The 70,210-nt window shown below is 45.8% G+C and overlaps 3 protein-coding genes and 1 long non-coding RNA gene across 4 annotated transcripts; 2 read left to right on the top strand and 2 right to left on the bottom strand.

Annotated features, from left to right (window-relative positions):
• Positions 1-2,509: 2,509 nt before the first annotated feature.
• On the bottom strand, positions 2,510-11,417 carry NANOGNB (NANOG neighbor homeobox). The gene is made up of 4 exons (XM_001164884.5): positions 11,246-11,417; positions 6,305-6,640; positions 6,101-6,180; positions 2,510-2,831 (listed from the first exon to the last, which is right to left on the bottom strand). The coding sequence occupies exons 1-4, from the start codon at positions 11,345-11,347 to the stop codon at positions 2,780-2,782; spliced, it is 570 nt and encodes a 189-aa protein (XP_001164884.6). The 5' UTR covers positions 11,348-11,417; the 3' UTR covers positions 2,510-2,779.
• A 13,459-nt stretch (positions 11,418-24,876) lies between these two features.
• CLEC4C (C-type lectin domain family 4 member C) lies at positions 24,877-48,063 on the top strand. The gene is made up of 8 exons (XM_001164809.4): positions 24,877-25,129; positions 27,313-27,396; positions 29,004-29,163; positions 30,058-30,150; positions 34,924-35,034; positions 39,106-39,251; positions 45,789-45,904; positions 46,966-48,063. Exons 3-8 carry the CDS (start codon positions 29,133-29,135, stop codon positions 47,108-47,110), a joined length of 642 nt encoding a protein of 213 aa, XP_001164809.2. The 5' UTR covers positions 24,877-25,129; positions 27,313-27,396; positions 29,004-29,132; the 3' UTR covers positions 47,111-48,063.
• Positions 48,064-59,813: 11,750 nt separating this feature from the next.
• Positions 59,814-61,618, top strand: LOC107967739 (uncharacterized). Its single transcript, XR_001708458.4, has 3 exons — positions 59,814-60,018; positions 60,256-60,357; positions 61,531-61,618. It is a non-coding gene; the product is annotated as an uncharacterized LOC107967739 (long non-coding RNA).
• DPPA3 (developmental pluripotency associated 3) lies at positions 59,814-65,555 on the bottom strand. The gene is made up of 4 exons (XM_001164778.7): positions 65,242-65,555; positions 61,472-61,716; positions 60,658-60,699; positions 59,814-59,939 (listed from the first exon to the last, which is right to left on the bottom strand). The coding sequence occupies exons 1-4, from the start codon at positions 65,321-65,323 to the stop codon at positions 59,829-59,831; spliced, it is 480 nt and encodes a 159-aa protein (XP_001164778.1). The 5' UTR covers positions 65,324-65,555; the 3' UTR covers positions 59,814-59,828.
• Positions 65,556-70,210: the final 4,655 nt, after the last annotated feature.

The raw sequence follows: 70,210 nt of genomic DNA, 5'->3' as shown, positions 1-70,210 counted from the left end.
TCAGCACTTTGGGAGGCTGAGGTGGGCGGATCACCTGAGGTCAGGAGTTGGAGACCAGCTTGGCCAACATGGTGAAACACCATCTCTACTAAAAATACAATATTGGTGAGGCATGGTGGCTCACCTGAGGTTGGGAGTTCGAGACCAGCCTGACCAACACAGAGAAACTTCGTCTCTACTAAAAATATAGAATTAGCCAGGCATGGTGGCATATGCCTGTAATCCCAGCTACTCGGGAGGTTGAGGCAGGAGAATTGCATGAACCTGGGAGGCGGAGGGTGCAGAGAGCTGAGATCACGCCATTGCACTCCAGCCTGAGCAACAAGAGGGAAACTCCATCTCAAAAAAAAAGAAAAATATTAAATTCCCCATGAAATAATGTATCAAACCCTACTAACTTATACACTTTATTTTAATTTAATTAATTCATTTGTTTATTTATTTATTTTGAGATGGAGTTTTGCTGTGTCACCCAGGCTGGATTGCAGTGGTGCCATCTCAGCTTACTGCAACCTCTGCCTCCTGGGTTCAAGCGATTCTCCTGCCTCAGCCTCCCAAGTAGCTGGGACTATAGGCGCCTGCCACCATGCTTGGCTAATTTTTTTGAATTTTTAGTAGAGATTGGGTTTCACCATGTTGGCCAGGCTGGTTTTGAACTCCTGACCTCAAGTGATCCACCGGCCTCAGCCTCCCAAAGTGCTAGGATTACAGGCATGAGCCACAGCGCCAGGCCGATAAATTTTTATTCCATATTTATTCAATAATATTTATTGAGCACTTACTGTATATCAGAAACTAGTTGAAATACATGTGATTATGACAATGAATGAGATCAACAAGTTTCCAACACTAAGAGAGCTCTCATTATGGTGGGGGTAGAGAGATGAAGCAATATATAAATATAGTAATTTTAGATGATGCTGAGTGCTATAAAGTAAATAAAAATAAATAATATGACCAGGAATGACTGAGTATGTGTAGGGCTACTTCAGATAGGTAGTCAAAGAAAACATTTTTGAATAGGTGACATTAGAAGTGAGATCTGAATGTTGCAAAGGAGGCAGCCACTCTCAAATCTGGAAGCAGACCATTCTAAGCTGTGGGAACAGCAAGAGCATAAGTCTGGAGATGGTAAGAAACTTACTGTCTCTGAGAAACAAAAGAAGGTGTGTTTGGCGTGTAACGAGCAAGTCAGGGAATGTGGTCAGATGAGATTGGAGACTTTAGCAGGGACCAGATCTTTTAGGTTTTTACAGGCCATAGTCAGGAATCATAATTTTATCCTAAGTGTGATGGCAAGCTATGCAGAGTATATCAGTGTTCTTAATAATAAACAACAAAATTAGTTTAAGGTGAAAAGCATTTAAAGAATATTAGAAGCCAGGCACAGTGGCCCATGCCTATAATTCCAACAGTTTGTGAGGCAGAGGTGAGACAATTGGTAGAGTCCAGGAGTTCAAGATCAGCCTGGGCAACATGATGAAACCCAGTCTCTACAAAAAATACAAAGATTGGTCCAGGCGTGGTGGCTTATGCCTGTAATCCCAGCACTTTGGGAGGCCAAGGCAGGCAGATCACCTGAGGTCAGGAGTTCGAGACCAGCCTGACCAACATGGAGAAACCCTGTCTCTACTAAAAATACAAAAGTAGCCAGGCGTGGTGGCGCATGCCTGTAATCCCAGCTACTCCGGAGGCTGAGGCAGGAGAATCACTTGAACCCGGGAGGCGGAGGCTGTAGTGAGCCAAGATCGCACCATTGCACTCCAGTCTGGGCAACAAGAGGGAAAGTCCATCTCAAAAAGAAAAAAAATCTAAATGACCTTAGTCCTCTGACTCAAGTCACACATCAGAAAACAGTCACCCTTGCCTGGGCACTGTAGCTCACGCCTATAATCCCAGCTACTTGGGAGGCTGAGGCAGGAGAATCACTTTAACCCAGACAGAGGTTGCGTGAGCCGAGACTGCACCACTGCACTCCAGCCTGGGCAACAGAGCAAGATCCTATCACAAAAACAACAACAACAACAAATTGCCCTTCCAGGAGTGTAATCACATTTGTAGAGAAAAGTCATGTTTGGAGGGGATGTTTAGAGATATATTGACAAATTGCAGAAGGCACTGAACCCGTTAGCTTCTATAATAGATTTCCCTTTCAGTCTCAAAACATTTCCACAGGTTGGTAATTTCTTCATTGATTTTTTTATTTTCTTTTTCTTTTTTTTTTTTTTGAGACAGAGTTTCGCTCATGTTGCCCAGACTGGAATGCAATTGTGCGACCTTGACTCACTGCAACCTCCACTTCCCAAGTACAAGCGATTCTCCTGTCTCAGCCTCCCAAGTAGCTTGGATTACAGGCATACACCACCACGCCCGGCTAATTTTTTTGTATTTAGTAGAGACAGGGTTTCATCATGTTAGTCAGGCTGGTCTTGAACTCCTGACCTCAGGTAACCCACCTGTCTTGGCTTCCCAAAGTGCTGGGATTACAGGCGTGCTCCACTGTGCCCGGCCTTGACTCGATTTTTTTTCTTAAATAAAATCAATTAACATCCATTATAAAAACTTTAAATCTACAGTAGGGTAAAAATAAAACATATAAAAACTCCTTTGCATACCCCTCATTTAGTTCTACTCCACGGAATCAACGACTGTTAATGTTTTCTTGTTTATCCTTTCAGAACTCCATTTATTGATGAGAATGGTGTCATGTAAAATGTCTTAGCCAGTGCCATGGCTCATGCTTGTAATCACAGCATTTCTGGAGGCCAAAATAGGAAGATCACTTGAGGGCAGGAGTTCGAGACCAGCCTTGGCAACACAGAGATCTCCATCTGTTTAAAAAAAAATAAAAATAAAAAAGAGTTTCGCAACACAGTCTATATATTTATTTATTTAAAATTTTTTTTGAGATGGAGTTTCACTCTTGTCACCCAAGCTGGAGTGCAGTGGCACAATCTCGGCTCACTGCAACCTCCATCTCCCAGGTCAAGCAATTCTGCTGCCTCAGCCTCCCGAGTAGCTGGGATTACAGGCGCCTGCCACCAAGCCTGGCTTTTTTTTTTTTTTTTTTTTTGGTTTTTTTAGTAGAGATGGAGTTTCACCATGTTAGTCAGGCTGGTCCCAAACTCCTGACCTCAGGTGATCCACCTGCCTTGGCCTCCCAAAGTGCTGGGATTACAGGCATGAGCCACGCACCCAGCCGCCGTCTATATATTTAATATATACATCAAAATATGTTAAATCTGGAAAACAATTTTCATCGAAGGGCAAAGTAATCTTTCTAAAATACATTTTAAAATTTCAAAGTGGTAAGAAAGTTATGGAGGCAGAAATGGTGCAAGAACATTAGAAACACCATCACACCAGCTGGGCATGGTAAGGTACACCTGCAATCCCAGCTACTCGGGAGGCTGAGGTGGAGGATCACTGTAACCTGGGAGTTTGAGACCAGCATGGGCAGCATAGTGAGACCCCCATCTTTGAAAAACAAACAAAAAAAACTATCACAGTTGGATTTTAATAGAGGACACTAAGAGTAAACAACACTACATGTGAAACAAATTGATAGAGCCTAGACTATGTCTCGAGTTATAACTGAAAATATACGCTTCCTCATTTATAATTTAGAGTAATGATTGCTGGGAAATGCCGTCTCATGCATGTAACTCTTTTAATTCCCACTTGGCCGCATAAGAATAGATCCTGGGCCTGGAATACTTCCTTACCAAGAGGTAAAAGAGCCCGGACGGGTGCAGTGGCTCATGCCTGTAATCCCAGCACTCTGGGAGGCAAGCAGATCACTTGAGGCCAGGAGTTCGAGACCAGTCTGGCCAACATAGTGAAACTTAATGTATACTAAAAATACAAAAATTAGCTGGGTGTGGTGGTACACATCTGTAGTCCCACCTACTAGGGAGGCTAATGCACGAGAACTGCTTGAACCTGGGAGGTGGAGGTTGCAGTGAGCCAAGATTGGGCCACTGTACTCCAGCCTGGGCAACAGAGCAAGACTCTGTCTCGAATTAAAAAAAAAAAAAGGCCGGGTGCGGTGGCTCACACCTGTAATCTCAGCACTTTGGGAGGCTGAGGTGGGCAGACCAAGAGGTCAGGAGATCGAGACCATCCTGGCTAACATGGTGAAACCCCCATCTCTACTAAAAATACAAAACTTAGGGGGGCGTGGTGGCGGGCACCTGTAGTCCCAGCTACTCAGGAGGCTGGGGCAGAAGAATGGCATGAACCTGGGAGACAGAGCTTGCAGTGAGCCGAGATTGTGCCACTGCACTCCAGCCTGGGCGACAGAGTGAGACTGTCTCAAAAAAAAAAAAGAGCCCATGTAACCTGTGCTGGCTTATTGTCTTCTGTGAGACTATCTTTCCCTGTGGCAAGCCCAATGCGCCAGAGGGGTGCGCATAGCCAATTTCCCTGCACTGGCTGCCAGGAAGCTGATCTTGCTCTGTAAGTAAAGCATTGCTCCACCCATGGCTTGACTGCATTGTTTTGCACAACTCTGATACCGAGGTGCATTGAGTGGAGACATTTGGAGTGCTATTCTTGTCGGTTGGCACAGTGATGATCTTTGCAATCCTCCATGTGCTGGGAGTCATTCCCTCAGTGTTGGTAACCAGTGTTCAGAGTTCTGCTCTCCTGGGATTGATAACTGGGTGCACCATATTTTGCTTAATGATCAAGTGAGTCCAGGCGTGGTGGCTCACACCTGGATTCCCAGCACTTTGGGAGGCCGAGGCGGGCGGACCATCTGAGATTAGGAGTTTGAGACCAGCCTGGCCAACATGGTGAAATCCAGTCTTTACTAAAAATACAAAAATTAGCTGGGCATAGTGGCGCGTGCCTGTAACCCCAGCTACTTGGGAGGCTGAGGCAAGAGAATTGCTTGAACCCAGGAGGTAGAGGTTGCAGTGAGCAGAGATCGCGCCATTGCACTCCAGCCTGGGTGACAGAGTGAGACTCTGTCTCACAAAACAAACAAAAAACAATGATCAAGTGAGATAATATTTAAACATTTCTACATAAATATACATAAATAATACATTAAAATTCTATATACGGTCTAGTGCTGTTAAAACTGTTGATATTGGCTGGGCGTGGTGGCTCACGCCTATAATCCCAGCACTTTGGGAGGCCGAGGCGGGCGGATCACAAGGTCAGGAGATCGAGACCATCCTGGCTAACACAGTGAAGCCCCGTCTCTACTAAAAATACAAAAATTAGCCGGGCATGGTGGTGGGTGCCTGTAGTCCCAGCTACTAGGGAGGCTGAGGCAGGAGAATGGCGTGAACCCGGGAGGCGGAGCTTTCAGTGAGCCAAGATCGCACCACCGCACTCCAGCCTGGGCGACAGCGCAAGACTCCGTCTCAAAAACAAGCAAACAAACAAACAAAAAAGCTGTTGATACTGTCCTTAATTCCTTCCAAAAATCACATGAGCTTCTGCCAATAGCTAGAGAGGAAAGACAATCATCAGATATATTTAGCATCAAAGGAACAAACAGGACAAAATTATCAATTCTGTACTGCAATCAATAAAAAGCTAATGTCTGTATTTGTACATTTGGTAATATGATTACATGTTAGATGGTGGCATGCATATGTGAGTGTGTGCCTGTGTGTGTTTTGAGTAGAGTGAAAAATAGACAGTAAGTGGTTTTTCTGCCACTGGCTGGAACATTAAAAAGTTTATGGGCACCGGGTGTGGTGGCTCACGCCTGTAATCCCAGCACTTTGGGAGGTCCAGACTGGTGGATCACCTGAGGTTGGGAGTTCGAGATCAGCCTAACCAACATGGAGAAACCACGTCTCCACTAAAAATACAAAATTAGCTGGGCGTGGTGGCGCATGCCTGTAATCCCAGCTACTCGGGAAGCTGAGGCAGGAGAATGGCTTGAACCTGGGAGGCGGAGGGTGCAGTGAGCCGAGATGGCGCCATTGCACTCCAGCCTGGGTAACAAGAGCGAAACTCCGTCTCAAAAAAAAAAAAAAAAGTTTATGGGCATACCCAATAATGATGGAAACACAAACCAACTCCGGAAGTCAATATATTCCTTCTACTTCCTTTTATTTTACAAGAAACACTTTCTTACCTCGTATGTTTTTTCTTATGCTTTCTCTTGGACATTTCTTTATTATATTTCTTCCTCGTTTTACAAAACCATTGACTTATCTGCAAAAAAATGAGGTGTGGGAGGTGATTAATACAGGAATAAGGATATTGGTCTATATTAGCAATAGTACTATACAAGTGACTTTGTCTATCAATGAAGAAATGTCTATTAATGCTGTCATACCTGTTTATGTGTCATGTCAAATTCAAATGAGAGTGATAGACTCTCTTGTATAGTGGGGCACCTGTTTAACTTAAACTTTGCCCAGAGAGTATCCATGAGGGATTTGCTGACTAATCTTTTCTCGGGATACTGTTTCTGTTTCTCATTTTCCCTTTTCCTTTTGTTTTCCTGTTCATCTTGCAGCTCCTTTTCATTTTTTTCTTCTTTTTCTCGTTCTCTCTTTCTGCCTGCTTCTCCTCCTTCTTCTCTCCATTTCTGCTTTCCGTTTTGTTCATCTTCACTGTAATTTCCAGTTGATTGTTCTGGATTTTGATCCCAAGGCATAGCTGGTTGTTTCTGTATAAAAAGATCCGTGGAATAAAATCAAGCTGCAGCTAAATTTGACTTTCAGAGCATAGTCAACAATCTTCCCTGGGAGAATATATTTGATTTTCCTAAGTTAGCAATGTTGTACATTGGTGGAAAACGTAGAGCAAAGAAAAAGTGAACTTGAGGCTGGGCACGGTGGCTCATGCCTGTAATCCCAGCACTTTCGGAGGCTGAGGCGGGCAGATCACGAGGTCCACAGATTGAGACCATCTTGGCTAACATGGTGAAACCCCGTCTCTACTAAAAATACAAACATTAGCCGGGCATGGTGGCACGCGCCCGTAGCCGCATGCTACTCGGGAGGCTGAGGCAGGAGGATCGCTTTAACCCGGGAGGCAGTGGCTCACGCCTGTAATCCCAGCACTTTGGGAGGCCGAGGTGGGTGGATCACCTAAGGTCAGGAGATCGAGACAAGCCTGGCCAATATGGTAAAACCCCGTCTCTACTAAAAATACAAAAATTAGCTGGGTGTGGTGGCATGCACCTGTAGTTCCAGCTACTTGGGAGGCTGAGGCAGGAAAATTGCTTGAACCCAGGAGGCAGAGGTTGCAGTGGGCTGAGGTTGCGCCACTGCACTCCAGCCTGGTGACAGAGTGAGACTGCATCTCAAAAAAAAAAAAAAAATTTTGCCAGGCATGGTGGCAGGCACATATAATCCCAGCTACTTGGGAGGCTGAGGCAGGAGAATTGCTTGAACCTGGTGGGTGGAGGTTGCAGTGAGCTGATATCGCACAATTGCACTCTAGCCTGGGCAACAGGGCCAGACTCTGTCTCAAAAAAAATAAAAATAAAAATAAGAAGAAATTCATTGCAGGGAATTGGCTTACGCAATCTTGGAACTGTCTTGGCAAGTCCGAAAGGATGGCTGGAACCCTTCGGTGTGAGATGGAGCTGCTCTCCCAAGGCAGAATTTCCTCTTAAAGCCTTAATTGATTGGATTAGGCTTTCTCAGATTATAATCCCTTTTACTTGAAGACAATTAATATGGATTTTAATTACATCTAAAAATGCCAGTAGCAAGGCCCGGCGTGGTGGCTCATGCCTATAATTCCAGCCCAGCCACTGCACTCCAGCCTGGGCGACAGAGCAAGACTCTGTCTCAAAAGAAAAGAAATTTGCTGGCCGGGCACGGTGGCTCACGCCTGTAATCCCAGCACTTTGGGAGGCCGAGGCGGGCAGATCACGAGGTCAGGAGATTGAGACCGTCCTGGCTAACACGGTGAAACCCCATCTCTACTAAAAATACAAAAAATTAGCGGGGCCTGGCGGCGGGTGCCTGTAGTCCCAGCTACTCCGGAGGCTGAGGCAGGAGAATGGCAAGAACCAGGGAGGCGGAGCTTGCAGTGAGCTGACATCCTGCCAGCTGACATCGTGCCACTGGACTGCAGCCTGGATGACAGAGCGAGACTCCCTCTCAAAAAAAAAAAAAAAAAAAAAAAGAAAAGAAATATGCCAGTGGCACCTGGTGTTTGATTGAATAAGTGGGGTCTATAGCCTACCCAAGTTGCCACATTAAAGACCATCACACTGATACTCAAACCAGACAGATATTGCCCCTAAAAAACTATAGATTAATGTCCATTATGAATATGGAGGCAAAAACTTCAACAAAATGCTAGCAATCCAAAATCCAGCAACATAGGAAAAGGATTATGCACCATAACCAAGTAGGATTTATTCTAGAAATATGTGATTAGTTCAAAATAGGAAAATCAATGTAATATATCATATGAATAGAATAAAGGAAAAAAACATGCAATCATCTCAATAGAGGCAGAAAAAGACCGTTTCTCTAAAATTTAAAGTTACCATATGACCCAGCAATTGCCCCTTTAAACAAAATGTATTATATCTATACAATAGACTATTATTTAGCCACAAAAGGAAATAAAATACTGATTCATGCTCAACATGGATGAATATTGAAAACAAGCTAAGCGAGGGGCTGGGTGTGGTGACTCACGCCTGTAATCCCAGCACTTTGGGAGGCCGAGGCGAGAGGACTGCTTGAGCCCAGGAGTTCGAAACCAGCCTGGGCAACAGAGTGAGGTCTCCTCCCCGCAAAAAATTAAAAAATGAGGTGAGAGGATCACTTGAGTCCAGGAGGTCAAAGCTGCAGTGAGTCCTGATCATGACACTGCACTCCCACCTGGGTGACAGAGCAAGACCTTGCCACACCGGAAAAAAAAAAAAAAAGAGGAAAAAGGAAAGCAAGTTAAGTGAAAGTTGAAATACAAAAAGTCATATATTGTATGATTCTGTTTACATGAAATGTCCAGCATAGGCAAACCTATAGAGACAGAAAGTAAATTAGTGATTATCAGAGATTAGGGTGGGATAAAATTCGGAGTGTCTGCTAATTGGTATACATTTTCTTTTAAAAAAATAATTTATTTATTTTTAAGAGACGGCAGTGGGTGAGGTGGGATGGCAGCTAACTGTGCTGTTGTTGGTCTTGAAATTGTCAGCTTCAGTGATCTGTCCGCCTTGGCATTCCAAAGTGCTGGGATTACAGGCGTGAGCCACCGCACCAGGCCACAAGTTTTCTTTTGTTAGAAAAAAAAAAAAAACCCTCTTGTAACCCACATCCTTCTATTGCTACCACTCCTCTTCTCAATTTCTTTTACAGAATGTGATAAAGTGTAAGAAAATTTTAAAGAGTTCTCTGTATGTGTTCTTTGCCTGTTGGTGATTTTTCTCCCCTCATTCTCTCTTGAATATTCTCCAATCAGGCTTTCACATCCACTTCCACACATTCCTCTTCAGAGTCAGACATTAATGACCCTGACATTGCAAAAAAAGTAAAATGGCCGCCAGGCACGGTGGTTCCCGCCTGTAATCCCAGCATTTTGGGAAGCCAAGGCGGGCAGATCACCTGAGGCCAGGAGTTTGAGACCAGCTTGGCCAACATGGTGAAACCCTGTCTCTACTAAAAATACAAAAATTAGCTAGGCTTGGTGGCATACGCCTGTAGTCCCAGCTACTTGAGAAGTTGAGGCAGGAGAATCGCTTGAACCCGGGAGGCAAAGATTGCAGTGAGCTGAGATTGCCCCACTGTGCTCCAGCCTGGGCAACAGAGCAAGACTCAGTCTCAAAACAAACAAACAAACAACAACAAAACAAAGGCCAGGCGTGGAGGGTCACTCCTGTAATCGCAGCACTTTGGGAGGCCGAAGTGGGTGGACCACTTGAGGTCAGGAGTTCAGGACCAGCCTGGCCAACATGGTGAAACCCCGTCTCTATTAAAAATACAAAAAACTAATCGGACATGTCTTTTGAACCCCAGGAGGGGGAGGTCGCAGTTAGTTGAGATTGTGCCACTCCAGCCTGGGCAACAGAACAAGACTGTGACTCAAGAAACAAAAACAAAAGAAAAGAAATCAAACGGCCAATTTCCCATCCCCATTTTCTTTTAAGGGTATCGTGGTGGTGAGATAGTGGGTTTGTTTTGTTTTGTTTGTTTGCTGTTTTGTTTTGTTGAGACGGAGTCTCACTCTGAAGCCCAGACTGGAGTGCAGTGGCTGGATCTCAGCTCACCACAACCTCTGCCTTCTGGGCTCGAAGGATTCTCTTGCCTCAGCCTCCTGAGTAGCTGGGACTACAGGCGTGCCTCACCAAGCCCGGCTAATTGTTGTATTTTTAGTGGAGATGGGGGGTTTCATCATCTTGGCCAGGATGGTCTTCAACTCCTGAGCTCAAGCGATCTGCCCCGCTTGGCCTCCCAAAGTGCTGGGATTTGAGGTGTGAGCCACTGTGCCTGGCCTGTCCCCATCTTACTTACTTGAATGATCAGGGGCTTCTGAAGTATCGGGATCTCTCTCCACATTGAAAGAGTTTATTCTCCCACTTCCTGAACACCATCCTTTCCTGGGGCTTCCTCAAGTCAATGGCTGCTCTTTCAAAGCTTTCTTTGTTGCTCCTCTTTCCCCTACTGATTTCTGTCCCTGTGCTTTTTCAATCACACTCAAGGTTAAATCCCTTCACCTCTTATCTCCTTTACATGTAGCTCTAATCCAGGTCATCTAATCTCATGGTTTTTAATACTGCCCAAAAGGGAGATTAGTTTCAAATTTTTATTTCCAGTCTTGTATGTCAAACTCCCAATTCAATATCTCTGCTTGGATGTCTAATAAGTTATGTGAATTGAACTTAAAATTCCCCAACTCAGTTTATGGCTCCCTTCACTGAACGCTGACCCACTCAGGCCTCTCTATCTTAGTAAAGCCAACTCCATCTGCCCAGTGGTTTGAGTCAAAAAGCTTGGTGCTGTCTTTCACTTCTTCCCTTTCTCATAGCTCAACTCAGTCTGTCAGAAAGTCTTGCTTTTCTTTCTTTAAAATATATCCAGACAACTGCCACTTCTTTTTTTTTTTTTTTTTTTTTTTTTTTTGAGACGGAGTCTCACTCTGTCGCCCAGGCTGGAGTGCAGTGGCGCGATCTCTGCTCACTGCAAGCTCCGCCTCCCGGGTTCACGCCATTCTCCTGCCTCAGCCTCCAGAGTAGCTAGGACTACAGGCGCCCGCCACCGCGCCCAGCTAATTTTTTGTATTTTTAGTAGAAACGGGGTTTTACCTTGTTAGCCAAGATGGTCTCGATTTCCTGACCTCGTGATCTGCCCGCCTCGGCCTCCCAAAGTGCTGGGATTACAGGCGTGAGCCACCGCGCCCGGTGCATTGAGGAGTTTCAAAGACCAATTAGTCCTTGGTAGGGAGGTTACAGAGATGACCGACCAGATAAGGTAGATGTCATCCATCTTTTGGATGTCAGTGGGCCACAAATATGAGCACCCGGTGGCAATTCACAAAAGGAATTCCACAAAAAGAACACATTTCCTGACATCTATTTTTGGAGCCATGAAGAAAAAAAACTTTTCAAATAACCATATGAAAAATGTTCAATTTACATGTTGCAGAGTGTCCAAAATAGTGAGATATACTGATAAGAAAATGCTTTCCAAAATACAGTGGAGAGACAGGAAAAAAAAAATGTAGGGCTGGGTGTGGTGGCTCATGCCTGTAATCCTAGCACTTTGGGAGGTCAAGGCGGGCAGATCATTTAAGATCAGAAGTTCAAGACCAGCCTGACCAACATGGTAAAACTCCATCTCTACTAAAAATACAAAACTTAGCTTGTGTAGAAGTACGTGCTTGTGATCCCAGCTACTTGGAGGCTGAGGCAGGAGAATCGCTTGAACCTAAGAGGCAGAGGTTGCAGTGAGCCAAGATACTGCCACTGCATTCCATTCGGGGACAGAGAGTGAGATTCCATGTTAAAAATAAATAAATACATAAATATTTTATGAAAATGCTACTTGGTCGGGTGAGGTGTCTCACATCTGTAATCCTAGTATTTTGGAAGGCCAAGACAGAAGAATTGTTTGAGCTCAGGAGTTCAAGAACAGCTTGGGCATCACGGTGAGACCCCTGATTCCATTATTATTATTATTATTTTTTTTTTTTTAATTTTTGAGACGAAGTCTCCTTTCTTGTCCCCCAGGCTGGAGTGCAATGGTGCAATCTTGGCTCACTGCAACCTCCGCCTCCCAGGTTCAAGCGATTCTCCTGCCTCAGCTTCCCGAGTAGCTGGGATTACAGGCACCTGCCACCACGCCCGGGGAAATTTTTGTATTTTTAGTGGAGACAGGGTTTCACCATGTTGGCCAGGCTGGCCTCGAATTCCTGACATGAGGTGATCTTCCTGCCTTGGCCTCCCAAAGTGCTGGGATTACAGGTGTGAGCCACCGCTGCCCAGCCCATTTTATTTATTTATTTATTTATTTATTTATTTATTTATTTTTGAGACAGAGTCTTACTCTGTCACCAGGCTGGAGTGCAGTTGTGTGATCTCGGCTCACTGCAACCTCCACCTCCCAGTTTCAAGTGATTCTCCTACCTCAGCTCCAAGTAGCTGGGATTACAAGCAAGTGCCACTACGCCCAGCTAATTTTTTGTATTTTTAGGAGAGATGAGGGTTTCTCCATGTTGGCCAGGCTGGTTTGGAACTCCTGACCTCAAGAGATCTGCCTGCCTTGGCCTCCCAAAGTACTGGGATCATAGGCATGAACCATCGTGCCTGGCCTCCGACTATATTCTTACCTGGTCACACAACCAGCCTCACACTCTGGTAGAAGAAACCATTTGTTAACCACTTGTTAACCACTTTGTTAATCTCAGCTAAGAGAAGAGAATTTTATTTTATTTCATTTCATTTATTTATTTATTTATTTATTTTTGAGACGGAGTCTTGCTCTGTCACCCAGGCTGGAGTGCAGTGGCGTGATCTCGGCTCACTGCAAGCTCCGCCTCCCGGGTTCACACCATTCTCCTGCCTCATCCTCCCAAGTAGCCGGAACTACAGGCGCCCACCACCACGCCCAGCTAATAATTTTTTGTATTTTTAGTAGAGACGGGGTTTCACCATGTTAGCCAGGATGGTCTCGATCTCCTGACCTCGTGGTCCGTCCGCCTCAGCCTCCCAAAGTGCTGGGATTACAGGCGTGAGCCACCGCGCCCGGCATAGAAGAGAATTTTAAAGAATCACTGAAGACCGAGTGCGGTGGCTCACGCTTGTAATCCCAGCACTTTGGGAGGCTGAGGTGGGCGGATCATTTGAGGTCTGGAGTTCGAGACCAGCCTGGCCAACATGGTGGAATCCCATCTCTACTAAAAATACAAAAATTAGCTTGGCGTGGTGGCACACCCCTGTAACCCCAGCTACTCCAGAGGCTAAGGCAAGAGAATTGCTTGAATCTAGGAGGTGAAGGTTGCAGTGAGCTGAGATCACGCGACAGCACTCCAGCCTGGGTGACAGAGCAAGACTCTGTCTCAAAAAAAAAAAAAAAATCACTCAAAGTTTGACTTTTGTGTTTAGGGATACCCAGGATCCGACACCTGACTCAAGCATGACAATGTTGAAAAGTGAGAGGCAATCAAGAGCTGTCCACGGTGGCTAAATGTGGACAGGAGGTCTCTGTTCGTCATGGTCGCTGGTAGTCCCCTCAGATGCAGGTAAGCTAGGGGAGTAAACATTTGATAGGGGCTGCTTTTGAGCTGTCCTGGGCACATTAGAGTTGCTGCCTATGGCCTTACAGGTCTTCCATCCTAGCAGCTCCTCTTGAAAGGAACACAGACTCTCAGAAGCTGGGGGCTGAGGAGGGAGTTCCACAGGCCAGCTGTAAGAGATAAGTTCCCAAAAAGCAAATTCGGGGAATAGGCACTCATAGGGAAGAGATCTTAAAAAGCAACAGAGAAGGCCGGGTGCGGTGGCTCACGCCTGTCATCCCAGCACTTTCAGAGGCCGAGGCGGGTGGACGACGAGGTCAGGAGTTCAAGACCAGCCTGGCCAATATGGTGAAACCCCGTCTTTACTAAAAAATACGAAAATTAGGCTGGGCACAGTGGCTCACGCCTGTAATTTCAGCACTTTGGGAGGCCGAGGCAGGCGGATCATCAGGTCAGGAGTTCGAGACCAGCCTGACAAACATGGTGAAACCCCATCTCTATTAAAAATACAAAAAAATTAGCAGAGTATGGTGTCGCATGCCTGTAATCCCAGCTACTTAGGAGCTGAGGAAGGAGAATCTCTTGAACCTGGGAGGCAGAGGTTACAGTAAGCCAAGATTGTGCCACTGTACTCCAGCCTGGGTGACAGAGCAAGACTACATCTCCAAAAAAAAAAAAATTAGCTGGGTGTGGTGGCACGCAACTGTAGTCCCAGCTACTCAGGAGGCTGAGTCAGGAGAATCGCTGGTACCTGGGAGGTGGAGGTTGCAATGAGCCAAGATCCAGCCACTGCACTCCAGCCTGGGTGACAGAGCAAGACTCTGTCTTAAAAAAAAAAAAAAAGGGCTGGGCATGGTGGCTCGTGCATGTAATGCCAGCACTTTGGGAGGCCGAGGCGGGTGGATCATGAGGTCAGGAGATCAAGACCATCCTGGCTAACACGGTGAAACCCAGTCTCTACTAAAAAATACAAAAAAAGAAAAAAAAAAAAGCCGGGCGCGGTGGCTTACGCCTGTAATCCCAGCACTTTGGGAGGCCGAGGTGGGCAGATCACAAGGTCAGGAGATTGAGACCATCCTGGCCAACACGGTGAAACCCCGTCTCTACTAAAAAATACAAAAAATTAGCCGGGCATGGTGGTGGGTGCCTGTAGTCCAAGCTACGCAGGAGGCTGAGGCAGGAGAATGGCGTGAACCTGGGAGGCGGAGCTTGCAGTGAGCCGAGATCATGCCACTGCACTCCAGCCTGGGCAGCAAAGCAAGACTCCCTCTCTAAAAAAAAAAAAAAAGCAACAGAGAAATCTGGGCTCGGTGGCTCACACCTGTAATCCTAGCACTTTGGGAGGCTGAGGTGGCTGGATCACCTGAGATTAGGAGTTCGAGACCAGGCTGGGTAACATGGTGAAACCCCGTCTCTACTAAAAACACAAAAAAATTAGCCAGGCATGGTGGCAGGCACCTGTAGTCCCAGCTACTGGGGAGGCTGAGGCAGGAGAATGGCGTGAACTCAGGAGGTGGAGCTTGCAGTGAGCCTCGATCGCGCCACTGTGCCCCAGCCTGGGCGACAGAGTGAGACTCCGTCTCAAAAAAAAAGAAAAAAAAAAAAAAGAAACAGAGAAGACCTGGCTCGGTGGCTCATGCCTGTAATCCCAGCTACTTGGGAGACTGAGGCAGGAGAATGGCTTGAACCTGGGAGGCAGAGGTTGCAGTGAGCTGAGATTGCGCCACTGCACTACAGCCTGGGCAACAAGAGGGAAGCTCCATTCCCGCCCCCCGTCCCCCCAAAAAAGAGAGAGAGAGATCCTCCTGCCTCGGCCTCCCAAAGTGCTGGGATTACAGGCATGAGCCACTGTGCCCGGCCGAGAATGGATTTTTAAATACCTAAATAAAGGTAATTACTTGTTAGGAAGCAAGAGAGACTGGAAAGGCTCTGGGATCTGCTTGAGATTTCCTCTGGGGTCAGGGCAAGGCAAGTCAACAGAACAGGTTAAAGGGACAGTTATCGACAGAGAATAATCTGCTCCTGTTCTAACCCTTCCAAGTTCACCTTATCCAAAAGCAGTTAGGCCCTGATGACTATTTTATTCCCTTGCAGATGCATCTTATGAAAATAGAGATTTGGCCGGGCGTGGTGGCTCACGCCTGTAATCCCAGCACTTTGGGAGGCCGAGATGGGCGGATCACGAGGTCAGAAGTTTGAAACCATCCTGGCTAACACGGTGAAACCCCGTCTCTACTAAAAATACAAAAAATTAGCCGAGCGTGCTGGTGGTGGGTGTCTGTAGTCCCAGCTACTTGGGAGGCTGAGGCAGGAGAATGGTGTAAATCTGGGAGGCAGAGCTTGCAGTGAGCCAAGATCGCGCCACTGTACTCCAGCCTGGGCGACAGAGCAAGACTCCATCTCAAAAAGAAAAAAAAAAGAAAATAGAGATTTAACCCTTGGCAGAGAATATGGAGCAGAGGCTAGAGAAGGCTTAGACTAGTAAGAACTGAAATGGACATTTCAGGCCTATGATGATAGCTACATCACATATTCCCCCGTTTTATGTATAAACCAGCTGACACTTTGAGAGGGTAAGTGACATGTCTTAGGTACACAGCTTAGAAAGTGGCACAAACTAAAAAGGAACAAAGCTGTTTGGTTTCAAATTTCAAATAGAAGAAGGACCTGACCCACAGGTGACTAATCCGGTGAAGACAGTGGTCCTTAGGATCCAGGTAAATAAAATGCACTGAAAATAGAGCAGTTCTGCAGGGTGGAGTAGTTTCATCTGTCTGTGCAGAACCAACCTTACAAACAAATGGAGAAAATGGAGTGTGGCTTTCATTCTTGCGAGTTTGAATTTTGCAGGGATAGTGATTGAGATTGCAAGGGACCTTAGTTTGTGTGTGTGTGTGTGATGTGGGGGGTGGGTGTCAGTGTGTTTTCAGGATTTGGATTTTCTAGAAATCAGACCCTGTCGGCCGGGCACGGTGCCTCACGCCTGTAATCCCAGCACTTTGGGAGGCCGAGGTAGGCAGATCATCTGAGGTCAGGAGTTCAAGGCCAGCCTGACGAACATGGTGAAACCCCATCTCTACTAAGCCCCATCTCTACTAAAAATACTAGGCATGGTGGCGCACGCCTATAATCCCAGCTGCTCAGGAGTGGGAGGCAGGAGAATCACTTGAACCTGGGAAGTGGAGGTTGCAGTGAGCCGAGATCACACCATTGCACTCCAGCCTGGGCAATAAGAGCGAAACTCCGTCTCAAAAAATAAATAAATAAAAATAAATATTCTCTAACGCTTAAACTAATCCTATGAGATAGAAATTATTCAAGTCCTCATTTTATAAATGAGGAAGCTGAAGTTTACAAGACCAGTGCTCTAACCCCTGAGCTATGGAACCAACTGCGAAGCTGAAGTTTAGAGCAGGGCAGTAACTTGTAGATCACAGCTTAGTTAAGTGGCAGAGCCTGGAGAGGAAGAAAGGCTGTCTGATTACAAATCTCAAAAGTAAGAAAGATGTCATCCAGGGAAATGAGAAGGATTGTCCTGGAGGATTTGAGAATCATGTGTGGTATTTCTGTTCTGATCTACCTAGCTGTTTGAGAATAATAACCATCTATACTTAATAGATGGTTTTACATTTCCAAAGTGAAAAAGAACAACAGTACAGGTAAGTGATGAAAGAAGGCGCATCTGGGGGCTGGGCGCGGTGGCTCACGCCTGTAATCCCAGCACTTTGGGAGGTCGAGGTGGGCGGAACACCTGAGGTCAGGAGTTCGAGACCAGCCTGGCCAACATGGTGAAACCCTGTCTCTACGAAAAATACAAAAATTAGCCGGGCATTGTGTGTTGTGGCGTGCACTTGTAATCCCAGCTACTAGGAAGGCTGGGCCAGGAGAATTGCTCGAACACGGGAGGCGGAGGTTGCAGTGAGCCAAGATTGCGCCACTGCACTCCAGTCTGGGTGACAGAGCGAGACTCTGTCTAAAAAAAAGAAAGAAAGAAAGAAGGCGCATCGAATCTTTCCAGCCACAGGGGAAATCCTGCCAAAACGCAGATAAATAAACCCCCTGAAGTCTCTGTACAACACATTTATTCAAACCTGCTTTGAATAATTTGACAAATCTGCTTAACAATGACCTGATTAAGGGGTAGACACAAAAAGGAGGTGGCACAGTGATTTTCTAGTACATTTTTCTTCTTAGGAAGCTCTTTACAGCTATTCTATTGGAGAGGAACAACCACAGGAATTATTGAAATGGCAAAACCCTATATCCTCTGGAAAGCATTCTACCCGCCTTTCCCCTTCCCCCTCCCTGCCAGTGGCTCTCAGAGTTCAGCATGCATAATAATCCCCAGGAAGGCTTGTTGAAATGAGGTTCCTGGGTCCCACCCCAGAATTTCTGATTCAGTAATTCACACGCGGGGCTCAAAAATTTGCATGTCTGTGTAGGGGCGGAGAAGGTGTGATCCCTTTCCTCCTGATAGTAAGAGTCAGGAGGACACTCCAATAACAAAAGGCAGATTAACAAGAGAAAAGCATAACAAATTTATCTAATCAAAGTTTTACTTGACAAAGGAGCCTTCAGAGATGAAGATCGAAAGACTCAGGAAAAAAGTGTCTATTTTTATGCTTAGCTTCTCTGAAGAATGGACAGCTGTGTAGAAATGTGACTGGACAAAAAGGGAACGACCTAATGGTAATAGACTGAGTGGGGAAACCCAGCAAAGCCTGATTTTTTTTTTTTTTGAGATGGAGTCTCACTCTTGTCGCCCAGGCTGGAGTGCAGTGGCGCGATCTTGGCTCACTGCAACCTCTGCCTCCTGGTTCAAGCCATTCTCCTGCCTCAGCCTCCCGAGTAGCTGGGATTACAGGCACCCACCACCATGTCCGGCTAATTTTTGTATTTTTAGTAGAGATGGGGTTTCACCATTTGGCCGAGCTGGTCTGGAACTCCTGACCTCGTGATCTGCCCGCCTCGATTACAGGCTTGAGCCACCGAGCCCGGCTGACAATGTATTTTCACATGTACTTGAGAAAATGTCCTGGTGTTCCAGATGATGGCAGTTTCTAAATATGAAATATACATTTCCGGAGATCCATTTTGCAGAGAGGCATTCCCAGTTTGTTTGTTTGTTTGTTTTTTGTGACAGAGTTTTGCTCTTGTTGCCCAGGCTGGAGTGCAGTGGTGCGGTCTCCAGTCACTGCAACCTCCGCCTCCCGGGTTCAAGCGATTCTCCAGTCTCACCCTCCCAAGTAGCTGGGATTACAGGCGCCCGCCACCACGCCGGCTAATTTTTGTATTTTTAGTAGGGATGGGGTTTCACCATGTTGGTCAGGCTGGTCTCGAACTCCTGACCTCAGGCAATCCGCCCACCCTGGCCTTCCAAAATGCTAAGATTACAGGTGCGAGCCACCGCGCCCGGCCTCCCAGTATTTTTATATCAAAGAATTTTAAAATATTGTTTTCAATAAAGATGTAAACTTTCCCATAGAGAGTAACCTAATGTCTGAAACTAACCAAAAAAAAAAAAAAAAAAAGAAAGGAAGGAAGGAAGAGAGGGAGATAGGCTTTCAAAAAATATGCCTGTGCTGGAATTGTGAATTGTTCCTCGATAAAAGTCCTCTGTTGAAAGGCGTTCCTTTAGACCCTGAGACTCACCTGCTGAGGCAGCACTGAATCTTCCATTTCTGTCTCAACCACAAATGGAATGCTCAGGTCAAGACTCCACTCCTACACATGTGCCTGGAGCAGTCTCATTTTTAATTCCATGCCTCTCTTGATGCCTCTAAAAAGGTATATGGTAATATAAACATTATATCATGTTTACAGCTAAGAAGACTAAAAGGAAAAACAAAATGTTCAGGATGGTTCTTTCTAAGTAATTGAATTGCAGGTGGTTTTTCATTTTTTCTTTTCACTTTTTGTATTATTTACATTCTCCATGGTGAAAATGTAATGTTTCTAAAGTTAAGAGAAAATATTGTTTCATTTTGTTTATTTATTTTAGAGATGGAGTCTTGCTCTATTGCCCAGGCTGGAGTGCAGTGACACCATCATACCTCACTACAGCCTCGAACTCCTGGGCTCAAGCAATTCTCTCGTCCCAGATTCTCCAGTAGCTGGGACTGCAGGTGCATGCCATCTCACCTGTTTTTTGTTTTGTTTTGTTTTGTTTTTTGTTTTTTTAGGTGGAGGCTTGCTCTTGTTGCCCCGGCTGGAGTGCAACGGTGGTACAATTTCGGCTCACCATAACCTCTGCCTCCTGGGTTCAAGTGATTCTCCTGCCTCAGTCTCCCGAGTAGCTGGGATTACAGACATGCACCACCACACCTGGCTAATTTTTGTATTTTTAGTAGAGATGGGGTTTCGCCATGTTGGTGAGGTTGGCCTTGAACTCCTGACCTCAGGTGATCCACCCACCTCGGCCTCCCAAAGTGAGCCACCACGCCTGATCTCGCCTTGCTATTTTTAAAAGATTTTTTGTAAAGATGGGGCTCTCACTTTGGTGCCCAGGCTGATCTTGAACTCCTGGCCTCAAGCGACCCTCCCATCTCAGCCTCCCAAAGTGCTGAGTTTATAGGGATGAGCCACCACACTCAGACTTTCTTTTAATATGAAAGCTCATACTCCGGCTCGAACTCCTGACCTCAGGTGATCTGCCTGCCTTGGCCTCTCAAAGTGCTGGGATTACAGGTGTGAGCCACCGCGCCCGGCCAATCTTCTTTTTTTCCAGAGACAATTTACTTTTTTTTTTTTTGATATGGAGTCTCGCTGTTGCCTAGGCTGGAGTGCAGTGGCACGATCTCAGCTCACTGCAACCTCTGCCTCCCGGATTCAAACGATTCTCCTGCCTTAGCCTCCCTGAGCAGCTGAGTCTACAGGCACACACCACCATACCTGGCTAATTTTTGTATTTTTAGTAGAGACAAGGTTTCACCATGTTGCCTAGGCTGGTCTCAAACTCCTGACCGCAGGTGATCTGCCTGCCTCTGCCTCCCAAAGTGCTGAAATTACAGGTGTGAACCACTGCGACCAGCCGACAATTTACTTTTGCTTTTGCTTTTGCTTTGGCAGATGGAGTTAAAGTAGATTTTACCTTGATTCAAACAGGCATTGAGTTTGTTCAAAACTAATTTCAAAATTTTAGGCCAGGCTCAGTGGCTAACGCCTGTAATCCCAGCACCTCGGAAGGCCGAGGCGGGCGGATACCTAGAGTCCAGGAGTTTGAGACCAATCTGGGCAACATAGCAAAATTCTGTCTCTACTAAAAATACAAAAACTGGCTGGGCGCGGTGTCTCACACCTGTAATCCCAGCACTTTGGGAGACCGACGCGGGTGGATCACGAGGCCAGGAGTTTGAGAGGAGCCTGGCCAAGATAGTGAAATCCCATCTCTACTAAAAATACAAAAATTAGCCGGGTGTGGTGGTGCACGCCTGTAGTCCCAGCTACTTGGGAGGCTGAGGCAGGAGAATCGTTTGAACCCAGGAGGCGGAGGTTGCGGTGAGCCGAGATCGTGCCATTGCACTCCAGCCTGGGCGACGAGAGTGAAACTCTGTCTAAAAAAAAAATAAATAAATAAAAATAAAAATACAAAAATTAGCTGGGCAGTGGCTCATGCCTGTAATCCCAGCTACTTGGGAGGCTGAGGCACGAGAATTACTTGAAACTGGGAGGTGGAGGCTGCAATCAGTTAAAATGCACCACTGCACTCCAGCCTGGGTGACAGAGCCAGACAAGACTTCATCTCAAAAATAAAAAAATAAAAAAAATAGCAGGACATGGTGGCTCACGCCTGTAATCCCAGCATTTTGGGAGGCCAAGGCCAGCAGATCACCTGAGGTCAGGAGTTTGAGACCAGCCTGGCCAACGTGGTAAAACCTCGTCTCTACTAAAAATACTAAAATTGGCCAGGAGTGGTGGCGCGCACCTATAGTCCCAGCTACTCAGAAGGCTGATGGAGGAGAATCGCTTGAACCTGGGAGGCAGAGGTTTCAATGAGCTGAGATCAGGTCACTGCACTCTAACCTGGGCAACAGAGGAAGACTCTGTCCTAAATAAATAAATAAATATATAACAAACTGGATTTCATTCTTTATGAATTAATAGTCTCTTCTTGGGCCAGGCACAGTGCCGCATGTCTGTAATCTCAGCACTTTGGGAGGACAAGGTGGGTGGATCGCTTGAACCTAGGAGTTCGAAACCACCTTGGGCAACCTGGCAAAACCCCATCTCTACCAAAAATGCAAAACTTAACTGGGCATGGTGGTGTGTGCCTGTAGTGCCAGCTACTTGGGAGGTTGAGGTGGGAGGATGGCTTGAGCCCAGGAGGTGGAGGTTACGGTGAGCCAAGCTTGGGCCACTGCACTGCAGACTGGGCAATAGAATGAGACCCTTCCTCCAAAAAAAAAAAAAAAGGTCCATTCTCAGCTCTTCATTATTCATAGAGGAGTCCTTGTCTAAAGTTTTATTATTTAGTTACCAGCCTCCCAGTTGTACAGACACTGCACAGACACTCAGTCCTTCAGTCACTGCTGAAGAGCCAGCAGATGCCATGTCCAGCTTTCTCTCTCTCTAGGGTCTTGGCTCCTGAAATTCCTTGTTCAGTGGAAGCCTTTCTGATGCTTCCTAATAGTTTTTTTGTATTGATCCAGCTTTCCTGGTTGGTCTCAGCAAACAATTGGTCTGCCACAAGCTATTTAAGCCACAATCCAAACTGGAAGTTTCTGCTTCTCATTTTTGAGGTTGGCTTTCATTTCCTCATTGATTTAAAAATTCTAAAAAATATATGCTGTCCATGAGCCCTGGTGCTTCTTTTTAGGGAAAGCCAAAATTTAGTAGTAGCATTTTAAAAATCAATCAGATTTTAAAAATGAAATAGATGCTAAAAGTGATAAAGAACTACCAGGCACGGTGGCTCATGCCTGCAATCTTCCGGGTTCACTCCATTCTCCTGCCTCAGCCTCCTGAGTAGCTGGGACCACAGGCACCTGCCACCATGCCCGGCTGATTTTTTGTATTTTTAGTAGAGATGGGGTTTCACTGTGTTAGCCAGGATGGTCTCAATCTCCTGACCTCGTGATCCGCCCGCCTCGGCCTCCCAGAGTGCTGGGATTACAGGCTGAGCCACCGCGGCCGGCCCCCTTGGCTTTCTTGACACTTGGTGTTATGGTCTGAATGTTTGTGTCTCCCCAAAATTCATATGTTGAAATCCTAACCTCCAAGGTGATAGTATTGGAGGTGGGGACTTTGGAAGGTGATTAGGTCATGAGGGTTCAACCAAATGAGTGAAATTAGTGCCCTTATAATAAAAGACCCCAGAAAGCCGGCTCATCCCTTCCACCATGTGAGGACACAGCAAGCAGCCATATATAAACCAGAAAGTGGGCCTTTGCCAGACACCAAATCTGCCAGTGCCTTGATCTTGAACTTTCCAGCCTCCAAAACTGTGAGAAATAAATTGCAGCTGCTATTAGCCACCCAGTTTACAGTATTTTCTTATAACAGCCTGAATGGGCCGGGCGTGGTGGCTCATGCCTGTAATCCCAGCACTGTGGGAGGCCAAGGTGGATGGATCACCTGAGGTCAGGAGTTCGAGACCAAGCCTGGCCAACATGGTGAAACCTCATCTCTACTAGAGATACAAAAATTAGCTGGGCGTGGAGGCATGCGCCTGTACTCCCAGATACTGGGGAGGCTGAGGCGGAAGAATCACTTGAACCCGGTAGGTGGAGGTTGCAGTGAGCCAGGATCGTGCCACTGCACTGCAGCCTGGGTGACAGAACGAGACTCCATCTCAGAAAAAAAAAAAAAAAATAGCCTGAATGGACTAAGACACTCACTTTTCCTATTTCTCTGGATATTCTTTTTTGTCTCTTTTGCCACTTCATCCTCTGCAAACAATACATTCAAAGTTGGCCTTTTTTTTTTTTTTTTTTTTTTTTTTTTTTGAGACGGAGTCTTCCTCTGTCGACTCTGTCTCAAAAAATAAATAAATAAATAAAATATAATCTGATCCTTTCACCACATTGCTTTAGTGCCTTTAATGGCTCTTTCTGCTATTGGATAAGTTAAACTCTAACTTCACCCTGCGTGGTCTGACCAACTTCCTCTTACACAAGCCCAATATCTCCACCTGGCTAGCTATAAAATAGAATCTTAAACCCTAAGGACTGCTTTTCTCATTGGTTTCTTTCTTTCTTTCTTTTGAGACAGAGTCTCCCTCTGTCACCCAGGCTGGAGTGCAGTGCCGCAATTGAGAGGTGACAGCGTGCTGGCAGTCCTCACAGCCCTCGCTCCCTCTCGGCGCCTCTTCTGCCTAGGCTCCCACTTTGGCGGCACTTCAGGAGTCCTTCAGCCCACCGCTGGACTGTGGGAGCCCCTTTCTGGATTGGCCAAGGCCGGAGCCGGCTCCCTCAGCTTGCAGGGAGGTGTGGAGGGAGAGGCGCGAGCGGGAACCGGGGCTGTGCGCAGCGCTTGCGGGCCAGCTGGAGTTCCAGGTGGGCGTGGGCTTGGCGGGCCCCGCACTCGGAGCAGCCGGCAGGCCCTGCCGGCCCCGGGCAATGAGGGGCTTAGCACCCGGGCCAGCGGCTGCGGAGTGTGTACTGGGTCCCCCAGCAGTGCCAGCCCACCGGCGCTGCACTCGATTTCTCACCGGGCCTTAGCTGCTTTCTTGCGGGGCAGGGCTCGGGACCTGCAGCCCGCCATGCCCAAGCCTCCCACCCCCTCCATGGGCTCCTGTGCGGCCGAGCCTCCCCGATGAGCACCACCCCCTGCTCCACGGCGCCCAGTCCCATCGACCACCCAAGGGCTGAGGAGTGCGGGCGCAGGGCGTGGACTGGCAGGCAGCTCCACCCGCAGCCCCAGTGCAGTGATCCACTGGGTGAAGCCAGCTGGGCTCCTGAGTCTGGTGGGGCCGTGGAGAACCTTTATACCTAGCTCAGGGATTGTAAACACACCAATCGGCACTCTGTATCTAGCTCAAGCTTTGTAAACACACCAATCAACACCCTGTGTCTAGCTCAGAGTTTGTGAATGCACCAATCCACACTCTGTATCTAGCTGCTCTGGTGGGGCCTTGGAGAACCTTTGTGTGGATACTCTGTATCTAAGTGATCTGATGGGGAGGTGGAGAACCTTTATGTGTAGCTCAAGGTTTGTAAACGCACCAATCAGCGCCCTGTCAAAACAGACCACTTGGCTCTACCAATCAGCAGGACGTGGGTGGGGCCAGATAAGAGAATAAAAGGAGGCTGCCCGAGCTAGCAGTGGTAATTGGCTGGGGGTTGTATTCCACGCTGTGGGAACTTTGTTCTTTTGCTGTTTGGGTCCACGGTGCTTTTATGAGCTGTAACGGTGCGAAAGTCTGTAGTTTCACTCCTGAAACCAGCAAGACTACAAGCCCGCCGGGAGAAACGAACAACTCCAGATGCGCCATCTTAAGAGATGTAATACCGCGAGGGTACGCGGTTTCGTTCTTGAAGTCAGACCAAGAGCCTGCCAATTCCGGACACACAATCTCGGCTTATTGTAACCTTTGCCTTTTGGGTTCAAGTGATTCTTCTGCTTCAGCTTCCTGAGTAGCTAGAATTACAGGCTAGTGCCACCACACTAAGCTAACTTTTGTATTTTTAGCAGAGATGGGGTTTCACCATGTTGGGCAGCCTGGTCTTAAACTCCTGACCTCAGGTGAATCCACCTGTCACACACTTCCAAAGTGCTGGGGTTGCAGGTGTGAGCCACTGTACCCGGCTTTTCCTTGGCTTTTTTGCTTGATAATATGTTGCAAATATAACTTCATAAAAATCTGTTTTTCTGAAGGTGTAAATACTAATATATTGGGGACGTTTCTTTTCCTTCTTGGTTTTTATTTCTTCTTAGAGATAGGGTCTCTGTCACTCAGGCTGGAGCACTGTGGCTTGTTTGTAGCTCACTGCAGCCCTGACCTCCCAGGCTCAGGTGATTCTCCCACCTCAGCCCCTCAAGTAGTTGGGACTACAGGTGCATGCTACCATACCTGGCTAATTTTTTTTTTTGTAGAGAGAAGGTCTCACTATGTTGCCCAGGCCTCAAGTAATCCTCCTGCCTTTGCCCCACAAAGTGCTGGGATTACAGGCGTGAGGCACTGTGCCCAGCTAATAAGTTTTGAGTGGAAGAGAGTGGTTGTCTTTTAATGTTGTAATTGGAGTGATTTGGTAATTTCCTGGTACAGGTTTTTAAAAGCATGTACACAATAGGGCTTGTTTTCTTGCTACTATTGGAATCCTCCTGCCACAATGTACGTAAATCCAGGCTAATCCGCTAGAGGATGACCAAAGAGAGACTTGAATCAGCCAGCCCACCAGCTTATTGCAGAGTGAGCTCAGCTGAGATGGAACCGATCCAATCTAAACCAGAATCACCCAGTGGCGTTCAGCCCAAATTACTGACTCGGGAACTATGAACTAATTGAATAGCTGTGTATTTTAAGTTTTAAGTTAATTGATTATACAGCAGAACCTAACTGATGCCATGTCCTGATTCCAAACACTGGGTACTCATGTTAAAAGAGCATCACCGGCCAGGCACGCTGGTTTACATCTGTAATCCCAGCACTTTGGGAGACCAAGGCAAGAGGATCACCTGAGCCCAGGTGTTCGAGATCAGCCTGGGAAATAACAGCGAGACCCTGTCTCTACAAAAAATTTAAAAGATCCCCAGGTGTAATGACGTGTACCTATAGTCCCAGTTACTCGGGAGGCTGAGGTGGGAGGATCACTTGATCCCAGGAGGTCGAGGCTACAGTGAGTGAAGGTCGTGACACTGCACTTCAGTCTGGGCAACAGACTGATACCCTGTCTCAAAAACAAAACAAAATGGCCAGGCATGGTGGCTCACACCTGTAATCCCAGCACTTTGGGTGGCTGAGGTGGGCGGATCACCTGAGGTTGGGAGTTCAAAACCCATCTGACCAACATGGAGAAACCCCGTCTCTACTAAAAATACAAAATTAGACAGTCGTGGTGGCGCATGCCTGTAGTCCCAGCTACTCGGGATGCTGAGGCAGGAGAATTGCTTGAACCCGGGAGGTGGAGATTGCAGTGAGCCAAGATTTAGCCACTGAACTCACTCCAGCCTAGGTGACCAGAGCGAGACTCCATCTCAAAAAAATATATATATATTTCTGTTTCCCACTCAGCCAGTTTCCATCTCAGCTGGGCCAGCTGCACTCCACCTGGTCCTCAAGCTAATAGATTTCACTTCCCTGAAGACCCACAAAATCTTTTTTTTCTTTTTTTTTTTTCGTTGAGACAGAATCTCACTCTGTCACCCAGGCTGGAGTGCAGTGGTACGATCACGGCTCACTGCAATCCCTGCTTCCCAAATTCCAGTGATTCTCGTGCCTCAGCCTCCTGAGTAGCCGAAATTACAGACGTGTGCCACCATGCTTGGCTAATTTTTTGGATTTTTAGTAGAGATGGAGTTTCACTATGTTGGCCAGGCTAGTCTTGAACTCCTGGCCTGAAGCAGTCCGCCCACCTCAGCCTCCCAAAGTGCTGAGATTATAGGCGCGAGCCACTACACCTGGCCACAGAATTCTTTAAAGAATCCAATCCCATCCTCCCTCAAGAGCCAAGGGGCCACCTCGCCCTCTTGTTACAGCAGATCCTGCCTCTCACAGTCACCCTGCTCCCAAGTGCAACCTCTGTCTGACCCTGCGTGGTGTGCGGTGCCCTCCTGCCTCAGGCCGTGAGTACATGCAGCTGAACTGCTGTCAGTCTTATCTGTCCAGTGTCGGGTGTTGTGTGTCCAGCCACCCCATAACCCTGGGTTGGGACTCCCTCCCTCACCAACCGGGGGAAGAAGTAGTGAGCAAACTATCTACCAGTTCTTATCTAGATTTATCCTCTTCAGCTGTAGCTTTTGCAATACTCTGGTCATACTCAAAGCATTCTGCTGGGATGTCACCTGGGCCTACATGCAATTCTGCTTTTCTTCTGAGAAAATAATTTGTCATTCTTTCTGCTTTTATAATTTGTTCTATTTTAAATTATTTTTCTCATTTTTGCCTTTGCTCCTTCTCAGCATTGTATACTCAAAGGAATACCCTCATACTCTACATTTTAATCCAAGACAGAGGAAAGCAACAGGGAGAACCCCTGAGGCAGAGGCAGAGGGAGGTTCAGGGAACTGTAAACGGGAGGTAGACAAGAGACCAAACAGGACTTTAAGTTGTTTCAGCAAGTATACAGCTTAGAAAGGGTCTCATTGGTCTGGGTCCTAAAATATCTCAATGGATGGCTGCTAACTCAAAACTTTTTTTTTTTTTTTGAGACTGAGTCTTGCTCTGTCACCCAGGGTGGAGTGCAGTGGCACGATCTCGGCTCACTGTAAGCTCCGCCTCCCGGGTTCAAGCAATTTTCCTGCCTCAGCCTCCTGAGTAGCTGGGACTACAGGCATGCGCCACGACACCTGGCTAATTTTTGTATTTTTAGTAGAAACGGGGTTTCACCATGTTGGCCAGGATGGTCTCGATCTCTTGACCTCGTGATCCGCCCACCTCAGCTTCCCAAAGTGCTGGGATTACAGGCATGAGCCACAGCGCCTGGCTCAAAACTTTTTTCTCACTACTCTACAATTAAATCTCAGTTGAACTCTGGGAAGATTCTGGAATACCTAGGTTATTTCTTTCTCAGTGTTTATTTCACCAGTAGTTGTAACCATCCTTCAACCAAACATCTCCATTTGAGTAGCATAGGCTATAATGGATTTTCTCTATTTAAGATTACTCAGCAGTGGCCGGGCACGTGGTGGCTCACAACGGTAACCCCAGGACTTTGGGAGGCTGTATTAGTCCGTTTTCATACTGCTGATAAAGACATACCTGAGACTGGGCAATTTACAAAAGAAAGAGGCTTTTTTTTTTGGAGATGGAATTTTGCTCTTGTTGCCCAGGCTGGAGTGCAACGGCAGGAGGTCAGGAGTTCGAGACCAGCCTGGCCAATATGGTGAAACCCTGTCGCTACTAAAAATACAAAAATTAGCTGGGCATGGTGGCACATGCCTATAGTCCCAGCTGCTCGGGAGGCTGAGGCAGGAGAATCGCTTGAACCCACGAGGCAGAGGTAGCAGTGAGCTGAGATTGCACCGCTGCACTCCAGCCTGGGTGGCAGAGTGAGACCCTGTCTAGAAAAAAAAAAAAAAAAATCAGACCTGCAACCATGAACTGTTTTTCATTTATTTCTCGATTTCCTTGTTTGTGTTTCCTTATTTCTGAACATGAGGTATGTTTTAAATTGAAAGCTTTAGCTCACTGCAGAGTCTCCTAAGTCACATCTCTTCCTTTGCAAGAGTAGGCGAAGAAGGATCTAAGGGCTTGGCTTGTTTGAAAGAACCACACCCCCAAAGTAACATCTTTAGAGAAAGTGATACAAGAGCTTCTGCACCTCCTGATAGAAGAAGTCCAAAGGGTGTGTGCACCCACAATGGTGCCTGAAGAAGAGCCTCAAGACCGAGGTGAGCACTCGTCTTCTCAGTTCTAGGGAAGGTAGTAGGAGCAGGTTGGAGTGGGAAACAGGCATTGAGGTGATAGGGATGACTTTGGAAGAAGAAGTAGACAGCTTTTCATAAATAATAGTAATTTCAGTATGGAAACAGGTATGGACCCAAGATACTTGGATCAGGGAAAGATTAAAGAAAAAAAGAAAGGCCAGGTGTGCGCGGTGGCTCACGCCTGTAATCCAGCACTTTGGGAGGCCAAGGTGGGCAGATCACCTGAGGTCGGGAGTTCGAGACCAGCCTGACCAACATGGAGAAACCCTGTCTCTACTAAAAATAGAAAATTAGCCAGGCGTGGTGGCACATGCCTGTAATCCCAGCTACTTGGGAGGCTGAGGCAGGAGAATCACTGGAACCTGGGAGGCGGAGGTTGCAGTGAGCTGAGATCGTGCCATTGCACTCCAGCCTGGGCAACAAGAGTGAAACTCCATCTCAAAAAAAAGAAAAAAAGAAAAACAACTCGGGCCTAGAAGGCCTTAAAGGAATATGAATTTGGCCAGGTGTGCAGGCAAATGCCTAAAGTCCCAGCTACTCAGAGGTTGAGGCAGGAGGACCACTTAAACCTGGAAGTTTGAGGCCAAGGCTGTTCAATTCAAGGGAAAAGAGAGTAAGGAATTGGAAAGTACAGTTTACTCTGAGAGTTTTGCCTGGATTTGTCTTGGGTTCCAGGGTACTATCTGGTCATTTGTTCTGAGATACTTTCTATAATCTCTTTTTGCTTTCACATTTTTTCTGTTTTAATTAGTTTTGATCATAGCCTGACTTTATTATTCTAAGGTTTTTGGGACTCTGGTTTCCTGGCTCTTTGGCAGTGGGGATTATGACTGTGCATTTGTCTTGCTGATCTGACAGAGAAAGGACTCTGGTGGTTCCAGTTGAAGGTCTGGTCTATGGCAGTCGTATCCATCTTGCTCCTCAGTGTCTGTTTCACTGTGAGTTCTGTGGGTAAGTTCTTGGCTGGAGTGCAGTCATCTCTTGGTCCTTTTCCCAATCACATTTTATCAATTTCCTGAAGAAACACCTTCCTCTTTCTTTTTTTTTTTTTTTGAGACGGAATCTCGCTCTGTCGCCCAGGATGGAGTGCAGTGGCGCGATCTCAGCTCACTACAAGCTCACCTCCCGGGTTCATGCTATTCTCCTGCCTCAGCCTCCCGAGTAGCTGGGACTACAGGTGCCCGCCACCATGCCTGGCTAATTTTTTGTATTTTTAGTAGAGACGGGGTTTCACTGTGTTAGCCAGGGTGGTTTCGATCTCCTGACCTCGTGATCCACCCGCCTTGGCCTCCCAAAGTGCTGGGATTACAGGTGTGAGCCACCGCGCCTGGCCACGTTCCCCTTTCTTGACATAAAATGGCAACCCTAACTGAGAAGGCTATGTTTCCAATAAAATGAGTTATTACTATTATTAATTATTCTGGATAATTGTGTGTACTTCCAGGTTTCTTTGCCTGGTTTTAGTTGAATTCTTCAAATGTGATCATAACTGTCTTGGTCAGCTTGGGCTGCCATAACAAAATACCATAGACTGGGCCAGGCGTGGTAGCTCATGCCTGTAATCCCAGCACTTCGGGAAGCCAAGGCAGGCAGATCACCTGAGGTCAGGAGTTCAAGACCAGCCTGGACCTTATAGTGAAACCCTGTCTCTACTAAAAATACAAAAATTAGCTGGGTGCAGTGACTTGTGCCTGTAATCCCAGCTACTTGGGAGGCTGAGGCAGGAGACTCAGTTGAACCCAGGAGGCAGAGGTTGCAGTGAGCCGAGATCACGCCACTGCACTCCAGCCTGGGTGAGAGAGTAAGACTCTGTCTCAAAAAAAAAAAAAAAAAAAAAAGCATAGACCGAGTGAGTTAAAAAACAGATATTTATTTTCTGATGGTTCTGGAGGCTGGAAGTCTGACATGAGGATGTCAGGATGGTTGGGTATGGTGAGGTCCCTCTTCCTGGCTTATAGCTGATGCCCTCTTGCTGTGTCCTCACATGATGGAGGGAGTGCTAGCTCGTCACGGTTTCTTCTTATAAGAGCACTCATCTCATCATGAGAGCCCCCCTCATAACCTCATCTAAACCTCATTTCCTCCCAAAGCCTCTATCTTCAAATACCACAAATTGGAGCTTAGGACTTCCACATATGAACTTGGGGAGGACACAATTCATTCTATAACAATAACTCCACTTTGATGGGTGTGCTGATGGTGGGTACCATCTAGTTGATCTGCTCCTTTGTTTTAAAAAAGTCTCTATTGGGAACATAACTATTATTCTTTCTATGATGCTATAATTGTATTACTGTGGGGTTTTAATCTTCATGTGAGATTCTTCCCAACATGACAGGAAAAATTGTTCATATGGCCAGGCAGTGGCTCACACCTGTAATCCCAGCACTTTGGGAGGCTCAGGTGGGAGGATCGCTTGAGGACAGGAGTTCAAGACCAGCCTGGGCAACAGAATGAGACCCTGTCTCCATAAAAAATAAAAAATATAACTTGGCATGGTGGCATGTGCCTGTGGTCCCAGCTACTCAGGAGGTTGAGGCAGGAGGATCGCTTGAGCCCAGGAAGTTGAGGCTGCAGTGAGCCATAATCGTACCACTGCAATCCAGCCTGGGCGACAGAGAGACCCTGTCTCAAAAAATAAAAATAAAAATAAATGTTTATACAGTGATACAATGGAAGAATAAACAAAGTAAACTGTTATTTAATTGCTACTCCCTTTGCCAAGTTTTATATTTTTGTGACACCTGAGAAATTTCCCAACTCTCTTGTTTACTATTTGGGTGTCAAAATGTGCTCTATTATCTAATATTATGATTAGAAACAGAAATGATACCTCTGTGAGGAAGTTACTGAATACGATGACTTCCTATGTCAAGTAAAAATGTGTTGATGATACAGTCTTCAGTTTCTTTCTAGTTGTAAATACATCTCACAGTTTTCAATGTAACCCCAAGAGGCAGAATTATTACTAAAGTTAAACTTTGCTTTGCTTTTTATAACAAAGGGCAAGAGACAAAAGGGCTTAAAGATGTGATATGGTTGGGATAGTTGTCCCTTCCAAGTCTCATGTTGAAAATTTGAAATTTGGAAGGGACAACTATCACTTGAAATTTGAAATCCCCACTGTTGGAGGTGGGGCATGGCAGGAGGTTTTGAGTGATGCAGATGGATCCCTCATGAATGGCTTGGTGCCCTCCTCGAAGGAATGAGTGAGTTCTTGCTCTGAGTTGGGGTGAGATCAGCCCCTCCCCCTCACTCTCTCTTGCACCCTCTCTTGCCATGTGATATGCCAGCTCCCGCTTTGCCTTCCACTATGACTGAAAGCTTCCTGAGGCCTCACCAGAAGGTGAGCAGATGCTGGCACCATGCTTACTGTACAGTCTGCAGAACTGTGAGCCAGTAAAATGTCTTTTCTTTATAAATACCAAGTCTCAGGTATTCCTTTATAGCAATGCAAAAACGGACTAATACAAGATGGTTAATTATCTGAGAGGAAAGAAGACATGCAAGAACTTAAAGACATAAATTCAGAGAAAATAGAAGAGTTTGACTAGGTTTAGTCTCAAAATCAGAATGATGAAATACATGAATAAAGAATTAAGGCCGGGCGTGGTGGCTCACTTTGGGAGGCCGAGGCGGACGGATCATGAGGTCAGGAGATCGAGACCATGGTGAAACCCTGTCTCTACTAAAAAAAAATACAAAAAAAATTAGCCGGGCGTGGTGGCGGGCGCCTGTAGTGCCAGCTACTCGGGAGGCTGAGGCAGGAGAATGGCGTGAACCCAGGAGGCGGAGCTTGCAGTGAGCCAAGATCGCGCCACTGCACTCCAGCCTGGGCGACAGAGCAAGACTCCATCTCAAAAAAAGAAAAAAAAAAAAAAAGAATTAAGTGAGGATAAGTGAAAAGTCAGATCTTGCTCTATGTGCATGCCAGTGAACAAAAGAGACCGTTTTTAGCAAAAGATGTCTAAATGTCTCCAAAGGGTTAGGTTTTACCTTATATTTAATTTGACCCAAATGGTTTACTTACAGTTACAGCCATCAGAAAAGTATAGAAAAACCAAAAGACCTGTGATATTTCAGGATTAATAGAATTAGATGCTGTTACCTAGTAAGTCAACAAATGCTTACTGAACACCTACTATGAGCAGGCCACTTTTCTAGGTGCTGGGTATATAGCGTGAATACAATGAAATTCCTTCACTAGACTGTATGTTATTGTAGGGGGAGATCAAGATATATACATATGTAAACTTATAAACAAACAAGATAAATGAATATAAGATAGGGTTAAGAACATATTTTTTACTGGACCTGCACAGAAAGAAGCATGAGAAAAAAACAGTACGGCTTGAAATGGGATGGGCAAGAGAGAGATGTTGCAGACTTTGTAAGAGCATAACGTTTATTTATTTATTTATTTATTTATTTATTTATTTATTTATTTATGAGATGGAGTCTCGTTCTGTTGCCAGGCTGGAGTGCAGTGGTGCGATCTCGGCTCACTGCAACCTTCGCCTCCCAGGTCGAAGTGATTCTCCTGCCTCAGCCTCCTGAGTAGCTGGGATTAGTAGACACGTGTCACCACGCCTGGCTAATTTTTGTATTTTTAGTAGAGATGGGGTTTCACCACGTCGGTCAGGCTGGTCTCTAACTCCTGACCTCATGATCCACCCACCTTGGCCTCCCAAAGTGCTGGGGATTACAAGCATGAGCCACTGTGCCCAGGCTTTTTTTTTTTTTTTTCCGAGACAAAGTCTGGCTCTATTGCCCAGGCTAGAGTGCAATGGCACGGTCTCTGCTCACTGCAACCTCCACCTCCCAGGTTCAAGTGATTCTCCTGCCTCAGCCTCCTGTAGCTGGGATTACAGGCATGTGCCACCATGCCCACCTAATTTTTGTATTTTTAGTAGAAACAGGGTTTCACCATGTTGGCTGGGCTGGGCTTGAACTCCTGACCTCAGGTGATCCACCCGCCTTGGCCTCCCAAAGTACTGGGATTACAGGTGTGAGCCACCATGCCCAGCCGTAAAGTCGTAAGATTCTTTATTTTTATTTATTTATTTTTTTTTTTTTTGAGATGGAGTTGCACTCTTGTCACCCAGGCTGGCAATGGCACGATCTCGGCTCACTGCAACCTCTGTCTTCCAAGTTCAAGTGATTTTCCTGCCTCAGCCTCTTGAGTAACTGGAATTACAGGCGCCTGCCACCACCCTTGGCTAATTGTTTTTTTTGAGACACAGTCTTGCTCTGTCGTCCAGGCTGGAGTGCAATGGCGCGATCTCGGCTCACTGCAACCTCTGCTTCCTGGGTTCAAGCAATTCTCTTGCCTCAGCCTCCCAAGTAGCTCGGATTATAGGTGCCCGCCACCACACCCAGCTAATTTTTGTATTTTTAGTAGAGACGGGGTTTCACCATGTTAGTCAAACTCCTGACCTCAAGTGATCCAACCAGCCTTGGCCTCCCAAAGCGCTGGGATTACAGGTGTGAGCCACTGTGCCTGGCCATCTGGATAATTTTTTATATTTTTGGTGGAGACGGGGTTTCACCATGTTAGCCAGGCTGGTCTCTAACTCCCGACCTCAAATGGTCCTCCCACCTCGGCCTCCTAAAGTGCTGAGATTACAGGCGTGAGTCACTGTGCCTGTCCACAGCATAAGATTGTATAGTACAACATAGATCCACTTAAAAGAATGAGAACTAACTCCGATTTCTCTTTCCCAGTGCCTCACAATTTTATGTATAGCAAAACTGTCAAGAGGCTGTCCAAGTTACGAGAGTATCAACAGTATCATCCAAGCCTGACCTGCGTCATGGAAGGAAAGGACATAGAAGGTACAACTCTGCAATGGGCAACAAGACTTCCCTTGCTATTAATCAAATTCCTAGTCTGATGGTTTTTTTTTTTTTGAGACGGAGTCTCGCTCAGTCGCCCAGGCTGGAGTGCAGTGGCGCGATCTCGGCTCACTGCAAGCTCCGCCTCCCGGGTTCACGCCATTCTCCTGCCTCAGCCTCCCGAGTAGCTGGGGCCGAGGCGGGCGGATCACAAGGTCAGGAGATCGAGACCATCCTGGCTAACACGGTGAAACCCCGTCTCTACTAGTCTGATGGTTTATATCTTCAGCACTAAAATTATCAACTGCAGCCTGGTTTTTCCTACTGCATTCTTTAACTATCTACTTGGTATCTTAAATAGACACCTCAGGCTGGGCCCAATGGCTCACACCTGTAATCCCAACACTTTGGGAGGCCGAGGTGGGTGGATTACCTGAGGGTCTGGAGTTTGAGACCAGCCTGACCAACATGCGGAGAAACCGCATCTCTACTAAAAATGCAAAAAAAGTCCGGGCGCGGTGGCTCAAGCCTGTAATCCCAGCCCTTTGGGAGGCCGAGGCGGGCGGATCACGAGGTCAGGAGATCGAGACCACGGTGAAACCCTGTCTCTACTAAAAATACAAAAAATTAGCTGGGTGCAGTGGCGGGCGCCTGTAGTCCCAGCTACTCGGGAGGCTGAGGCAGGAGAATGGTGTAAACCCAGAAGGTGGAGCTTGCAGTGAGCCGAGATCGCGCCACTGCACTCCAGCCTGGGAGACAGATCGAGACTCCGTCTCAAAAAAAAATAGACACCTCAAAATTAAAGTATTAAACAGGGGTCTTCAGAACTGTCTCACTTCCTCCTGCTCCCATCAATATTAAAGCCTAAAACTCAAGAATCATTCTTAGCAGTTTTTTTCTCTTTTTTCTTTCTTTTTTTTTTTTCTTTTTTGAGACGGAGACTCACTCTGTCGCCCAGGCTGGAGTGCAGTGGCGCGATCTCGGCTCACTGCAACCTCTGCCTCCCAGGTTCAAGCAGTTCTCCTGCCTCAGCCTCCCAAGTAACTGGGACTACAGGCACACGCTGCCAGGCCCGGCTAATTTTTTTGTATTTTAGTAGAGACGGGGTTTCACCTTGTTGTCCAGGCTGGTCGTGAACTCCTGAGTTCAGGCAATCCTCGCGCGTCGGCCTCCCAAAGTGCTGGGATTACAGGCGTGAGCCACGGTGCCTGGCCAGCAGTTTTTCTTTGCTTATCATCTTCACCCCTGCATCCAATTAATCACTAAGTTCAACAGTAAATATATCCCTCTCCCTACACAGTTCTGGATTAACTGAAAAATAAATATACACAGGATTCAGATAAGAATAAAATTATGCCTGGCATGGTGGCTCACATCTGTAATCCCAGTGCTTTGGGAGGTTGAGGAGGGGTAATCACCTAAGCACAGGAGCTTGAAACCAGCCTGGGAAACATGATGGGACCTCAACTCTACAAAATATTTAAAAATAAATCACCCAGGCACAGCACGGTGGCTCATGCCTGTAATCCCAGCACTTTGGGAGGCCGACGCGGGTGGATCACCTGAGGTCAGGAGTTCGACACCAGCCTAACCAACGTGGAGAAACCCTGTCTCTATTAAAAATACAAAATTACCCGGGCGTGGTGTCGCATGCCTGTAATCCCAGCAACTCGGGAGGCTGAGGCAGGAGAATCACTTGAACCTGGGAGGTGGAGGTTGTGGTGAGCTGAGATTGTCCCAGCCTGGACAATAAGAGTGAAACTCCATCTCAAAAAAAAAAAAAAAAAAATTACCAAGCTATGGTGGCATGTGCCTATAGTCCTAGCTACTTTGGAGGCTGAGGTGGGAGGATCAGTTGAGCTCCAGAGGTTGAGGCTACAGTAAGCAGCAATTACACTGCTGCACGCCAGCCCACGTGACAAAGTGAGACCCTGTCTAAAAAAAGATAATAAATAAAATAAAATTATCAGCTTTATTGATGGTAAAATCAAACCATGAAATATGGCCAAACTGTTGCTCCCTAGTCCAGGCCTACTCACCTCCTCAGGGATAATTGGTCAGCTGTGTCCAGGATCAGGGACTGCCTACAGCCTCGTATGCAGAGCCGGAGGGAGACAAGTTCCACCCCAGAAATGCCTCTATGGCCTTAATCCTTTGCAGGAAGGAAATATGGACCCAAAGGGCATCAAACAGTTATTTCAAGAATGAAACAGGCCGGGCGCGGTGGCTCACGCCTGTAATCCCAGCACTTTGGGAGGCTGAGGCGGGTGGATCACGAGGTCAAGAGATTGAGACTGTCCTGGACAACATGGTGAAACCCCGTCTCTATTAAAAATATAAAAAGTAGCTGGGCGTGGTGGTGGGCGCCTGTAGTCCCAGCTACTCTGGAGGCTGAGGCAGGAGAATTGCTTGAACCTGGGAGGTGGAGGTTGCAGTGAGCCCAGATCACACCACTGCACTCCAGCCTGGGTGACAGAGCGAGATGCCATCTCAAAAAAAAAAAAGAATGAAATAATTCATTCTTTACTTATAGGGAAAAACTGTGAGAGGTAAAAAGATGACAAGAGTTTCTTTTTCAAAACTACTGGTGGGAATCGAACAATGAGAACACTTGGACACAGGGTGGGGAACATCACACACTGGGGCCTGTTGTGGGGTGGGGAGCGGGGAGGGATAGCATTAGGAGATATACCTAACGTAAATGACGAGTTAATGGGTGCAGCACACCAACGTGGCACATGTATACATATGTAACTAACCTGCACGTTGTGCACATGTACCCTAGAACTTAAAAGTATAATTTAAAAAAAACAAAACAAAACAAAACAAAACTACCATAGGAGGCCAGGCTCAGTGGCTCATGCCTGTAATTCCAGCACTTCAGGGCAGCTGAGGCCAGTGGATCACTTGATCCCAGGAGTTCCAGATCAGCCTGGGCAACGAAGCAAGACTCTGTCTCTACAAATAATACAAAAAAAAATTAGCTGGGTGTGGTGGCGTGCCCCTGTGGTCCCAGCTACTTGGGAGGCTGAGGTGGGAGGATCACTTGAATCCAGGTCAAGGCTGCAGTGAGCTATGGTTATGCCACTGCACTCCAGCTTAGATGACAAAGCATGATCCTGTCTCTAAAAAAATTTTTAAATATTTATTTTGGTATAACGTATGTCAAAATATAAAGAAAAACATTTTGATATAGTCTACATTGTCACTGTTTGTTAGAGGGAATGTATATAATCTCTTCTGTGCTGACAGTGGAAGAAACTGGTGCTTCGAAGGAGGAGAGATGGATATTTTTCAGCACGTACTGCTCTTAAGTGTTTTGCATGTATTATGTCACCTCAACCTCTCAACATTCTGAGTGAGAAATATTCCCATTTACAAACGGAAAGAAAAATGTTTAAGGCTTAGAGTGGTTATATAATTTTCCCAAAATTACAGCACAGAAAATGAGGTTGCAACCCAGATCTGTCTTACTCTAGACTCATTCTTTATAATGGGATGCTAAACTCTAAATGATATTTATATCTATAATTATTAGTGACAAATATAACATTGTCGAGCTTATTTTTGCTAAAGATGTGGACATGGTTCATATATGACCACCAATGAATGATGAGAACCTGAAGTTAAAGTATTTGTCTTTCAGATCATTTTTGTGGGTTTAAAGCAGGGCCTGGAAAACTAAGGCATGGGCCAAACTCAACAAGCTGCCTAGTTTTGTAAATGGCATTTTATTGCCATACTCATGTTCTTTTTTTTTTCTTTGGTAACATATTGCCAGTGGTTGCTTTCGTACTGCAGTAGCAGAGTTGAGCAGTTGCAACAGAAACCGTATGGCCCAAAAAGCCTGAGATATTTACTATCTGGCCTTTTGCAGGAAGTTTGCTGGTCCCTGTATAGAGTGACATGATCTAGGGATTAGTAAATACACCAGTAAATGAGTTCAGCTTTGGAAAATCCGTGGAGATCCATAGGTGAAAACTAATTAAACCTTAGCAAGCTAAGCTTATAACTTTATGTGAGGAGAATTCTCTGTTAATATTTTTTCTTCTTCTATACTCATTTGGGAAGATTGGAGCTGCTGCCCAACCCCTTGGACTTCATTTCAGTCTAGTTGCTACTTTATTTCTACTGGGATGCAATCTTGGACTAAGAGTCAAGAGAACTGTTCTGTGATGGGGGCTGATCTGGTGGTGATCAACACCAGGGAAGAACAGGTATGTTCTAACAGCCAAGGTGGTCAGCTAATCTGTTTCCTTTCTTAACTGATAAAGAGTCTTTTTATTGCCCTGAAAGTTCAAAGACAGGAAAAAAAAAAAAAAAAACTTCTGGGTAAAAAAAAACCCAAAAAACAAAAAACACAGGAAAATCTCCTTAATCTGGAACACTCAAAAACGACTTTTATTTTTATTTTTTTGGGGGGAGACAGTCTCCTTTTGTCGCCCAAGCTGGAGTGTAATGGCACGATCTCAGCTCCCTGCAGCCTCCGCCTCCCGGGGTCAGGTGATTCTCCTGCCTCAGCTTCCCAAGTAGCTGGGAGGATAGGCATGTACCGCCACGCCTGGCTAATTTTTGTATTTTTAGAAGAGACGAGGTTTCACCATGTTAGTCAGGCTGATCTTGAACTACTGACCTCAAATGATCCACCTGCCTCGGCCTCTCAAAGTGTTGGGATTATAGGCGTCAGCCACCATGGGTGGCCAACAATAATTTTATTTTTTATTTTTATTTATTTATTTATTTTGAGATGGATTCTTGCTCTGTTGCCCAGGCTGGAGTGCAGTGGCACAATCTCGGCTCACTGCAAGCTCAGCCTCCCGGGTTCATGCCATTCTCCTGCCTCCCAAGTAGCTGGGACTACAGGCACCTGCCACCACGCCCGGCTAATTTTTTTGTATTTTTAGTAGAGACAGGGTTTCACTGTGTTAGCCAGGATGGTCTGGATCTCCTGACCTCGCGATCTGCCCGTCTCGGCCTCCCAAAGTGCTGGGATTACAGGCGTGAGCCACCACGTCCGGCCAACAATAACTTTAATAAAACAAATTCTGGAGCAAACTTCAGGCAAACATTGATGTTGAAATTTGATCCTGGAGAATTTTAATTTTAAAAATATAAGAAAAAAATTCAGGCAAATAAAATAGTGAATTTGAAAAATGGAAAAATGATATTAATATTTGCCATCTAAGAAATGTCAACCAATTAAACATTAGTCCTTCATACTGTATCCTCTGCATTTCTGACCTTCTTTTCAACATTTTCCATCTGTTTTTCTCTTTGTACTTGATTTTAAACAGTTTCTTCTGTCCTTCTGTTCTATTCCAGTTCACTAATCTTCTTTTTGTTTTTGAGACAGAGTCTCACTCTGTTGCCCAGGCTGAAGTGCAATGGCGCCCAGGCTGGAGTGCAATGGCACGGTCTTGGCTCACTGCAACCTCCGCCTCCCAGGTTTAAGCAATTCTCCTGCCTCAGCTTCCCGAGTAGCTGGGACTCCAGGTGCGCGCCACCACACCCAGCTAATTTTTGTATTTTTAGTAGAAACGGGGGTTTCACCATGTTGGCCACGCTGGTCTTGAACTCCTGACCTTGTGATCCACCCACCTCGGCCTCCCAAAGTTCTGGGATTACAGGCGTGAGCCACCACACCCGGCCCTCCCACTTGACTAATCTTCTTCAACTATGTCTATCCTGCTATTAAAGCCATATATTAACATCTAAATTCAATTACTGTATTTTTCAAATCTAGAATTTATCTTGCTTCTCTTTCAAATATGCTGTCAAACTTTATAATGTTCAACACTTAAGCTTGTTTTTTTGCTGTTACTGGTTTTTGCTTTTTTTTTCTTTTTTTTGAGATGGAGTCTTGCTCTGTCACCAGGCTGGAGTGCAGTGGCTCGATCTCAGCTCACTGCAACCTCCGCCTCCCGCGTTCAAGCGATTCTCCTGTCTCAGTCTCCCGAGTAGCTGGGATTACAGGCGCCCACCACCACACCTGGCTAATTTTTGTATTTTTAGTAGAGACGGGGTTTCACCATATTGGCCAGGCTAGTCTCAAACTCCTGACCTCGTGATCTGCCTGCCTCGGTTTCCCAAAGTGCTGGGATTACAGGCGTGAGCCACCATGCCCGGCTGTTTTTTTTTTTTTTTTTTCTTTGAGACAGAGTCTTGTTCTATCGCCCAGGCTGGAGAGTGGCAAGATCTCTGCTCACTGCAACCTCTGCTTCCTGGGTTCAAGCGATTCTCCTGTCTCAGCCTCCTGAATAGCTGGGATTACAGGCGCCTGCAACCACGCCCAGCTAATTTTTGTATTTTTAGTAAAGATGAGGTTTTACCATGTTGGCCAGGCTAGTCTCGAACTCCTGACCTCAGGTGATCTACCTGCCTCAGCCTCCCAAAGTGCTGGGATTACAGGTGTGGGCCACTGTGCCCAGATCTTCTTTTTTTATTTTTTTGAGACAGAGTCTCTCTCTGTCACCCCAGGCTGGAGTGCAGTGGTGTGATCTCGGCTCACTGCAACCTCTGACTTCTGTGTTCAAGTGATTCTTCTGACTCAGCCTCCTGACCAGCTGGGATTACAGGTGCGTGCCACCGCTCCTGGCTAATTTTTGTATTTTTAGTAGAGACAGGGTTACACCATGTTGTCCAGGCTAGTCTCAAACTCCTGGCCTCGAGTGATCATCCTGCCTCGGTCTCCCAAAGTGCTGGGGTTATAGGCCTGAGACACCATGCCTGGCCTATAGAATGTTTCAAATTATCCTTGTGTGATGGATGTTGTACTTGAAAAATTATTTATAAAAATAATTGGAGGCCAGGCACGGTGGCTCATGCTTGTAATCCTAGCACTTTGGGAGGCTGAGGCGGGTGGATCACCTCAGGTCAGGAGTTTGAGACCAGCCTGGCCAACATGGCGAAACCCCTTCTCTACTAAAAATACAAAAATTAGCTCGGCATGGTGGCGCATGCCTGTAATCACAGTTACTCGGGAGGCTGAGGCAGGAGAATCACTTGAACCCAGGGAGCAGAGGTTGCAGTGAGCCAAGATCATGCCACTTCATTCCAGTCTGGGTGAAAAAGCAAAACTGTCTCAAAAAAAAAAAAAAAAAAATTGGAGGCCTAAGATATTATTCTCTTCCAAAGAGTATTTTCATTTGCTTTTGCCACATGCCTTGGCACAAGTCCTACAGTACATTACGGCAATTTCAGGGCTTGAAATTTCTACAATATCCAAATGATTCAAAGTCACATCATAATCTATATGAGGTCTGATTTACTGCCTATTTACCCTTACCTCTTTCTTGGCTCTGGACTCTAATTTTTGCCTAACCCTACAAAGTTTTCAAAAGTGCTGTTCATCCTGTCTCCCCAGTCATGTTGTAAACTTTTATTTGTTTTGACTTCCTATGCCACATTTAGCACAGAGTCTGAGCAGACAATAGACTGCTTGAATGTTCAATGAATGAATGAATAGATAAATTGATATGGCGGAGAGGGAGGGAAGCACACAAACCACTAACAATGTCTCGTATATGTTCATGTACATTCAAAATAATCTGAAAACCTATGTCAAAATATCTTTTCTTGTTTGTACAACATTATTTGAGGCCTGGCGACGTGTTTCATGCCTGTAGTCCCGGATACTTGGGTGGCTGAGGCAGAAGAATTGCTTGAATCTGGGAGGCAGAGGTTTCAGTGAGCCAAGATCATACCACTGCACTCCAGCCTGGGTGAGAGAGCAAGACTCCATCTCAAAAAGAAACAAGTAAAACAAAACAAAATATATGACGGCTGGGTGTGGTGGCTCACGCCTGTAATCTCAGCATGTTGGGAGGCCAAGGTGGGCAGATCACTTGAGGCCAGGAGTTCAAGACCAGCTTGGGGGCCAGGCGCGGTGGCTCACGCCTGTAATCCCAGCACTTTGGGAGGCTGAGGCGGCTGGATCACAAGGTCAGGAGATTGAGACCATCCTGGCTAACGTGGTGAAACCCCGTCTCTACTAAAAATACAAAAAATTAGCCGGGCATGGTGGCGGGAGCCTGTAGTTCCAGCTACTCGGGAGGCTGAGGCAGGAGAATGGCGTGAACCAAGGAGGCGGAGCTTGCAGTGAGCCGAGATCTCGCCACTGCACTCTAGCCTGGGCGACAGAGCAAGACTCTGTCTCAAAAAAAAAAAAAAAAAAGACCAGCTTGGTCAACATGGTGAAACTCCATCTCTACTAAAAATACAAAAATTAGCCAAGTGTGGTGGCATACACCTGTAGTCCCAGTTACTCAGGAGGCTGAGGCATGAGAATTGCTTGAACCCAGAAAGCAAAGGTTGCCCTGAGCCGAGATCACACCATTGCACTCCAGCCTTGGCAACAGACCAAGACTCCATCTCAAAAAAAAAAAAAAAAAAAAATTTGGCTTTCTAAAATTTGATTATAGACCTCTATCTTTCTTGTAACACAGAACACGTACTGGTTAAGCATACTGGCTCTAGAGTGAGATCTCTGTTATTTATTAGTTGTGTGACCTTTGACAACTTTATCTTTCTAAATCTCTGTTTCCTGAGACGTAGTAAAATGGAGACAGCAACACTATCTTCCTCACAGTAGTAGTTGTAAAATTTACATGAAGTAACTTATGCAAACTCATGGCATAATACTTGGCATATAGTAGACAATGACTAATTTTAACTACTACTATTATAAATATCTTTATTTTATTTTATTTTTTGAGACAGAATGTTGCTCTGTCCCTCTGTCGCCGAGACTGGAGTGCAGTGGCGTGATCTCCGCTCACTGCAGCTCCGCCTCCTGGGTTCATGCCATTCTCCTGCCTCAGCCTCCTGAGTAGCTGCCTGCCACCATGCCCGGCTAATTTTTTGTATTTTAGTAGAGACGGGGTTTCACCTTGTTAGCCAGGATGGTCTTGATCTCCTGACCTCGTGATCCGCCATCCTCAGCCTCCCAAAGTGCTGGGATTATAGGCGTGAACCACCACACCTGGCCATAAATATCTTTATTTTAAAGTGACCTGTGGCCGGGCACGGTGGCTCACGCCTGTAATCCCAGCACTTTGGGAGGCCGAGGAGGGTGGATCACAAGGTCAGGAGATTGAGACCATCCTGGCCAACATGGTGAAACCCCATCTCTACTAAAAATACAAAAAAATTAGCTGGGCATGGTGGCTCGTGCATGTAATCCCAGCTACTCTGGAGCCTGAGGCAGAAGAACCGCTTGAACCAGGGATTTGGAGGTTGCAGTGAGCCGAGATCACACCACTGCACTCCAGCCTGGCGACAGAGTGAGACTCCATCTCAAAAAAATAAATAAATAAAATAAAATAATAAAGTGACCTGTGGCTGGAAATCATGGCTCACATCTGTAATCCCAGCACTTTGGGAGGCCTAGGCAGGCAAATCACCTGAGGTCACGAGTTTGAGACCAGCCTGGCCAACATGGTGAAACCCCCTCTCTACTAAAAATACAAAAATTAACCAGGCATGATGGTGCATGCCTGTTATCCCAGCTACTCAGGAGGCTGCCGCAGGAGACTCACTTGAACCCGGGAGGCAGAGGTTGCAGTGACCCGAGATGGTGCCACTGCACTCCAGCCTGGGTAACAGAGTAAGACTCTGTCTAAAAAAAGAAAGAAAAAAAAGTGACCTGAAGCATTTGGAGTGTGCATGCAAAGTTGTTTTTTATTTTTGGGCAGGGGGTGGGTTTGCATTTTTTGGACACAGAGTCTCATTCTGTCACCCATGCTAGAGTGCAATAACGTGAGCTCGGCTCACTGCAGCTTCTACTTCCCAGGTTCAGGCGATTCTCATGCCTCAGCCACTCGAGTAGTTGAGATTACAGACTCCCTTTACAAGAAGAATATATTAGGAGTGAGGGAGAATTTCCTCACTACATGCAGAGTCTTGAAGAATGCCGTCACTTAGCAAAGAAATAGGAAAGCAAGTGTGACATGAGGATTTATGATGGCCATGGCTAGAGCATGCTCCTGTACGTGCCAAACATCATGCTCACAAGTGATGTCTTTGATCCAGCCCTGCTCAGCCAGAGGCCTCTGCTCCTGGACAGGGGCCCTTTGTGGCTACTCCTCGGTCTTCTCCTTTTATTCTTTTCTTCCTATGGCCGTAAGAACTCAGTTCAACTTGAGTCCCCTAAAGGCTATTGTAAGAATTAAAGAAAGAGGAAAGAAATACGAAAGGTGGCTTGCCAGTCTATTTTAGAGAATTATTTTAGAGAAAATAAACCTGAGAGGAGCTTGTGGCTGAGTTAGATCAGAGGCCCGCTCTCTTACAGACCAAGAGTTTTTAAGGATTCAGGGTGGGAGAGTTTATCAGAGGCTTGGACTGCTTCTGTGTCTCTTTGTTGTGCTTATCTGGGAGGGAGAGTTGTATGTCTGTTCCCATACATCTTTGTGCAGCTGCAGGCATATCCCCCCAGTCTGCCTTTAGCTTTCCTATCTTAGTGCACCTGAAGGGAAAGGAATGTGCTTATTAAGACCCACTGTTTTACTGGGGTCCATTGTATGAGGGTGAAGTTTGGCAGTTACCCAAGAGACTTTTCCTCCACCTCCCTCTGTGCCTGAGCTGTCTTATCTGTGTTTTGCTGTCTGCTCTTTCTGTCTGCTTGTAGTTAGAAGAGAAGTGATTTCCTTGAAATGCATGAGGCTAGAAAGGGAGCTGGAACTTAAAGTGGCGGTGTTCGTCCCAGATGAGGGTGCTCCTGCTCTATCAGCTATGACTCTTCCATTTTCTTCCCTCAGGATTTCATCATTCAGAATCTGAAAAGAAATTCTTCTTATTTTCTGGGGCTGTCAGATCCAGGGGGTCGGCGACATTGGCAATGGGTTGACCAGACACCATACAATGAAAATGTCACGTGAGTATAGAATGAGGTAAAGGACCCTGGGTCCTGACCATGTAGGGGGTTTAGGGTGTTCCATCAGCTATTAAGCAAACAAACAATAAAACCCACAACACTTTTTAAAACCTAGGTCTATTTGACATCAAGGGTTGTGCTTGTTTTTTTTTTTTTTTTTTTAGACAAGAGTCTCACTCCATCACCCAGCCTAGAGTGCAGTGGTATGATCTTGGCTCACTGCAACCTCTGCCTCCTGGGTTCAAGTGATTCTCCTGCCTCAGTCTCCTGAGTAGCTGGGATTACAGGCATGTGCCACCACACCCAGCTAATTTTTGTAATTTTAGTAGAGATGGGTTTCACCATGTTGGCCAGGCTGGTCTCAAACTCCTGACCTCAAGTGATCCACCTGCCTTGGCCTCCCAAAGTGCTGAGATTACAGGTGTGAGCCACCATGCCCGGCCATTTATGTATTTCTTTACAAATTTTAAAGCACTTTAGTACAGATTACCACTTTTAACATTTGTATCAACTATGTCAGATACGTAAGGACATTGTTCTAGATCCCATTTTTTCAGATAGAAGAACTGAGAATCAGGGAAATTAAATTACTTGCACTAAATAACAGAGACTAAGTAGCAGATCCAGGGAATTTACCTAGTTCTTCAGACTACAAAAGCAGTGCATAGAACCTGATTAATACTTGTGACTAGGGAAAAAAAATCTTTGAATCATTTAACTCTGTGAGTTGGAATTTCTATGGCAATTGGACATAGGGATGGCTAAACTGAAGGAATCCTCTTAGATATCTGCCAGGAGGATGTTCAACATATGCTTGAGTTGATTAAGATGACAGAGTACTAGGTCATATGGGAACAGTTTTCAGGGGAAATACCAGAGACACAAGTGGAGAGGAAACTGCCTGAACATGAGGTTTTACAAAACGTGGCAGCAGAAGTGAGAAGGTGGTTTGGGTAGACGTGACCTTGACTTTCGCACTGTTTAACCCTAGCCCTCTCCCAGTCTCTAACCTTTTCCAAACCACGGTTTCAAAACACCACTGTCCTTTATCTACCTTTCAGATTCTGGCACTCAGGTGAACCCAATAACCTTGATGAGCGTTGTGCGATAATAAATTTCCGTTCTTCAGAAGAATGGGGCTGGAATGACATTCACTGTCATGTACCTCAGAAGTCAATTTGCAAGATGAAGAAGATCTACATATAAATGAAATATTCTCCCTGGAAATGTGTTTGGGTTGGCATCCACCGTTGTAGAAAGCTAAATTGATTTTTTAAATTATGTGTAAGTTTTGTACAAGGAATGCCCCTAAAATGTTTCAGTAGGCTGTCACCTATTACACTTATGATATAATCCATTCACACATTCATTTATTCATTTATTCATTCATAAAATGAGTGTTTAGTGAACATTTTTCTATGTGCCAGAGACTACTGGAGAATGCTTTTGCAGAAAAACAGAGGGAGCATGAGCATCTGCTCTTCTTTTCTTTTTTTTTTTTTTTTTGAGACGGAGTCTTACTCTGTCGCCCAGGCTGGAGTGCAGTGGCACAATCTCGGCTCACTGCCAGCTCTGCCTCCCGGGTTCACGCCATTCTCCTGCCTCAGCCTCCCCAGTAGCTGGGACTACGGGTGCCTGCCACCACGCCTGGCTAATTTTTTGTATTTTTTTTAGTAGAGACGGGGTTTCACTGCACTGTGTTAGCCAGGATGGTCTCAATCTCCTGACCTTGTGATCCACCCACCTCAGCCTCCCAAAGTGCTGGGATTCCAGGCGTGAGCCACTGTGCCCGGCCACATCTGCTCTTATTTTCCGACAGCTGAGGGGTGAAGTGCCTGTTATGGGCTGAATTGTGTCCCCTCAAATTCGTATGTTGAAGCCGTAACCTACAGTACTTCAGAATGGGAGTCTATTTGGAGATAGAACCTTATGAGAGGAAATTAAGTTGAAACGAGGACATTAGGAGCCTTAATTCAATCTGACTGATGTCCTATGAGGAAATTCAGGCAGGTAATGTGGCTCATGCCTATAGTCCCAGCACTTTGGGAGGCCAAGGCAGGAGGATCCCTTGTGTCCAGGAGTTCCAGACCAGCCTGGGCAATATAGCAAGACCCTATCTCTACAAAAATTTTTGTTAAAAAATTAGCCAGGTGGCTGGGCGCGGTGGTTCACGCCTGTAATCCCAGCACTTTGGGAGGCCGAGGTGGGTGGATCACGAGGTCAGGAGTTCAAGCCAGCCTGGCCAACATAGTGAAACTCCGTCTCTACTAAAAAACTCAAAAATTAGCCAGGCATGGTGGTGGATGTCTGTAATCCCAGCTACTCAGGAGGCTGAGGCAGGAGAATCACTTGAACCTGGGAGGCGGAGGTTGCAGTGAGCCAAGATCACGCCATTGCATTCCAGCCTGGGCAACAAAAGCAAAACTCTGTCTCAAAAAAGAAAAAAAAAAATTAGCCAGGTATGGTGGCATACGTTTGTAGTCCCAGCTACTCGGGGGGCTGAGGTGGAAGGATCGCTTGAGTTTGAGGTTGCGGTGAGCTACGATCACGCCACTGCGCTCCAGCCTGAGTGACAGAAGAAGACCTTGTCTCAAGAAAGAAATTAAAGAAATAAGTAAAAGAAGAGGATATTTGAACACACACAAAGACACCAGGGGTGTACGTACACAGAGGGCCGACCATGTGAAGACACAGCAAGAGTGTGGCCATCTGCAAGCCAAGGAGAGAGTCCTCAGAAGACACCAACCCTGCTGGCACCTCGATATTGGACTTCCAGCCTCCACAATTGAGAGGAGATAAGTATTTGCTGTTTAAGTAACGCATTCTGTGCCATTTTATTATAACAGCCCTAGCAAACCAATCATGCAGTACTGATGTCAGTATTTGATGTACTTTCTGTGTTTGGTCAAAAGGTTTTCCATTTCGTTCTGATTTATTACTTTTAGCTGAAAGCAGACTATGCAGCAAGATACACAAGAACACAAGATATCCAAAGAAGGCAGTGTTCTTGCTTAGGTCCAATAAATTACTTGGGCTTCCTGATATTCGTTCAGTCTTGGGCTGGCACCTCACCTCAAGGTGCACAGAGAGGGAGATTAGAGATGATTATTCTCCTGGTTAGCTGGCAAACAGAATTATATTCCTTGTCCTCAGATATCCCAATAAGTTTTTTTTTCTTTTTTCTTTTTTTTTTTTTAGATGGAGTTTCGCTCTTGTCACCCAGGTTGAAGTGCAATGGCACGATCTCGGCTCTCTGAAACCTCTGCCTTCTGTGTTCAAGCAAATTCTCCTGCCTCAGCCTCCCAAGTAGCTGGGACTACAGGCGTGCGCCACCACACCCGGCTAATTTTTTGTGTTTTTTTTTTTAGTAGAGACAGGGTTTCACCATCTTGGCCAGGGTGGTCTTGAACTCCTGACCTCATGATCCACCCGCCTCAGCCTCCCAAAGTGCTGAGATTACAGGCGTGAGCCACCGCGCCTGGCCCCCAATAAGTTTTTCTTTGGTTCAAAGTTTATGTGTATGGATTGCCACCTCAAATGTTCCCCAATTTGTTCTTATTCTTTTTACTGAAGTTCCCACAGGTCACTTTATTTCTAGTATAGTAAAAATACATCATATTTACATCAGAGTAATGCATTGCTCTGGTATAGTGATCAGAATTACAATAAAGCTGGTTCCATCCATGACTACTTTTGTAGATTTTCCCAATGTGACTTCCAACTTTCTGAGATTGTGCCCTGATCATCTTGATGCAACAGAATCATTTCATTTCTTCAGCCACTGATTTCTTCACTCTCCTTTAGGATGGGCTATTTTGAAAGAGCTGAACTTGGCCGGGTGCGGTGGCTCACACTTGTATTCCCAGCACTTTGGAAGGCCAAGGCAGGTGGACCACTTGAGGTCAGGAATTTGAGACCAGCCTGGCCAACACAGTGAAACCTCCTCTCTACTAAAAATACAAAAAAATTAGCCAGGCATGGTGGCGGGTGCCTATAATCCCAGCTACTCAGGAGGCTGAAGCAGGAGAATCGCTTGAACCTGGGAGGCAGAGGTTACAGTGAGCCGAGATCACGCCATTGCACTCCAGCCCAGGCAACAGAGCGAAACTTCATCTCAAAAAAAAAAAAAAGCCAGAAAGATCTGACCTCACCTTAACCACTGTAGGTAGAATTTATCAGTTTAACTCAACTCTTAGAAATCAACTTAACCAATTCCTCTCATTTGCCCATCCCTATGAGTAGTTTTAAGCCTTGCTTGCAGATTATAATCAGAATCCTAGGGAGCTTTTTAAAAAATGCCTCACCCCAGACATCCCCATGTTTAAGTTTCTGGGATTAAGAACCCCTGATCTATATTTGCTGTTGTGCAATATCATTTCATACGCAAGCTCAGCACTATGATGTGGACACCTCCTGAGCAGATGGGAAAATTACATTTGATAGCCACATTCGTTTCCTGTTCCTGCTGTAACAAATCAACACAAAATGGCTTAGAACAACACAAATTATTTATTTTTTTCTTTGAGACAGGGACTCACTCTCACCCGGGCTGGAGTGTAGTGGCACGATCTCAGCTCTGCAACCTCAGCCTCCCAAGTAGCTAGGACTGGCATGCACCAACATGCCCAGCTATTTTGTATTTTTGGCAGAGATGGCGTTTCGCCATGTTGCCCAAGCTGGTCTCGAACTCCTGGGTAACAAGCCATCTACCTGCCTCGGCCCCGCAAAGTGCTGGGATTACAGTGTGAGCCACTGTGCCTGGCCACAAGTTAATTTTTTTTATAGTTTTGGAGGTCAGAAGTCCAAAATGAGACCCAGTTCTCTGAAGTCAGGGAGGCAGCAGGGCTAGTTCCTTCTGCAGGCTGTGAGAGAAAAATCTGCTTCCTTGACTTTTCCAGCTTCTAGTGGCCACCTATATTCCTTGGCTTGTGGCCACTTCATCTGCCTTCAGAGAGCGCCTCTCCAAAATCTCTGCTTCTGTGATCACACTGTTTTCTCCTCTAACTCTGACGTCTCCTGTGTCCCTCTCATAAGGATCATTGTGATTACACTGGGCCCCCTTGGACAATCCTGACAATCTCCCAGACTCAAGATCTTTAAAATAATCACATTTGCAAAGTCCTTTTTGCCATATAAGGTAACATTTGCAGGCTCTGGAGATTAGAGGGTGGGCATATCTGAGGGCCATTCAGCATATTACAGTAACTTTTTGTTGGTTGGTTGGTTTGAGACAGAGTCTGGCTCTGTCACACAGGCTGGAATACAGTGGCACCATCTTAGCTCACTGCAACCTCTGCCTCCCAGGTTCAAGAAATTCTTGTGCCTTAGCCTCCCACGTAGCTGGGACTACAGGCACATGTCACCATGCCCAACTAATTTTTCTATTTTTAGTAGAGACGGTGTTTCACCATGTTAGCCAGGCTGGTCTCAAACTCCTGGCCTCAAGTGATCCGCCCTCCTCAGCCTTCCAAAGTGCTAGGATTACAGGCATGAGTCTGTAATCCTACGCCCAGCCCTTACAGTAACTTTTGACAGAAAGTATACAAGAGTAGAAAGATTAATCAGAATTTCATTGAATTCTATTTCATTTATTTCAAGATACCTAAGTTATAATGTAATATTGAAGCATGAAACCCAAAGTTATATACATAAAGCTTGTTTGATTGAGGAAACTCAACTAAGATATAAATGTGAAATTGTTTTGTTGACTTCAATACCTGCTACCGTTGGGGTCTGTGAAACCCTTTTTTTCCAGGGTAGCAGGGTCTTCATTAATGAAATATTAGTCCAGTTCCACGATATTTGGGTCATTTTCAGTTACTGAAACACTTTTGACCAGGCATGGTGGCTCATGTCTGTAATCCCAGGACTTTGGGAGGCCAAGGCAGGAGGATCTCTTGAGCCTAGGAGTTTGATACCAGCCTGGGCAGCATAGCAAGACCCCCATCTCTACAAAAAAAATTAAAAATTAGCTCTGTGTGGTGGTGTGTGCCTTTTGTTCCACCTAGTCAGGAGGCTGACGTGGATCAATTGAGCCTGGGAGGTTGAGGGTGTAGTGAGAGATGACCATGTCACTGCACTCCAGCCTGTGCTATAGAGCAAGACCTTGCCTCAAAAAAATAAAAAATGTTTAAAAAACCAGTTTCTTGGGGTTGGATATGATGAATAAAAAGAAAAAAATTAAAAAAAAAACCTTTCAGTTATTAAGTTTAGAATTTAGAAATATAGTACTCTATACTTGATGTGTAAATGTTCACTTTAAATGTTTGAATTATACTTGATTCAAAGCTCTCCCATTCCAGTGATAGTCAGGGGTGGTTTTGGATTCTCAACACTGACCAGCCATCAGTTTCCTCTCTGTGGCAATGGCCTAAAACTTGGCTGTTTCATGGGGTTGCATTGATTGGATTTTAGAGAGCTCTATGGGTGTTGGTCTCTGCCCAGTCCTTTGTCATAAAAATGGAACTGAGGCTTAAACTTACTCCATCCCCACAACCTTTTGCTTTTGGGGAATTCTCATCCAGCAGTCCCTTGTTGGGGGAAGGTCATGGGTGGTTACTTACAAGATGGTTTGTGTTCCACCCACTTTCTGAACTGTACTTGCGTCACCAAATGGTGGGAATGCCAGCTGTTTGCAGACACTCTGCCTAGCATCACCCTGCACTCCTTTCTCACCAACCGGCAGCATCAGGCCTGGCTCTCAGGCTCTCTGCTGGTTCATTGGCTCAGCAATTAGATTAGATGTAATCACCAGCTCCAGTTTTATTTGCAGGCAAAGATACTTTGGTCACATCTGATCCTGCAAGGAGGAGCGAGTACATATAAAATGCCCTGCCCTTTCCCAAAAAAAGATAAAGCAGATAGGAATCAGTAACATAAGGTCGGCATTCTCCCAAATGTACTCTCTTATCCTATCGCTAGCCTACTTTTGATAGTGAAAGATGTTCTTGTGTCTGATCTTACGAAACGGTGTCCCTTAGCAAACCCTGCAGGAAGGAAACTGAGCTGGAGTTACTCTGAAACTAAAATGTGACTATGGGTCCTGGTAACCAGGAAATAGGAAAGATCTCATCTACCACCTCTCATTTAGCAAGTTACACACACCATTTCTTCCTGATATTTATCACTAGATTCTCACCTTTTTTTTTTTTTTTTTTTGAGATGGAGTTTCACTCTTGTTGCCCAGGCTGGAGTGTAATGGCGTGATCTCGGCTCACTGCAACCTCGTCTCCCGGGTTCAAGTGATTCTCCTGCGTCCCACTCCCGAGTAGCTGGGATTACAGGCACGCACCACCACGCCCAGCTAATTTTTGTATTAGTACAGACGGGGTTTCACCATGTTGGCCAGGCTGGTCTCGAACTCCTGACCTCAGGTGATCCACCTGCCTTGCCTCCGCCTCTCAAAGTGTTGGGATAACAGGCGTGTGCCACTGTGCCTGGCCAAGACTCTCACTATTTTGAAAAATAATGGATCTTAAGATAAACTTAATTTTCAATCTCTTTTTTTTTTTTTTTTTTTTCTGAGATGGAGTCTTGCTCTGTCGCCCAGGCTGGAGTGCAGTGGTGCGATCTCAGCTCACTGCAATCTCCGCCTCCCAGGTTCGAGCAATTCTCCTGCCTCAGCCTCCTGAGTAGCTGGGATTACAGGCATCCACCACCATGCCTGGCCAGTTTTTTGTATTTTTGGTAGAGTTGGGGTTTCACCATGTTAGCCAGGATGGTCTCGATCACCTGACCTCATGATCCGCCCGCCTGGGCCTCCCAAAGTGCTGGGATTACAGGCATGAGCCACCATGCCTGGCTAATTTTTGTATTTTTAGTAGAGATGAGGTTTCACAACATTGGCCAGGCTGGTCTTGAACTCCTGACCTCAGGTAATCCACCCGCCTTGGCCTCCCAAAGTGCTGGAATTACAGGCGTGAGCCACTGTGCCTGGCCTCAATCTTATAAGGAATTCAAAAGAATAGAGAAAAGCCCACAAGCATATGAGAAATCTCATTATGGCACAGCACAAATTTGATAAGTGATATATCAAACCAAAGTATCCTTATAACAATTTTTTATTTTTTGAGACAAGGTCTCACTCTATTGCCCAAGCAGGGCCATGATCTCAGCCTCTCAAGTACCTGGGACCACAGGTGCACACCACCACACCCAGCTAATTTTTTAATTATTTGTAAAGATGAGGTCTAGCTATGTTGCCCAGGCTGGCCTTAAACTCCTGGGCTCAAGTGATCCTCTTGCCTCAGCCTCCCAAAGTGCTGGGAGAGCAGATGTAAGACACTGTGCCCAGCCTATTTTTAATTTATTTTTAGAGAAGGGGCCTCACTATGTTGCCCAGGCTGCAGTGCAGCAGCTATTCACAGTGTGATCATAGGGCACCACAGCCTCGAACTCCTGGCCTCAAATGATCCTCCCTCCTCAGCTCAGGAGTAGCTGGGTCTACAGGTTTATGTCACCTTGCCCGGCCTAATAATATTTTAAATTAATAAAGTCTCAACAACTTGAAAAAGAAGAATAAAGTTGGAGGACTCACACTTCCTGATTTCAAAATGTACCACAGAGCAAGAGTAACCAAGACAGTGTGATATTGGCATAAAAACAAACATATAGATCAGGCCAGGTGAGGTGGATCATGCCTGTAATCCCAGCACTTTGGGATGCCAAGGTGAGCGGATGGCCTGAGATCAGGAGATCAAGACCAGCCTGGCCAACATGGTGAAACCCAGTCTCTACTAAAAATACAAAAATTAGCCCGGTGTGATGGCACACACCTGTAGTCCCAGCTACTCGGGAGGTTGAGGCAGGAGATCACTTGAACCCAGGAGACGGAGGTTGCAATGAGCCAAGATCGCACCACTGCACTCCAGCCTGGGCAACAGAGCAAGACTTCATCTCCAATAAATAAATAAACAAACAAATGTATAGGTCAATGTAATAAGCAAATTCAAAAATAAACATTCACATTAATAATTGATTGTTAACAACTCAATAGGGAAAGAATGGTCTTTTTTTAATTTTTATTTATTTTTTTAAGAATGGTCTTTTCAACACATGTTGCTTGGACAGCTAGATAACCATATGCAAAAGAATTAAGTAGGGCCCCTATCTAACATCATATAGAAAAATATATGTATATTTTTTAAGTCACAGAAACTTTTATTGGAAAGGAATGAGCTGTAGTAAAGTGACAACCAGTGCATGTGACCAAATGGGTGAGGTGGGGGTACAGGTGGGCACCAAGGGCTGGTCCAAGACCAGAGCTGGTGACCGCTGGGGCCTGATTGTGGGGCCTTGGGCCATAGGCCCTTTGGGCTGGAGTGCGTGGGCCAGTAGAAATACAAAAATAAACCCTGGGCCGGGCGTGGTGCCCGCGCTGGGATTACACCTGTAATCCCAGCACTTTGGGAGGCTGAGGCGGGTGCATTGCCTGAGGTCAGGAGTTCCAGATCAGCCTGGCCAATGTGGTGAAACCCCATCTCTACTAAAAATACAAAAATTAGCTAGGCGAGGTGGCAGGCACCTGTAATCCCAGCTACTCAGGAGGCTGAGGCAGGAGAATCGCTTGAACCCAGGAGGCGGAGGTTGCAGCGAGCCGAGATTGCACCATTGCACTACAGCCTGGGCTACAAGAGCGAAACTCTGCCTCAAAATAAATAAATAAGTTGCCTTTTGAACCCCTGGGGTCCTCTAGCCCATTTCCTCCCTTCCTATCCCTTCCTACCCCTTCCCCGCTTCCTATCCCTTCCACATCTTCGCCCCCCGGCCCCCAACACTACACCTGGCTAATTTATTTTTTGTTTGTAGAGACTAGGATCTCACTATGTTGCCAGGCTAGTCTCGAACTCTTGGCCTCAAGCAAATCTCTGGGCTCAGCCACCAAAAGTGCTGAGATTATAGGCATGAGTCACCACATCTGGCCATAAATTTCTTGAATTTTATCCTTCTACTGTGGTTATATAAGTCAATATTCTTGTTCTAAGAAAACACAAACTATTTTGGGATGAAGTGTTATCTGAAATTTACTCTCAAATATCTGTTTAAAAAGAGAAAATATAGAATGTTAAATGAAATGTGGCTAATGCTAACAATTGTTGTATCTAGGTAAAATGTACACACAGGTTTATGAGCTTAAGCTTGCAACTTTATGTAGTTTGAAATTTTTTTTTAAAAAGTTTAAAGTAAAACAAAAAATGTTGAGTGAACAGCAAATATAGAAATTAACAGCGTTAGCCTGGGCAACACGGTGAAACTCTGTCTCCCCAAACAATACAAAAAATTAGCCGGGCATTGTGGCTCATGCCTGTAGTTCTAGCTACTCAGAAGGCTGAGGTGGGAGGATTGCTTCAGCCCGGGAGGTGGAGTTTGCAGTGAGCCAAGCCTCACTACACTCCCAGCCTGGGCAACTGAGCAAGACCCTGGCTCAAATAAGTAAATATAGAAAAAAAACAACTTTCATATATTACAACCAGTTGAAAAATGTAATGGCAATATTTTAACACACCATAATATAATCTGAAGAGGAAGATATCTGTAGAAAGTACGACTTGGGCCAGGCGCAGTGGCTTACGCCTATAATCCCAGCACTTTGGGAAGCCGACGTGGGGAGATCACCTGAGGTCAGGAGTTCGAGACCAGCCTGGCCAATGTGGCGAAACCCCGTCTCTACTAAAAATACAAAAATTAGCTGGGCATGGTGGCAGTCACCTGTAATCCCAGCTACTTGAGAGGCTGAGGCAGGAGAATTGCTTGAACCCAAGAGGCGGAGGTTGCAGTGAGCCGAGATTGCACCATTGCATTACAGCCTGGGCTACAAGAGCAAAACTCCATCTCAAAAAAAAAAAAGAAGAAAGTACCGACTTGGCTTAGCTGACTTCCATCTCAGATAAGCCACTTCTTATGTAACTTTGAGCAAGTTCACTACTTTTGTGCTTTTTTTTTCTGTAAAATGAAGACACCGGAAGTGACCTATCTCAGAAGTTTTGAGGTTTAAATAAGCTAATGCACGTAAAGTCCTTAGAATAATGCCTAGCACTCAATAAATGTAAACTGGGAGCATAAAGATTCAGGGCAACTTGAACTGATGCTCTCGGCAGGAAATACATGAAAGGAAGATATTATTATAGAAAGGTTTAAAAATATACCTAAATACTAGCCAGGCGCGGTGTCTCATGCCTATAATCCCAGTACTTTGGGAGGCCAAGGCAGGCAGATTGCCTGAGGTCAGGAGTTCGAGACCAGTCTGGCTAACATGGTGAAACCCTGTCTCTACTAAAAATACAAAAATTAGCTGGGCGTGGTGGCACACGCCTGTAGTCCCAGCTACTTGGGAGTCTGAGGCAGGAGAATCGCTTGAACCTGGGAGGTGGAGGTTGCAGTGAGCAGAGATGGCACCACTGCACTTCAGCATTGGTGACAGAGCGAGACTGCATCTCAAAAGAATACGAAAGGACATGTGACATGTAGAATTAATGTTTTCATTAATTTACAAATTTAACATGATTGCAATAAAAATAAGTCGCGTTTTTTAACTAGTCAGTGATTTTCAAGCTCATACAGAAAAATAATAAAAGTTAGCTTTGCTACTAGGAACGATTTGTAAGTTATAACAAATGCTCTGCCGGGCACAGTGGCTCATGCCTATAATCCCAGCACTTTGGGAGGCTGAGGTGGGTGGATCATCTGAGGTCAGGAGTTCGATACCAGCCTGACCAACATGGTTAGACCCTATCTGTACTAAAAAATACAAAATTATCTGGGCGTGATGGCACATGCCTGTAATCCCAGCTACTCAGGAAGCTGAGGCAGGAGAATCGCTTGAATATGGGAGGCAGAGGTTGCAGTGAGCTGATATTGCGCCACTGCCCTCCAGCCTGGGCAACAAGAGTGAAACTCCATCTCAAAAAAAAAAAAAGAAAAAGAAAAAAAGAAATATAACCAATGCTCAATCTGCCCCACATTTGTCCTTGCTGGTAGACCATGTTAAATTTAGTTCTTCAGTGGGGTAACTTCTGATGACCAGACTTGGCAGTGTGGTCCTGCACTCCAGCCTGGGCAACAAAGTGAGACCCCATCTCAAAAAAACAAAACAAAAACCACAAAGAAATCACTGGATAGCATCTTCTTGGGTTATTACATATCATACAGATATCCTTTCCAATTCTCCCTGTGATATTATGAAATATATTTGTTCTTAGTCACCATTTCCTGTCATATAGCTCCTAAAATCTTCGAAATCTCTGGAGTGATAACTTTTGTATGCTAATGGTGACTGCTTTGCTGGGGGCTCCAAGATAGCCTCAGGATGTGGGCAGGTTGCCAGGAGAAACCACCAAGTGATTGGAGGGTTGAATGTTTCACTCCCATTCCGGGACCTCCAGGGAAAGGGACAGGGGCTGAAGGTTGAGTTGATAAACCAATGGCCAGTGATGTAATCAATCATGCCTACCTAATGAAGCTTCCCTAAAAACACAAAAGGAGTTCTGAGGGCTCCTGGACAGCTAGCGGCACACTCCTGAAGGGTGGTTCACCCTGCTTGTCTTTTCTCCTATACCTCGCCCCATGCATCTCTTCCATCTGGTTATTCATCTGTATCCTTTGTAATATCCTTCACAATAAGCAAGGTGTTTCCCTGAGTTCTATGAGCCACTAGAGCAAATTAATCAAACTCAAGCAAGGGGTCGAGGGAACCCTGATTTGTAGCTGGTCAGCCAAAAGCACAGGTAAGAAAACCTGAAGCTTGTGATTAGCATTAGAAGTGCAGGCAGTCTTGTGGGACTGAGCCTTCAACCTGTAAGATCTGGAGCTATTTCCAGGTAGACAGTGCTGGAATTGAATTAGACACCCAGCTGATATCTATGGCAGAATGGCTTGCTTGGAGGCCAGGTGCCGTGGCTTACACCTGTAATCCCAGCACTTTGGGAAGCCAAGGTGGGCAGATCATCTGAAGTCAGGAGTTCCAGACCAGCCTGGCCAGTATGGTGAAACCCTGTCTCTACTAAAAATACACAAATTAGCCAGGCATGGTGGCAGGTGCTTGTAATCCCAGCTACTCAGGAGGCTGAGGCAAGAGAATCGCTTGAACTCAGGAGGCGGAGGTTGCAGTGAGCTGAGATAGTGCCATCGCACTCCAGCCTGGGCTACAAGAGCGAAACTGTGTCTCAGAAAACCAAACAAAAAAGAATTGCTTGCCTGGTGTGAGGACCCCTGCATATTTCCTATCAACAACGTAGTAAGTACCTCCTTCCGATTTTCACATCTCTAATGGGAAGTTGATATTTGCAACTATCTGTGCCTGTGTTTTCCAATCTCACCCAAATGTACAATGAAGTTTCTTCCCAGTGGGAAGATATAAAATATTAGAATGCCAGATATTTACATTCTAGGAATGTAATAAAACTATTGTTCATCTAATTGTTAGCAAGAACAAGAATAAAATCAAGAACAATTTTTAAAAGGTACTCAAATGTCAGCTTTATTGTTTCTATATAAACACTTTGATACTGAAAACTGTAAAAATAACAAAGTTTGCTGGGATTGCAATCCAAATTTTTGAAAGCCAGAAAATCTAATTATGCTATAGCCAAACTACCTAATGCTTTCTTTATCCACAAGTAACTTTGCTTCAATTTCTTGATGTTGGGTTTCATCTCACTGACTTTGGGCTTCTAAGACACATGGGAATACTTATATCGTCTTTGCTTCTTTGGGTCAAACAGTAGAGCTAAAGTTATTCAAATACATTCAGATTACACAGATCCCTTATGAATTACTAGTATCATAGTAGGAAGAAAAAGATACAAGAAAAATACATCCTAGAACTCATTATCAAAATTATTGGTGTATAGTCTATACTAGCATAGAGTAGCTTTCTCAACCTGCTATATAAAATTACTAGCAAGAAAAAAAGGTGCAAGAATAAGATTTATGGCTGAAGTGGCTTGGTGTCTTGATTCCCTATTCTAGCATTCTCAGAAGGATCCCATCCATTAGACACGCAGAAACTGCAGGGACATTTGAATGGTCTTGATTCCTTCTGAAAAAAAATGATGAAATGGATTAATTGGAATATTGTACCCCAGAGAAATGTAATAAACCCTCAACTATAAATTTAGGTAAGTGTTGGAACGGGCAACACACACAAAAAGGGCATACAGGCCAAAAGCAAAACATTTTAGGAGAAAAAAATCAAAATATGGGTACCACAGAATGGCAGCTTGTGGGTCATTTTGTAATGGTAACAAGTGCAGATTGTCAATAAAACATTCTAGTCTCCGTTCTCTGAATGCCTTAAATGTAACTCATTCTGCTGCTAGACACTCTGCTGAAGTGTTTGTCCTCTTACTATACAGTGCTACCGTGAAGATATTTGTGACAGCACGTGAAAGTATCAACCTAACACCAAGAGTGACCCCTAGTGTAAACTATGAACTCTGGATGATAATCCTGTCAGGGTAAGTTCATCAGCTGCAAAGTGTGCAATTCTGGTGTGTGACGTTGACAGTAGAGGCGGCATGTGTGGGGTGTGGGGGAAGGGCTATGAACATAAAACTTCTCTGAAAAATAAAGAATAAAGAATATATTTTTAAAAACTACAAACATGAACTGACTTATCCAGGGTCCCTGGGGATTCAGAAAGTCCAAGCAAATTCCCTAATTCCCTATTCCGGCAAAAGGAAACAAACCAGATACCCATCCACATATATAGCCAAAAAAAAAAAAAAGGAAAAGAAAAAGAAAAAAATTATACTTACCTTAACTCCCTTAGGCTCCTTGTTTGTTGGTCTTCTTTCATGCTTCATGGGAAAAAATATGTTTATTGAAAACTATCAAGAAAAAGATTACTAATATTACACATCTATATAAGGGAGAGAAGCTAGGGAATTTGTTATTGAGACAGGGTCTTTCTCTGTTGCCCAGGCTGGATTGCAGTGGAGCAATCATGGCTCACTGCAGCCTTAACCCCCCAGGCTCAAGTGATCCAGCTGCCTCAGCCCTCAGCCACCCACCCCACAGCAGCTGGGACTTACAGGCACGCACCACTACACCCAGCTAATTAATTTTTTGTAGAGATGGCTGATTTTATTAATTTTTTATATTGCCTAGGCTGGTCTGGAACTCCTTGAGCTCAAGTGATCCTCCCACCTCAGCCATCCAAAGTGCAGGGATTACAGACGTGAGCTGGGAGTCTTTTTTTGAGACTCTTGTTTTGCTCTTGTTGCCCAGGCTGGAGGGCAATGGCACAATCTCGGCTCACTGCAACCTCTGCCTCCAGGGTTCAAGCGATTCTCTAGCCTCAGCCTCCCAAGTAGCTGAGATTACAGGTGCCCACCACCAGGCCCAGCTAACTTTTTGTATTTTTAGTAGAGACAGGGTTTCACCATGTTGGCCAGGCTGGTTTCGAACTCCTGTCCTCAGGTGATCCACCTGCCTCAGCCTCCCGAAGTGCTCAGATTACAGGCCTCAGCCACCGCACCGGGCCTAGAGCTAGGGAGTCTTAATTAGGTCTTAATTTATGAGTGTCACTCTCCGGAATTGGACAGCCCCGGCCACATCACATCAACATACCCTACGAACTCCGCCGAGTAACATGTATCTCAATCTTGCCATCTTTTCTCTCTGCACAGACAGCAATGTTCTTACTCCTCTCCTGCTGTAAAGCCACTCATCTTCGATTTCCCTGAGGACTGCTGCTCCTACAGACTCTCGACGGAGTAAAGCTTCCGATAGAGGGGAAACAGATTCGCTACTAGCGTTGATAGTCAAGTTACTAAGGTTCTTTATCAACGTCTCGGAGGAGATTTGAGAGGCCCCTGAAAGAGAAGGTTAAAAGCCATTACATTAAGGGGATCTTCAACATTCACACTTCAACTAGGTCTGCCCTTAAGCAGGGGAACAGGGCGCTGTGTGGGAAATTCCTCAGGGTGGAAGGTCACAGTAAACAACGCACAACCTCTAGTCTTTTCTCAAAAATCGTAAAGTTATCCCAGCGCGGTGGCTCACGCCTGTGATCCCAGCACTTTGGGAGGCCGAGGCGGGCAGATCATAAGGTCAGGAGATCGAGACCATCCTGGCTAATACGGTGAAACTCCCTATCTACTAAAAAATACAAAAAATTAGCCGGGCGTTGTGGCGGGCGCCTGTAGTCCCAGGTACTTGGGAGGCTGAGGCAGGAGAATGGTGTGAACCCAGGAGGTGGAGCTTGCAGTGAGCCAAGATCGCGCCACTGCACTCTAGTCTGGGCGACAGAGCAAGACTCCGTCTCAAAAAAATAAATAAATAAAAATAAAAATAGAAATAAAACTACAAAATTAGCCAGGCGTGGTGGTGCATGCCTGTGATCCCAGCTACTCGGGAGGCTGAGGCAGGAGAATCGCTTGAATCCGGGAAGCGGAGGTTTGCAGTGACCTCAGGTTGCGCCACTGCACTCCAGCCTGGGCAACAAGAGCAAAACTCCGTCTCAAAAAAAAGGAAAGTCAAGGCAGGAAGAAGTCACTTGTACAGGGGCACATGATAACACAGCTGACCCTTGAACAACACGGGTTTAAACTTTGGGTCCCACTTACGCGAGAATTTTTTCCAACCAATCACAAAATTCGAAATCCCCACACACACTGTTAACCTTTTTCGCAAGGTTTCGCAGGGCCCACTGTGGCACTTGATCACTTACAGATTTTGGGGGTGTCCTGGAACAATTCCCAGAGTATAACCGAGGGATGACTGTAATCCCTTGTTTTCTAGACTGTTATTATTATTATTATTATTATCAAGACGGAGTCTCGCTCTGCCGCCCAGGCTGGAGTGCAGTGGCGCCATCTCGGCTCACTGCAAGCTCCGCCTCCCGGGTTCACGCCATTCTCCTGCCTCAGCCTCCCGAGCAGCTGGGACTACAGGCGCCCCCCACCATGCCCGGCTAATTTTTTTCTATTTTTTAGTAGAGAAGAGGTTTCACCGTGTTAGCCAGGATGGTAGACTGTTATTTTTTGAGACAGGGTCTTGCTCTGTCACCCAGGCTGGAGTGCAGTGGCACTATCATGGCTCATTGCAGCCTCTACCTCCCAGGCTCAAGCGATCCTCCCACCTCAGCGTCCAGAGTAGCTGGCGCTACAAGCGTGTCCCACACGCTGCCCTGAGCTAGCTTTGTTCACTTACACTTAAGAGATCCCCTGAGTATCTCACAAGCATTACCTACCGTACATTCTGTGGAATCTTGTGAAAGAGACAAGAAAAACCCATATACTATTTTCTCCCAGAATCCTCATCCTTAAGCAAAACTGGGCAGTCGAAGTAAGTGGCTGTTACCCTCTCCAGTTAGCCCTAATTTAGTTGCCCAGCTCCTTCATGGTATTAGATCTCTTCACTCAAACTCTATTTTGGGAAATCAACCACTCATTCTCGTCTCTCCCATCCGAACTGTGAGGCGTATCCCATACATACGCATATCTCATACAATAAGGTTATCGTTAACTGCCCCCTGTATGTGTGTTTTGTTTTGTTTTTTGCCCCCTATATGTGAAAGTATTAAACAATATCAAAGTTCGAGATCGATTCTCAAAGTCTAGGGACCTGTGCACATGGAAACGAGGATCCTTTGTGGAACTGTGAGGTACTAAGGCAGACGCAAGGAAAGGGAGAGACTGGGGGTACGTTCATTTTTCTTTCCCACTCGGATATATAGACCAGCATTCTTTCTTCTGGACGCAGGGGACACAGCTAAGACCAGGCGCAGAGGGCGTCAGCGCGCCAGCGGCCCAGTTCCCAGACCTCCCGGCATCGGGCAGTCGAAGTTGTTGGCTCCAGGGTTTCTGCCGCCACCACCCTAGACACCCAGCCCCGCTGTCAGGGTCATAAATAAGACTTCAAACCACGTGGAGGGCCTCAGTGGCCAAGCCCGCGCTTGGGTGCTGCTGTAAGAAAGGAGTTCTCCACCGGAAGACCCGGCCTATCAGGGAGCAGAATTACCCAAGCAGTTTCTAGATAAGCCGCCCTCCGGTGTAGGTCCTGCTACTAATTTACATTACGGAGCACGTTTACGGCCTCTCCCTTCCATTTTCCCAGTGATGCTGTTAGTCTGTTTATTAACATTTAGCTGGAAAGCCAGTCTCAAAAATGTTGGCTTAGAGCCCGGACTCGGTGGCGCACGCCTGCAGTCCCAGCTACGCAAGAGGATGGACTGAACCCAAGTGTTCGATACCAGCCTGGGCAACATGGAGAGACCCACTGTCAAAAATAAAAATAAAAATAGGACGGGCGCGCTGGCTCACGCCTGTAATCCCAGCATTTGGGAGGCAGAGGTGGGCGGACCACGACGTCAGGAGATCCAGACCAGTCTGGCCAACATAGTGAAACCCTGTCTCTACTAAAAATACAAAAGATTAGCCGAGCGTGGTGGCACATGCCTGTAATCCAGCTACTTTGGAGGCTGAGACAGGAGAATTGCTTGAACCAGAGAGGCGGAGGTTGCAGTGAGCCGACATCGCGCCACTGCACTCCCGCCTGGGCGACACAGAGAGACTCCGTCTCAAAAAAATAAATATAAATAAAAATAATGTTGGCGAGAGATTAAGAAAAACTTTAGGTTCAACTGAAGTTAAAGTTTCTCATATTCTTTCATTTTTTTCCCCTATCTTTTGTTTATTTGGTCTCTGTATTTGTTCCTTTTTACCGTTCCTGACATGTATTGCTGTTGGGGAAGATACTGATGCAACGACGCCATGAGCCGCGTTCTGTGATTCCAATTATTTCTCCCCAGAAACTGGTCTTAGAAATCTGAAGTACTGGCCGGGCGCAGTGGCTCAAGCCTGTAATCCCAGTACTTTGGGAGGCCAAGGCGGGCGGATCACGAGGTAAGGAGATCAAGACCACCCTGGCTAACACGGTGAAACCCCGTCTCTACCAAAAATACAAAAAAAAAAAAAAAAAAATAGCCGGGCGTGGTGGCGGGCGCCTGTAGTCCCAGCTACTTGAGAGGCTGAGGCAGGAGAATGGCGTGAACCCAGGAGGCGGAACTTGGAGTGAGCCGAGATCGCGCCACTGCACTCCAGCCTGGGCGACAGAGCAAGACTCCGTCTCAAAAAAAAAAAAAAAAAAAGAAAGAAATCTGAAGTACTCCTAAGCATAGTGAATAAAATAATACAATTCTCACCACCACCATCACCGCTTTTAATAAAGTCTTTGACCTCTGTGTTGACTACCTCTGGTTTGAGGTTTACCTAAATACATTCCTCTTGCAAAGACTGAAGTCAACATTAAAAAAAAAAAAAAAAAGAAGACGGCAGCCTTTTGACCTCCCAACCCCCCTATAGTCATATAGTCAAGAAGGGCATTATCTGGCTTACCTGAATCGTCCCGGGAATTTTCTTCGGTAAGCATTTGTGGAGACCCTGGGATGTAGGTTGGATTAAACTGTGATGGGTCCATCGGCGTCTTGACACAACACTAAGCTTCTCCTGGATCTTTGAAACGTAGCAGAAACTGATGACAGAGCCTCAAATTGCTACAAGGTAGCCCGGAAAGAGGCTGAAAACCGGAGCTCCAACGAATGGTCAAAGAACTGACGTAAACTATAGGTCCGGCTTCCTTTTAAAATACAGATAGGCCAATCTTCCAGGATATTTGAATGTTAATGATCCCATGATTAGAGGATTAAGGGATCCAAATGATTAAAGGTGAATGGGTGTAGTTTAGACTCATAGGGTAGTTCTTCATCTGCTTTGCATTAAAATAATCTGTCGGATGTCATATCTGCTAGAAAATTTATTAAAATCCTCTTTTTGTGGTTCTGTCTCCCTGAGGTTGCCTTACATATAAGTTGTTTTTTTCTTGTTTTTTTTTTTTTTTCCCCCAAACTCTGCTCCTGGAGATGGCTTCTGTTTTGTGAACTGGGCTTTAGTGTTCTAGTGCAGAGAGGAGAATGGCAGTTCTTACCGCCCCCGCTCCACCACCACCACTGCCCAAAAACTCCCAATTAAGCTAACTGAGAAAGTTTCCTTTAAGTTTTCCTTGCTTCAATCATCTTAAACCTTTGCTGCTACTAAGAAAGAAGAGAGGAATAATGAAGAAGTATCTGTTATGAACACTTTCATAGCTTGATATTTTAGGGACATGTATTTTTTATTTGTTAATTTGTTTTATAAACTATAAACAGTACCTAACATTTCTGAGCAGCTGAAATTAACTAACCTTACAAATTGCTACTCCCTCCCCACAAAAAAATGCTTGTATTTGTAGCAAAGCACAACAACATTTAACCACTGATTGTCTGCAGGAGGTGGAAGAACAAGTCCCCAGCTGCCCCTCTCATCTTTTTCCCTCTTATTCAAATACGCACCTTCCCCCATTCCCTCTCTAGGTGGAAACCACGAGAAAATACTCAAAGGCAACCTTGTTTGGGTTTGGTAAAAAGCAAAAATTGAAGTTATGATTAAGAAATATTTTCATAGAGAATGAGCAGCCATAGGCATAGATCATGTCCCAACACTTTATGCAAGTGATTCTCAAAAGTGTGGTCTCCAGCATCGCTTAATCAGCCAGCAGTTAAAGGCTGCAGTGACCTATGACCGTGCCACTGCACTCCAGCCTGGTAGACAGGGCAGGACCCTGCCTCTTGGGAAAAAAAAAAAGTGCAGTTTACAACAAGCACCTAGTTAACTTAGATATACAAATTCTGAGCTCCAACCCAGCCCTACTGAATCAAAGACTGGCGCCCAGTGGTAATGCTTTAACAAGCCTCCCAGGCAATTCTGCATTTAGCCAGAAGACCCAGAAGTGATCCCCAGGTGATTCTGATGGGTGCTCAAGTTAAGCAGCCCTGCTTTACGGCACTGTGAACTTTCTACTTCTGTTGTTCAGCTCTTGGCTAATCTCCCTCTTGCCTGGGGGAATCTCTGATAATCAGTCCCCAAGAATTTCACTGGAGAGAGAAATACAAAAAAATCCCATTGCAGGGGGTTTAGGATTAGGAGGTGAGATAACAAAAAGGGCTGAAATAGACTCTCATTTGTAAAAAACCTAGGCTGGGCACAGTGGCTCACGCCTGTAATCCCAGCACTTTGGGAGGCTGAGGCAGGTGGATTGCTTGAAGCCAGGAGTTCGGGACTAACCTGGCCAACATGGTGAAACACTGTCTCCACTAAAAATACAAAAACTAGGCCAGGCACAGTGGCTCACGCCTGTAATCCCAGCACTTTGGGAGGCCGAAGTGGGCAGATCACAAGGTCAGGAGATCAAGACCATCCTGGCTAACACAGTGAAACCCCATCTCTACTAAAAATACAAAAATTTAGCTGAGCGTAGTGGCAGGCGCCTATAGTCCCAGCTACTCAGGAGGCTGAGGCAGGAGAATTGCTTGAACCCGGGAGGTGCAGGTTGCAGTGGGCCGAGATCATGCCACTGCACTCCAGCCTGGGCAACAGAGCAAGACTCCATCTCAGAACAAAACAAATACAACAATTAGCCGGGCTTGGTGGCAACCACCTGTAATCACAGCTACCTAAGAGGCTGGGGCAGGAGAATCACTTGAATCTAGGAGGTGGAGGTTGCAGTGAGCCAAAATCGTGCCACTGCACTCCAACCTGGTGACAGAGCAAGACTCAGTCTCAAAAAAAAAAAAAAAAAAAAAAAGACAAAAAAGAAAAGAAGCAAATTAGAAGGATGAGGAACCAAATTTGAAATATGTTAATACATGAGAAGGAAGAGGAAAAAAGCCACATCTACACGTTAGAAGTCAAGAAAGGATGCCTAAATGGAAAAAATCAAGACATATCATTACAAACTTGCTCTATAGACCAGGCACGGTGGCTTATGCCTGGACTCCCAGCACTTTGGGAGGCCAAAGTGGGTGGATCACCTGAGGTCAGGAGTTCGAGACCAGCCTGGCCAACATGGTGAAACCCCCGTGTCTACTAAAAGTACAAAAATTAGCCAGGCGTGGTGGTGCATGCCTGTAGTCCCAGCTATTCTGGAGGCTGAGGCAGAAGAATTGCTTGAACCCAGGAGGTAGAGGTTGCAGTAAGCCGAGATCATGCTATTGCACTCCAGCCTGGGCGACAAGAGTGAAACTCCATCTCAAAAACAAAACAAAACAAAACAACAAAAAAACTTGCTCTATAGAAATACACAAAGGCCGGGCGTGGTGGCTCCCGCCTGGAATCCCAGCACTTTGGGAGCAGATCACTTGAGACCAGGAGTTTGAGACCAGCCTGGCGAACATGGTGAAACCCCACCTCTGCTAAAAATACAAAAATTAGCCGGGTGTGGTGGCACATGCCTGTAGGCCCAGCTACTGGGGAGGCTGAGGTGAGAAAATCGCTTGAACCCGGGAAGCAGAGGTTGCGGTGAGCCCAGATCACGCCACTGCATTCCAGCCTGGGTGACACAGTGAGAGGCTCTGTCTCAAAAACAAAAACAAAAAAAAAGAAAAGAAATACACAAATGCCCCCCCAAAAGCCATCCATACCAAAGTTTAAAGTGGGTGCTTATGGGAAAAAGAAAATGAAGAATGCAGCAGAGGACGGCAGTTGGGACATGTGTCAGTTAGGACATGTGTCTGTTTTAAGAAACTTAGAACTATGTGCTACTTTATAGTATATGCACATACAACTTTTTGAATTTAAAAAAGTGGGGGAAAAAGGGGTAAAGGGGCCAGGCACAGTGGCTTATGCCTGTAATCCTAGCACTTTGGAAGGCCAACAGAGAGGCCAGGAGTTTGAGACCAGCCTGGCCAACGTGGCAAAACCCCATCTCTACTAAAAATACAAAAATCAGCGGGGCATGGTGGCATGTGCCTGTAATCCCAGCTCCTTGGGAGGCCGATGTGGGAGAATCCCTTGAACCAGGGAGGGCGAGGTTGCAATGAGCCTGGATGGGCCACTGCACTTCAGCCTGGGCAACAGAGCAATACTCTGTATAAAAAAAAAAAAAAAAAAAAAAAAAAAAAAAAAAGGTGGGGAAGGAAAGAGGGGAGTAAGAAAAAGAAAACAATGGGGGAGAAAACAATTATCAGCTGTAAAACACATAAGAGAAGGGGAAAGGGGAGCAAGAATGAACGTAGGGAAATCCACAAGAACATTGCATTGAGTCTGGATGAGTAATGAAAATTATTTAAGTGTTTAATGATACATGGTAAAGAGTTATAATTTTAAAAAGTTCGTAAGTTCAGTTATGAAAATCTGTTATGTGTATAGAGGAAACAGGGCTGGGCCTGGTGGCTCAATCCTATAATTCCAGCACTTTGGGAGGCGGAGGCCGGAGGATCACTTGAGCCCAGGAGTTCAAGACCAGCCTTGGCAGCATAGTGAGACCCCTGTCTCTACAAAAAATACAAACATTAGCTGGGCATGGTGGCTCGTGCCTGCAGTCCCAGCTACTCTGAAGGCTGAAGTGGGAGCAGAAATTCCGCCTCCCAGGTTCAAGCGAGTCTCCTGCCTCAGCCTCCCGAGTAGCTAGGATTACAGACATGAGCCACCATGTCCAGCTAATTTTTTTTAGTAGAGACGGGGTTTCACCATGTTAGCCAGGCTGGTCTCGAACTCCTGACCTCAGGTGATCCACCCGCCTCAGCCTCCCAACGTGCTGGGATAACAGGCGTGAGCCACCGTGCCCAGCCTCATACCTGACACTTCTATAACAGAAGACAGATTAACAAGAGGTAAGCATAACAAATTTATTTAAACATATTTTAAGTGGACCGACCATGGCGGCTCAGGCCTGTAATCCCAGCACTTTGGGAGGCTGAAGTGGGAGGATCTCTCGAGCCCAGGAGTTTGAGGCCAGCCTGAACAACAAAGCGAGGCAAGGTCTCCCCCCAAAAATGTAAAAATTAGCTGGGGCTGATGGCACAGGCCTGTGGTCCCCAATATGGGTACCCAATACGGGTCACTGAGGCAGGAGGATGGCTTGAGCCCAGGAGTTGAAGGCTGCAGTGAGCTATGATTGCACCATTGCACTCCAGCCTGGGCCACAGAGACCCTGTCACAAAAATATATATATTTTTGACCTCCCATTTTGAAACAAATTCATATATACATACATACACACATGTATATGTGTGTGTGTGCGTGTATGTGTGTGTATGGTATTCCAGAGAGGGAAAGCCTGGTAAGGGGAAGATGAGGGCTGCTATTTTGGAAAACCCTACCAACATGCAGCTATTTTTCTTTCTTTCTTTTTTTTTTTTTTGAGACGGAGTTTCGCTATTGTTGCCCAGGCTGGAGTGCAATGACACGATCTCGGCTCACCGCAACCTCCGCCTCCCAGGTTCAAGCGATTCTCCTGCCTCAGCCTCCTGAGTAGCTGGGATTACAGGCA

The sequence above is a fragment of the Pan troglodytes genome, chromosome 10, assembly GCF_028858775.2.
Source record: "Pan troglodytes isolate AG18354 chromosome 10, NHGRI_mPanTro3-v2.0_pri, whole genome shotgun sequence".
NCBI lineage: Eukaryota > Metazoa > Chordata > Mammalia > Primates > Hominidae > Pan > Pan troglodytes.
The sequence above is the reverse complement of the archived record's forward strand: the minus strand, read 5'-3'. Positions and strand labels throughout refer to the sequence as shown.

Coding starts and splice junctions, on each gene's coding strand:
- NANOGNB (XM_001164884.5), bottom strand. CDS start 11,347: ATGCACCGGGCGCGGTGGCTCACGCCTGTAATCCCAGCACTTTGGGAG. Junction 6,641..11,245: donor AGACCATCTTGGCTAACAAG/GTAAAACCCCGT, acceptor CTTTTTATACAG/AAACAACCAGCTATGCCTTG. Junction 2,832..6,100: donor CATAAGAAAAAACATACGAG/GTAAGAAAGTGT, acceptor TTTTTTAAACAG/ATGGAGATCTCTGTGTTGCC.
- CLEC4C (XM_001164809.4), top strand. CDS start 29,133: ATGGTGCCTGAAGAAGAGCCTCAAGACCGAG. Junction 35,035..39,105: donor GGAAGGAAAGGACATAGAAG/GTACAACTCTGC, acceptor TCATTTGGGAAG/ATTGGAGCTGCTGCCCAACC. Junction 45,905..46,965: donor CCATACAATGAAAATGTCAC/GTGAGTATAGAA, acceptor TCTACCTTTCAG/ATTCTGGCACTCAGGTGAAC.
- DPPA3 (XM_001164778.7), bottom strand. CDS start 65,323: ATGGACCCATCACAGTTTAATCCAACCTACATCCCAGGGTCTCCACAA. Junction 60,700..61,471: donor TACTCGGCGGAGTTCGTAGG/GTATGTTGATGT, acceptor TTTCCCATGAAG/CATGAAAGAAGACCAACAAA. Junction 59,940..60,657: donor AGGAGCCTAAGGGAGTTAAG/GTAAGTATAATT, acceptor ATTTTTTTTCAG/AAGGAATCAAGACCATTCAA.